At 38.4% G+C, this 57,182-nt stretch overlaps 3 protein-coding genes and 1 long non-coding RNA gene across 6 annotated transcripts; 3 read left to right on the plus strand and 1 right to left on the minus strand.

The window, feature by feature from the left end:
- The first annotated feature begins 3,483 nt into the window (after positions 1–3,483).
- LOC115431084 (multiple epidermal growth factor-like domains protein 11) lies at positions 3,484–14,116 on the plus strand. Its single transcript, XM_030151335.1, has 18 exons — positions 3,484–3,538; positions 4,165–4,281; positions 4,388–4,549; positions 4,812–5,030; positions 5,321–5,491; positions 6,679–6,894; positions 7,784–7,962; positions 8,198–8,300; positions 8,419–8,577; positions 8,731–8,893; positions 9,663–9,766; positions 11,331–11,510; positions 11,599–11,820; positions 12,078–12,257; positions 12,339–12,563; positions 13,535–13,684; positions 13,828–13,954; positions 14,008–14,116. Exons 1-18 carry the CDS (start codon positions 3,484–3,486, stop codon positions 14,114–14,116), a joined length of 2,841 nt encoding a protein of 946 aa, XP_030007195.1.
- A 508-nt stretch (positions 14,117–14,624) lies between these two features.
- On the plus strand, positions 14,625–32,425 carry LOC115431086 (uncharacterized). Its single transcript, XM_030151336.1, has 34 exons — positions 14,625–14,675; positions 14,763–14,909; positions 15,052–15,216; positions 15,389–15,540; positions 15,742–15,910; positions 16,056–16,164; positions 16,571–16,707; positions 16,894–17,019; positions 17,110–17,289; positions 17,942–18,166; positions 18,279–18,405; positions 18,573–18,772; positions 18,894–19,103; positions 19,213–19,358; positions 20,052–20,179; positions 20,352–20,496; positions 21,164–21,296; positions 21,385–21,540; positions 21,660–21,786; positions 21,875–22,086; positions 22,173–22,335; positions 22,622–22,710; positions 23,461–23,621; positions 23,763–23,877; positions 24,221–24,387; positions 25,322–25,370; positions 25,453–25,611; positions 25,696–26,019; positions 26,170–26,264; positions 26,358–26,464; positions 26,562–26,641; positions 31,066–31,094; positions 31,202–31,330; positions 31,771–32,425. The coding sequence occupies exons 1-34, from the start codon at positions 14,630–14,632 to the stop codon at positions 32,293–32,295; spliced, it is 5,232 nt and encodes a 1,743-aa protein (XP_030007196.1). The 5' UTR covers positions 14,625–14,629; the 3' UTR covers positions 32,296–32,425.
- A 5,522-nt stretch (positions 32,426–37,947) lies between these two features.
- On the plus strand, positions 37,948–51,506 carry scn3b (sodium channel, voltage-gated, type III, beta). 3 transcript variants are annotated; one of them, XM_030152055.1, is made up of 6 exons: positions 37,949–38,699; positions 40,934–41,112; positions 41,220–41,448; positions 45,613–45,751; positions 50,220–50,303; positions 50,919–51,506. In XM_030152055.1, exons 1-5 carry the CDS (start codon positions 38,645–38,647, stop codon positions 50,281–50,283), a joined length of 666 nt encoding a protein of 221 aa, XP_030007915.1. In that variant the 5' UTR covers positions 37,949–38,644; the 3' UTR covers positions 50,284–50,303; positions 50,919–51,506. The 3 variants fall into 3 exon arrangements, with proteins under 3 accessions (XP_030007917.1, XP_030007916.1, XP_030007915.1); XM_030152057.1 differs by lacking the exon at positions 50,220–50,303 and having other exon boundaries at positions 37,948–38,699; XM_030152056.1 differs by lacking the exon at positions 50,919–51,506 and having other exon boundaries at positions 37,948–38,699; positions 50,220–50,715.
- Positions 47,969–49,858, minus strand: LOC115431585 (uncharacterized). The gene is made up of 2 exons (XR_003937114.1): positions 49,824–49,858; positions 47,969–48,048 (listed from the first exon to the last, which is right to left on the minus strand). It is a non-coding gene; the product is annotated as an uncharacterized LOC115431585 (long non-coding RNA).
- Positions 51,507–57,182: the final 5,676 nt, after the last annotated feature.

Raw genomic sequence — 57,182 nt, forward strand, 5'->3', positions numbered from 1 at the left:
GTTGTATTAACGAACGCAAGTGGCTGAACAGGACAGAAAGCACAGTCAGCAACCTGGAGTGGCTGGGGCGTGAAGTGACTCATTTGCATTTAAAGGGCCAACCCTCAAAACGACCTTTCTGGTGTCATTACTCAGAAATAGGGTTGAAGATGGACCTGTGGAGTTGAATTAATGAAGAATTCAGACCCAAGCATAGCATTTACAGTTTATGTAGACCACAGGGAAATGATTTAAAATGCACAATTCCATTTAAAAAACAAAACAAAAGATCACTCCTTTAAAATGAGAGTTGAAAAGTTGAATTGTATATATTATGTTTTTGCTTTTCCAGGGGCACAGTCTATAGATGCATGCCAGCCCTGTTTGCCTGGCCATTATTGTGCCGAGGTTGGCCTTTCCTCTCCATCTGGCCTCTGTAAGCCTGGATTTTATTGTACAGAAGGATCTAGAACCTCCACACCTCAGGGTAATATCACAAGGAGCACGCTTCATCTTTCTGCCCTTTTGTTGAGTTAATACATGCAGGGAAATATGTTGTTATTTTAGAAATGGTATTTGGAAAGTGCAGACGAAAGCAAATCAGTCATGAGGGTAAAATGTTCTTTTACAATGCTTGTTTTTGGATCACACGTTATCATCGCCTTTGACTCCACGGCACAGGAAAGGAGAGCTGCTTTCTCTTTGTTTTACTTTTCTCTTTGGGGTAGCACAAATGGCTCTGGCCTTTTAGTCCACTCACTAATCTAATCAGTAATGACAACCAATAAAGGTCTGTTGTCTCAGTTACAGAGGATGCCACATCTCCATCCCCACTTCCTCATTCAACCCCGGGTCAGTTTCATGGTGATGTGTGTCCTGCGGGCCACTATTGTCCTGAAGGCAGTGCAAACCCAAGCCCCTGTCCTCCAGGTACCAAGAACACATGTTGGTCTGTCTGAAAATTCTTCATGTTTGCATGTATCATGAATGGCTGCTCAACTGTAGTATCCTGTCATGTCTGTTAAAGAACTATGACCTCTTGATTTTATTGCATAGTTTCAGAAGGAGTATACAGTGCCATAAAACCCCCAGAGGTACAGTATAGTGGTTTAATGTATCTACAACTTCAGAGGAGGTTGTAAAACCAAATGGGAGCCTAATAAAACTGCCGTAATGGCAGGCTAGCTACTTAACCAAGTGAATAAATGGAGCCATCAATTTTGTGCACAAATGACATAGTTATGCTATGGCCCTTTCTTAAGTGTGTGTGTCTGTATCATGAGGTATGTGAGACGGAGCGTGGGAGTTATTTTTACTCGCCTCATAATTTGTCTCCTCCATACAGGCACTTTCCTAGGGAGGACTGGGGCTGAATCCGAGGCAGACTGCGAAACTTGTTACCCGAGTTCCTACTGCCCCTCCTGGGCTCAGACATCTGCTGACCTCCTCTGCCCCCCAGGGTGGTTCTGCCCATCAGGTTCCGTTTCTGGTCATCAGTCAGGTACAGAGCACATCATTAGGGGTCAGTTCAGGTTTAACCAGGGTAGTCTTTGCAATTCATCATTTAGTTTCTCTCCTCAGTGGTGTTTAATCAAGCACAGAAAGTCTGGTTTCTGAATTGTAAGCCATGAAATACACCGAGCGGGTTCAGAGCATCGGGTCTGATTGAATATTTACAATGAAGGGCAAAGGGGACAAGACAAAAGAAAAAGCTATTATTTTGAAGCAAAACAACAAAGTACATGATGTATCGAATGAATATTAGTAGTGTCAATAAACGGTATGTTTCAAGTCAGAACAGGTCAGAAGAGTTAATGTTATTTATTGTTATTCATTTTGTTACCTCAAGCATGTTGTAATAACTTTCATTCAGCTTATTTTCTGTCAGATTTTCACCCTTAAAGACCTAGACCTATATTTTGGAATGTCCATAGGAATTTGCGATTTCATCACCATTTATTCTAATCCAGTTATTGTCCTGATCATGTAGATGTTCATTTAAGTTCAGAGCACCTTCAAAGGTTATTATATCAGAACAGAAAACTGAGGAAAAAGTGACTTATTCATCAAAATATAACATTAAGTGAACATAAAAACAAGCATCTATAACCCCTGTCATGTGTCAAACTACATAGGTTTTATTGGTGTATCAAAGCTGCAGAAGATGATGGTGTTTCCATGTTCACTGCACAAATGCACATAGATATGGATCATATCTGATGATGCTGAAAAGTTGTGAAAATGGATTTTACCTGAATTATTTCAATGTATTGACAGGATTAGTGGGTTAAAAATTTTGCAACATTTTATATCAGTAGATGCTTTTGGACCAACAGTGGGATTAGTAGTCAACACTAGTTCCAGTTACAAACGGTTTTTCACACCAAAATCCATTTTATGTATCCTTCGGGTCTCCCAAATAAATTGGCAGTATATTTTCAAAGTTCATGTAATATAATATTGCATTAATGTTTTCTTGCCAGCAGTCTTTATTTCTCTGCTTTTGTTGTGTTTTGGTGCATGTTCATCCTTCTGCGTCGTGATTATACAAATAAAACTGCTTTGCTTGTGGCTCAACCTGAGATTGAACGCTCCAGAGTACATTTTAATTTTGTAAGTGCTAACCCTGTTCTGTGAGGTGTTGAATTGTGAGTGATCCGCTGTTCAGCTGGTGCTATGAGCGTGAGAGTCTCATCAATTACTTTACAAGCTCGACTTCGTGTGTACAGCGAAGGTAATTTTATGCATCGTGTGAGTTTTCCACATACTCCTATATAACATGAGCACCTACAGATTCTTTGAAAGGATCCTTGTCTTCCTGTGCCTTTTCTTGAGAAGACGTTTTGCTAATTTGAGCATGAAATGGCCCAGAACCTATAAATAGTCACAAGCTCATTGCTGGTAGAGACAGGGTACCTGCTGCCGAGCTCGCTTTCTCTCCTCCCTCCTCAGGAACAAATGCTGCACTTTGTGTTATTACTTTGTTTCGGTGTTACCAGAGCTGAATAATATGTCAAGAAATCATGTCAGTCGTTTTGACAGATGTCATTCTGATGAGACGATAAGTGATTTTTGACTAAAATATGACTGCTATGATAAATGGTGATGTAAATTTTGCCCGAGTCTGTACCAAACAAGCATGTCTGCCATTTAGAGACTATGATTTGTAGGTCAGGGAATCTCTTAAACATCACAGTGCACCATTTATAATGGTAGGATTTCACACATTTTACATTTATCAAAAAATGCAGCTCCTGCAAATAGGATATATTACACTTGTTTGTATCGTAATTTCACTAGTATGTCTGTTAAGTGTTCAGCTCTATATTGCAGTACATTAATGAAATACACAGCCTGACAAAAAAAAATCATCATCTGGACTGAACTCAGCATATAACAAAGATCCCTCCACTGGGCAGAGGCAACTATGTAACTGATACAGTGAATAGGTTCTCATTTCTTAAACAAACACCATTTTGATAGAAATGATTAGACTGTGTTTCGATGAAAAAGGAGGAGAGGTGGATGAAGAGATTACCCATCATCCCTAGTGCCTACAGTATAAACCTATAGGGGCAGTGTTATGATCTGAGGTTGGTCAGGTGTAGGTTCATCTATGCTGTGTCCATAAAATGAGGTCAGCTTAATTTGAATATACTAAATGACGGGGTTTGAACACCAGTGGATTTTTTTCTTCCCTGATGGCACAGACTATTCCAAGATGACAATAGCAGGATTCATGAGGCTTATATTATGAAAGAGTGGTTCATTGAGCATGAAATATTATTTTCACACATGGACTGCCTGGCACCAAAGAGTCCAGACCTGAACCCCACTGAGAGTCTTTGGGATGTGCTGAAGACTTTATCAGTGGTCCCTCTCTCCCATTATCAATGTATGATCTTGAAGAAAAATGAATGCAACTCTGGATGGAAATAAATGCTTTGACATTTATTGCATGCATTAGAAAAGCACTGTGTGGCATAAACAATGCCATAAAGAATGCCTCCTGTAATCAGAGTTGAAGGTGGTCCAATGAAATATTGTATGCATGGTCAGACAGTGCATATTAGCCATGCTTGCTTTGGTGAAACATTACCAACTGAATAGATTAAAAACCATATTGTAAACAAGGATAGATTACAGTCTAAACTTTTCTTGACTGTTTACTCAACTGTGTCACAGGATCCCAGTGCCCACCGGGGCATGCTTGCCCATTTGGTAGTGCTGAACCGTACATCTGCAGTCCTGGCACTTATCAGTCTTCATTTGCACAGTCCACTTGTAACACCTGCCCACCAGGTAATTTCAAATGCATGTGCACACTCCAATTCTTTACAAATCTGTGTACAAAGAAACAAAGGGGAACTGATGCCTATTATAAAATAAGACGCACTGCCTTGGTCAGGTTTCTACTGTATGGAGGGGTCGTCTGTTCCATCCCCATGTCCAGTGGGCACTGTCAGTTCCTCAGCTGGAAGGACGTCCCAGACTGACTGTTCCCTCTGCCCCCCTGGCTTCTTCTGTAACAGCAGTGCTCTGACAGAGCCGTCTGGACCCTGCAGCCCAGGTCTGACAGTTGACTACAATCATCAGGATTTATGTCCAATAACAGATATAGAAATGCCTTTTTCCACTGTAACATTGTACAAGGCCACATTTTTCCTGAATAATGTGGTTCCACTGTTTTGGAACTCAAATATTATGTTGTGAGTTTGCCTTCATGTTGTGGCTTTTGCATTTTATTCAACCTGTCTCAGCCACCAAACATTCTACACTGTAGATGTTGCAATGTTCTCAGTGAATGTCTAACCACATCTACTATCAAACAGGGCATTTTTGTTCCCGGGGATCCACTGAGCCCTCCCCTGTCTCCCAGCCTTATGGAGATGTGTGTCCCATTGGACACTTTTGTCCTCAGGGAAGTGAGTCACCCACTCCATGTCCTAGTGGCGGCTTCCTTCCAGAGCCTGGGGCTTCCTCCTCCTCTCATTGCCGCCCATGCCACCCAGGGAAATATTGCCACAGTCCTGGAGCATCACAGCCCACAGGTGAGGGGTTCCACAATTAGTCAATGCTATCATTTCTTAATATATGTAGTGTACTAATTGTGTAGCTCTGATTATGTCATTTTTCACCTGTGCACCATTACTAACAACAGGTTTAGGAATTACACAGTACATCTTCTATTATTCTGATTCAGCACACAGCTTACGTTTTTATTTTAATGCAAATTAGAAATAATTAAGTTGAACTGAATGGCAGTTCAGTAATTAACTGGGTACTATATATCACATTTAATTTAGTGCTGATTCAATTCTGGTTAATCCGTTTGTTTTAGGCCTGTGTTTTGCTGGTTTCTTCTGTACTGGGGGAGCAGATAACCCCACACCCAGAGCCAACACGTCTTCATTCATTTGTCTCCGTGAAATACTGGACTTTTATACCGCAAAGACAGATGACACCATCTGGATGCACAATGCGTCCTGCTTCGATAACTCCAGTAATTCTGGTAATGTATGGCTTTCTTCAGTTTGTAATAACACAGTAAATGTTTCATTTGAAAGGGCAGTAGATCAACCTCTTTCAGACTAATTCAACTAGAATGTGAAGCCCTATGTGTGTGTTCCACAAATTGCCAGCCTTTTGGTTTGACCTTCCCCTGAAGTGTTTTACAATTAATCATTGCTTTACAATGTTACATTTTGAAACAGTACCCTACGGCCGACAGTCAAAACTGTTAAATCATATAAAGTGTGCAAAGACAGAAGAGTTGCTCCTCTGTGAAACAAAATATATTACCTTTTTCTTTACTTCTTTGCTTTGCTTATGTTTTATCTGCTCTGTTGTATTATCGGGGAAGACATCAGCTGGATCGAAGAGGTAACAGCGCCACAGGCAGATTCAGACAGTATTGTGAGTCACCCACCACCATGTCTCAAGAGTCCACATTATGCATGTACACTCTACAAAGGAGACATGTGTCCTGAGGGTAGGTAAATCCTGGCAGTGAACTTGTGCATTCAATGTGATACTTTGTTCATTCCCTCAGGCACCAACATTATCTTCTCTTGTTCATGACATGGCACTTCTAGTTACGATAATTGGTGTGACATATGACTGATTTCAACTTATCTGTCAGCTCTGTACAGCATATTCAGTCTTTACTATGACTTCGCTTGGTTTTAGGTACTGAAAAAATAATGACTAGGATGTTTCAAGCAGCGTAATGTGGTGTGAAAAATGAATGCCAGGGTTTATCATATATGGTCAGTCTCATAAATAAGTCATGAATTAGATCCAGAAAAGCTTTTAAGAAATGTATTACCCATGATAAAAATATTTTCATCAGACTCTTAGAAGTGTTCAACTGTGGAGAGGTAGTTTATTTTCACAGGTGAACCTTAGTCTTAGATTTAATACCTGAAAGCCTGGATAGTGGAATTAGAAGTCCTTTTCAAGGAGATACAGATGGCTGACTGATCATCTAGAAACAGATTAAAATCCTTGTAGGAAAGTAATAAATGCCCTTTAAAACACTCGATGAGTTAATTGCAGCTAGAGAAACTATGAGAATGAAAAGTTCAGAGTTTTAAAGCATGCATTTGAGGCTCCTTAGAATGGTAATGCACTTGATTGAATTTTTCTCCTGAAATGGATTTAATTGCTATGGATTCAATTTGTGCGGCTATTTCACAGGTTTTTACTGTCCCCTGGGCTCAGCTTATCCCCACCCCTGCGAGGCTGGATCTTACTGTAACCGCACAGGCTTAGATGCCCCAGCGGGTCCCTGTTCTCCAGGGTACCACTGCCCCAGAGGCTCCATAGACCCCCATGCTACCCCTTGTCCCAGAGGACACTACTGCCCCCTTGGTACTCCTGTCCCTCTACCTTGTCCAATTGGAAACATGAAAAGTAAGTATATACACTATTATATACTATTACACATTGTTACTTACACATCAGTAATGAGATGAGATTTATGTACATGAATCCATGGATTTTTTTCTCCCAGTTCACTCAGATAATTAAAAATAATCAATGCCCACTCGGGTTGACCTTACAGTTTACACCCAGAGCTTCCAAAGGTTTATTCAGTTAGTGCAAAAAACCATGAGCCCTTCTGTTGATATAATATGCTAGTCAGAATCACTTCCGAGCACCCAGCACCTACTGCTATACTGATATTTACGCATATTTAAGATGTTATATTTTGCAGTCTGTAATAGCTGGAGTCAGGCAGTAATATGAAAATTGTTTGATACTATAGTTCAAGACAAATCCCTTTCATTTTGTCAACCATGAATTTTAATCAGAAACAAAGATGATTACAAAACTGAGAACTGCAGCACCTTCTCCAGTTTGTTGCAGTCAGTTTTTCCTCAAAATGTCCTTACACGAACTAGTACGTCTTTGCAGTTCAGTCATGCAGAGAACTATAAAAACTTCCATTCAAGCCCCTTTCTTTCCCTTGGGCGTGTATGAATAATTTCAGTAACAAAGTGGTATAATTGTGTAATTGTATTCTTGTCTCACGGCGAACAACCCAAATCCTATTAAAGTGTGCCGTAGCTCCTTTGTATGGTTATGAATTTGAAACTGATGAGGGAATAGGTATGTATTTTGCATCAGATTAACATATTTATTTTTGTGGTTTCATTACATCAATATGCAAAGTAATTTGGAGAATGTTTTCACAGACAACACTTAAATAGCTGCATCAACAAATAAAAGAACCTTAAAAGCACATTGATTTAGTGAATTTAATTTCTTTTGATAATGAATATCTGAATCTGTTTACCAGGCTCTTATGGTGGATTTACAGAAGGGGCATGTCAGCCGTGTCCTCCAGGTCATTACTGCAGCCAGAGTGGCATGGCTGAGCCAAGTGGCCAATGTGCAGAAGGCTACTACTGTCCCGAGGGACAGAGCTTTCAGAGTCCACAACAACATGTCTGCTCAGCAGGACATTATTGTAAGAAGGTCAGCCAGTTTGAGTCCTCAAGCTATTGTCAGTCATTGTTGAATATGGAATTTGATTTCACTGCATTATCCTCTCCTTGACTTTTATTCTGCAATGACAAATGCACTGTTTTCTTTCAGGTCTCGGTCCCCTTCCTGGTTTATGTCTATGTCCACCGTTATTGTTGCAACCCTGATTGATGCATGTGATTCCCCAGATATAATGTCTAATAAAAGAAATTAATGTCTGCTTCAGGGGAGTGCCATGGAGTCAGCCTGTCTTCCAGGCAGCTACCAGCAGAGACAGGGCCAGGGCAGCTGTGAAACATGCCCTCCTGGTTTCTATTGTCAAGATCAAGGTAAAGCTGATGGGCGGACAAATTGCTGGATGGTAAAGCATTTAACAACTGAGAACACAAGTGCAATAAATACTCCCCAAATCAATATTTCCTTTTGTATTCTTTATCTCCTCTTCAGGAATGATTGTTCCACTGCCATGTGAGAGAGGTTTTTATTGTCCTGGTGGATCAGTTAATCAACACGCCTGTCCAGCAGGGACTTACGGAAACATGTCAGGGCTGATTGAGAAGAGGCAGTGCTCACTTTGTGACCCTGGGATGTACTGCAAAGGAGAAGGTACAATCAATGCACCTCCTAAAACCAGTTGGATATATGTACTTCTTACAGGTCACATGCTGCTGGTGATTTAGAGACAATCATAAATAAACTGCTGTTCTGATACTGAGGGGACTGTAATTGAAACTTTCTTCCAACCACGTTCTTTTAAAGGGAGGACTTCTCCCATCGGCCCATGTGCTGCAGGGTTTGTTTGTGTGGGTGGAGCCTCTGAACTGTCTCCATCTGACAATCTGACTGGCTACCCTTGTCCTCCTGGATTCTTCTGCCCTGTTGGGACAGCTGTACCTAAACCATGTCCAAAAGGAACATACAGGTTAATGTACTGCGACATTCTTAATAAGGCTTTTATATCACATCAAAGATTATGATAGACACAATTTAATACACAGTATATTTGAGCAATTACATTAGAGCTACATTATTTGTACTTTATAAATAGTAAACCTTGCAGACTGTGTAGATACTTGTCAGTTTTAAGATACATTTATTTGCATATATGCAAGCAAAGGTAGTTCATCTATGGATTTTGATTGTGTAACAAATAAAAAAAAATGTGTAATAAACTATATAATGTACATAAATTACTGTCCAAAGGCTACAGGCCGCCATTAGGTTTGCTGGTTTAGTAAAATTATGACTACACAGATGTATTTCTCAGTCCCTGTATTAAGATACAATCTGGATATATGGGAAGTATGTACGGTATTAAAAACAAAAGTTTCACAGATAAAAACAGCTTCTATAAACCAAAGTGATCATATTTAGTGTGATTTTCCTTTGCACTGAACGTATTTTAGCCCAATTGTTCAGACAACATGAGATTTATGGCATTAATTTTCTCATGTTTTATACCAGGTTTCATTCAATACATGTCATGGGGTCAGGGGTCACTACATAGTGACTTTAACCTTTAATGAATAAATAGAATCAAATACGCATGTTCATTTCAGCCCTGCAAAAATAGCAAAGCTAAAGGAGCCTAAGACTTTTGCACAGTACAATATGAAAGCTGAAACCATCCTAGTCATGCAAGACTGTTCCCATTTTTCTTTGAACTTTATCGTGATTTTATCATATGACAGTGAGCAGACCGGGCTTGTGGATGAGTCTCAGTGTTGTAGCTGCAGTCCTGGTTTCTACTGTTCAGAGACTGGCCTCTCTACAGTGTCTGGACCCTGTCTGCCAGGTTAGAAAATAAATCTAGCTACAGTTATCATAAGTAATCACCCCCTTGGATGTTTTACCCTTTAATTGCTTTCATAAATCAATCATTGTCTATAATGTTTGGAAATATTGGAAAAAAACCACTAATGTCAAAGTGAAAATAGATTTCTACAGAGTAATGTCAATGAAACAAAATATATTTTTAAAAAAATTGTTTGCATAATTACTCACCCGTTTTTAAATGTAATGGTCTATTCATTATAGGTCCATCCAATTGGTGCCGATCATCTCATAATTAGTGAAATGAGGATCACCTGAGTGGTGTGGGTGTGTCTCAAGTGATCGAGGTATAAAACACCTGTGTCGTATTCCTGACTACCATTACACCACGAAGACAGAAGAACACTCCAAGCAACTCAGGGAAAAGGTTATTAAAAAGTACAAGTCAGGGGATGGATACAAAAATTTCCAAGGCATTGAACATCCCCTGGAATTCAGTGAAAAAAAAAAAAAAAAATCAATTATCAACAAATGGAGGGAATATAGCACGTGTGAATCTGCCTAGCTCAGGTTGTGCTCATAAACTTTATGGGTTCTTCACCGCTCAAAGCTTTGTCTGATGGTCAAAAAGCTCAATTTTGGTCTCATCAGAACAAAGAACCTTCTTCCACTTGACCATGGAGTCTTCCACATGCTTTTTGGCAAACTATAGTCGAGATCTAATATGAATTTTCTTCTACAGTGGCTTCCTCATCTCCACTCTCCCATAAAACCTTGAGCGGTGAAGAACCTGGGCAGCAGTTACTGTATGCACAGTCTGTCCCATCTCAGCAGCTGAAGCTTGTATCTCCTTCAGACTAGTCGTAGGGGTCTTGGTGGCTTCTCTCACTTGTCTCCTATTTGCACAGTCACTCAGTTTACAAGGATGGGCTGATCCAGGCAAATTCACATGTGCCATATTTCTTCCATTTCTTGATGACTGATTTGACTGAACCCCAGAGGATGTTCAGTGCCTTGGAATTTTTTTTTTTTCTATCCATCCCCTGACTAGTACTTTATAATAACCTTTTCCCTGAGTTGCTTGGAGTGTTCTTCTGTCTTTATGGTGTAACAGAAACCAGGAATACTGACCAACCAGTCTGTGGAACCCCCAGACACAGGTGTTTTATACCTCAGTCACTTGAGACACACCCACACCACTCAGGTGATCCTCATTTCACTAATTCTAAAACTAAAGACTATTGGCACCAATTGGATGGACCTTTATTGAAATAGACCGTTACATTTAAAAGGGGGTGAATAATTATGCAAACAATTATTTTTCTTTATATATTTTTGTTTTTGACATTTGTAGAAATCTGTTTTCACTTTGACATTAAAGGGTTTTTTCTAATACATTTTTGTGTGAAAAAGGCCACATTTTATTGCCCATGATTGATTTATGAAAGGAATAAAAGGGTAAAAGATCCAAGGGGGTGAACACTTATGATAGGCACTGTAAGTACTCCAGAGTGACACATTATACCTTTAATATCTTTTAGTATGCACATGAAGTTTATGTTTCTAAGAGTGTTGTTTCTCCACAGGTTTCTACTGTTTAGAGGGATCCCAGACTGCCACTCCAGTGTCCAGTGCATCTGGAGGAGTTTGTCCAGCAGGTCACTACTGTGTAGAGGGCAGCAGTGTACCCTCACCCTGTCCGTCTGGCTCTTACCAGAATGACACCGGAGGAAAAAGCATAGAAGACTGCAAACCTTGCCCTATTGGTAAGTAAAAATTTACTGAATCAAAATAAAAAAAAAAAACAAAAAACATCATCCTCTGTTTCCTTCACTGTTTAAATGTCTTTTTCAGGCCAGTTCCAGGCAGCGTCAGGGCAGAACCAGTGTAATCTGTGTCCCCCTGGATTCCACTGTCAGGACCTAAATTCCAGTCCCAGTGAGGGGGGCTCCAGTGGACTCTCTAGTCCTGTACCCTGCCCACCTGGATACATCTGTCCCAGTGACAGCACAGACAGCCAGCCTCTTCCCTGCCCCAAAGGCACATACAGCCCTAACCCAGGTTTAACCACAACAGGTGAAAAAAAAAACAAAACAATGCAATAAAACAGAACAAATCAATATGTAATTTTTTTTTATGTATATAAGGAATGTAATTAGAAGATTGATTATAAATTTGAGTACTTTTAATCTAATTTTGGCCATGAAAAAGAAAAAAAACAAACACATTTTTAAGTGATCTCAGTTGGCCTTTATTGCATTTAATGTAATTATAAATGCATGATTTCTTAAATTTTTTTATTCTCAGACTCATGTCCCCTGTCTTGTTTACAGGTGAGTGCCTAGTGTGTCCAGCAGGTCAGTTCTGTGGCTCTGAAGGTTTGGTAGAACCATCCGGACCATGTGACTCTGGATACCTCTGTCTGATGGGCGCCATGGTACCCAACCCTACTGACAACAGAACCGGATCTCTGTGTCCACCTGGAATTTTCTGCATGGATGGGCTCCGAGCAGGTACACGGAACTAAAGTCCTCGCGTTATAAAAACAATCTGCATTTATGTTTCCATTTAAAATTAAATGTGTGTTGGTACAGATGGTAAAATGTATTTGACCATGTTTAAGGCGATTGCTGGGCAGGATATTTTTGTGACTGGGGATCTAGCAAAGCAGATGCAGCTCTTTGCCCAGCTGGATTCTTCTGCCCTGCTGGAACACCAGACCCCATACCGTGTCCTGCAGGAACATTTAGCTTTGGAAGAGGAAATACACAACAAGACAACTGCACCACCTGTACAGCTGGACACTACTGTCAAAGTGGGTAACACTGAGAAGAAGAGAAGCAAAATCTAAGATCAGGATTCAATTACTTTGTATTATGGGTTTTTTTGGATAAAGTTATTATTATGAAAATACTGAAAGGCTAAAAGAGCTAATTAGGCCGTCAACCTCTGAACAGGTGAATATTTAATTTAATGGAACAATGAATTAATGAGTCATTCTACTTCTGGTATGATTATAATCATATTCCTCCATGCTTATTAATTCCTTTTTTAAATCCTACATTTTCTTTGCTGATGTGAATTGCAAATAATGACATCAAATTCATTTGTCTATCATGCTGGAGAATAATTACCGGTCCGAAGGGTAGATTCATTTCGTGAATAAAGATGACACAATTGCAACATACATTTTTTTGTTTTTTTTTTCAGATTTAAACCCTATCCCAAACATACACACACATAAGAATCAGACCAATAGCGACTGGTATCAATGAAATTGTATCTCTTTTTTTAATTTTATTTTTTATTTTATTAATTTGCACATCATAGACAGCAAGAGAAAAAAAAATCATGCAAGTAACACCATTGCGCAGGAGAGGATAGAAGCCAAAGCAGGCTTATGTAAATATCTCCCCGGAAGTAAACAATGCACAGGAAAAAAAAAAAAGAATTAAAAATACTATATAACTGTAATAATCTAAAGTAAAAACAATAGAAATACAAATCAAATGATATACAGCCTTACATTTTTTGTAAATTAGAGTCTTTTTTCAGATGCTTTTTAAACAATGAAATGTTCTTAATGTTACTAGGGGATTATTACATTCAAATGACTAATAAAACTGAGATGGGACATGTTAGTGGGAGAATGGGTGCAGCCATCATAAGTTATATCCCCTCTTAGTTCATCTGATCATCTGACTTTTCAGTGTCACAGTATTCGGAGTTAAAGTTGTTAGTTTAATCAGTGTCATTTGATCCACTGCATTGGCCTGTATTTGTGTCCTAGGTGAAGGTACTGTTCAGCCCACACTGTGTCCTGTTGGATACTATTGTCCTGCAGGACTTAAAGTAGGTCTAGAATTCCCCTGCCCACCTGGTACTCTACAGAATCAGCTCGGTTCCTCCAGTCCTGACGCCTGTGTGCCCTGCCCCGCTGGTATGACAAGAACTAATGACGTCTACGTGTCCATAAATGTGTTTTGTTTTTTTTGTTTTTTTTAAGAATTAGCATTTCTTTAAATAATCATACATGTATGTGTCTTTCATCTGTAATGACATTTGTTTTTGCTTTTCCTATAGGAATGTTCTGCTCTTATCCTGGTCTGTCTGAGCCTACGGGGCTGTGTGAGGCAGGATATTTCTGTCCTGCTGGATCTACAAGCTCTAATGAGGTTATCCGTACCTCTGTACAGACACTGAATGATAAGTGATACCAGCTGATCAGTGTTGTCATGCTTGTATGTTTTTTCTCTTTCTCAGGGGAATTACACTGAAAGTCAACTATGCCCTTCAGGCCATTACTGCCCACCAGGGACTGGCCACCCACTCCCCTGCCCTGCGGGCTCGCTCTCCATCTCCCCAGGACTGAAGGGAGTTGAGGAATGTCCACCCTGTCCTCCTGGGCTATACTGTGACAGACCTGCAATAACAGAAGTCGTTGATGCGCTTCCATGTCATGCTGGGTAAACATTTCCCACTAGATATCTCATCAGTCTAATCGGTGAACAAACTGAACTCTCATGAACTGAAGTGCAGTGATTTCGGGTCCATTGAGATTTTAGATGTGTTTGTGTGCACTGTAATATGATCTGAAAGTTGTCCATATTTTAAAGATATATTGTTTTAACTGTCTGTGTGCTGGCTTATATGCAAATTTTTGGCAGTAATTGTGATTCAGAGATCTGTGCTCTGTGTTTATGCCTGTAGGTATGTATGTCTCGGTGGCAGTTACAGTCCCATCCCATCTGATGTCTCCCATGGTTACATCTGTCCTGCTGGACATAGCTGTCCTTCTGGCTCAGCGATTGAGGTCCCCTGTGAGCCAGGCTTTTACAGCCCAGCCCCAGGAGCAGCCCACTGTTTAATCTGTACTGAAGGGACAATGTGTTCATCCATAGCCACCCAGGAACCCTCTGTCTGCCCAGCTGGTCAGAACCAAATTCCCTTTTAACAGTCCAACATCTGATGCTGCTTTAGTAATGACAAAGCGATATTATGCTGTACTTCCGTTTCAGGGTATTTTTGCCCTGCTGGGACTGCCCTACCTCAGCCCTGTCCTTTAGGGACTCTCAGCAACCAGACAGGAGCTCATTCCCCCTCTGCCTGCAAAGCCTGTCCATCTGGAGTTTATTGCAACTCCTATGGAGCCTCAACACCACATGGTGAACAGATGTGCATTTTTCATAGCATTATTGAAGTTTTTCTTTTCTTTTTTTTTTTTCTTTTTTTAATTTCTCCAACAGTAATTACTTGTTAGCTTAACCAAAAGGATTTCAGTCTTATCTTGAGTTTGTCCTTCCGTAGGTTTATGTTTAGAGGGTTACTACTGTGAAGGAGGAGCCACTGAGCCAAACCCAGAGAGCTCAGATAATTTCCCAAGGAATGGCCCTTGCCCGGTGGGCCACTACTGTCCAGCAGGATGTCTTTCCCCAGTTCCTTGTCCTCTTGGCAGCATCCGCAACTCCACTGGTATGCATATTGTATAATTTCAATATGAAATGCTTGTCAGTATCTATTAGAACCATACAATTTTCAACATATAGAATAATTTTATGACAATATGAAGTTTCCATTGTCATTTTAGAGTGCTTGCAATAGATCACTTCTTTGTTTTTGACTTTACTTACTCCCTCTGTGACAGGCGGTGTCTCCATGGAAAGCTGTTCTGCTTGTCCTGCAGGACACTACTGTGCAACCGAGGGTCTACCAAGACCCAGTGGCCCCTGTGCTGCTGGTTTTTACTGCCCTTTCGACTTCTCTTCAACGACTCCATATGCTTTTCTATGTCCCAAAGTATGAGTTATTCATATACTGTTTTATCTTTTCCCACTGCAATGCCCCTCTTCCACTGAAGTCCCTCCATTGTCCTTCCTCTTACAGTGTTTTTATTATTTGCCTGATATCATCTGTCCTATGAAGAGCTTTCACTGCATTGTTTATTATTTATGTCTTGCTTTATGAATACCACCCCTCAGAATTACCTTTATCTCTTAGGGACATTATTGTCCAGAAGGCTCTGCTCTGGCCCTGCCGTGCCCCACAGGAGAGTACCAGCCAAACCCAGGCTCAGATAGCTGCATCCCCTGCCGCCCTGGATTCTACTGTGAGGAAGCAATCGTGGGAGATCCATGGCGCTGCCCCGCACACTCATTTTGCCCTGCGGGTACACTAAAATGACAATTTTACGGAGTCTAGCAGCTTAAGTTGTTTTACAGCAAGAAAACATTATGTGGTAGCGGTTATTCTCTTCAAAGTCATTATAATTTCATACATTTCACAGTTTTTACACAATTGCCTCCTTTTTTCAGGGACCATGGTTCCTCAGCCCTGTCCTAATGGGACTTACACTCATTCAAACCAGACAGGGCTGCTGGAAGAGAGAGAGTGTTTACCCTGTCCTCCAGGACGGTTCTGCCGGTGAGAGAGCTGGCACAAACATTTAATTCATGCACATACACCAACATTTCCACAGACCCATAATTAGGCAGATGCACCTTCTGTACTCATGCATAGTCTTACAGATGCTCGAAGGCAACTAGTCATCACTCTGCTTTGGTTATGCTCACAATTAGTAGCATGCAAAGGTAAATCATGTTCAGGAGTTCTGGTTCACTGACAGATTAACAGCATATTAACACCTTAATATGCATGAATATTTTGAACTCTGGATATGTGAGACACAAATATGATGTATGTAATTATACTGGTGTGTATCCTCTGGGGCGTGTTTTTGATATTTTTAATTTCATGCATGTTTATTTTCTGTGTATGGAAAACATTATGTTGTTTTAGGAACTACCCATTAATTGTGTATTTTTTTCAGAGCTGGGAGGATCCAGGGTGTATGCTCTGCAGGTTATCTTTGTCTTTCTGGGAGTGCAGATTTCACCCCTCTGGAATCAATATCTAACTTGACCCATTGTCAGTGGGGTGTACAGTGTGCTGGACCATGTCCACCAGGTACAACATACTAATTCTAAAAAATAAACAACTTTAAAATGAACAAATGCTACCCTTATATTCACTTTATGTACAGAACATGTCATGTATTTCTACGTAATGTTTCCATTGAAATCAGCTGTTATTATTTTGACAATCAAAAATATTATACTTTAACTTTTTAAAAAATAATTTACTTTCTGGAAGGTTTCTACTGTCCTGAGGGCACAGAGAAGGCTGAATTATGTCCTGAAAACACTGTGCGAACTTCCCCAGGAGGTGCAAGCATACAGGATTGCTTACCATGTCCACCTCGGTATTGGTGTAAAACTGGTAAAGTCTGATTTTGGTCTTTATGTTTATGTCTCAGCTGTTGTTTTAGGTAGCGTAATTAGGTTTTAAGGCTCACGGATTTGGTTTCAGGAGCTCCAGTCCTTCAACTCTGCCCTGCTGGACATTACTGTGATGGTTTGCCTGGCAGTGACTTTAATGGGGGGGCAGGACCCAGGCCATGTCCCATGTACACCTATCGAGCTTCCCCTGGAGCCGGCAGTAAGGGGGACTGTCTGCCCTGCCCTCCTGGTTCCCACTGCAACAGTACAGGTAAAAGTCTCAGAAGATTTTATAAAAAAACACCACACTTTTCTTAAATCTTCATGAAAGGTAATTTCTCTCTATTATCTTTCTACATTCTGGACATACTGTATAATTAATCGTATTAATGTATACATTATTACTGCTTTATCTTTTGGGTTTTAATTTATATTTGCAAGGTCAATTCAACCCAAGTAGCCAAGTAGGTAGCATTAATTTCAGTATGTATGCAGAGGGTAATACTGGTGTCAGGCCTGTGCTTAAGATAAGAGCAGAGGAAGTATATTGTGATAGAAAGAACTAAATTAAAAGCTTGTGCTTCCTGAGGCTATAGTGATGATTAAAAGGTGGATTTACAAAGAAAACCCTTTTCTAAGTCATTATTAGAAATCTTTCATGGTTAAAAATTGTACCACAGTGCAGTTGATCCTCATCTTTCAGGTTCTTTGTATGCATAAATCAAGGCTTCATTATGAATAGAACAGAATTTTGTCTGTCAGTCATTTGTATAACTTTTTTTAATCATGTATTTGTACTTTATCTAACATACTACTACTCCACTTAGTAACTGTTAATTGACATCACTGATGTTCATTTGGATCTTGGCTACAGTCTTTTAAATTAGAGTTTTAGATATTATCTCATAATGTTTCTTTTTCAGGACTTTCTGATTACACCAGTAATCCCTGTCCTCCTGGCTACTGGTGCAGTGGGTATGGACCACCCATCTTCTGTCCAGCAGGTACTAAGAGGTCCATTCCTGGAGCTGCTGCCCCAAGTCAATGTGAATCCTGTACAGGGGGAACCTTCTGCCCAGATCCACGGGCTACAGGGAAACCCAATGTGGAGGGTATCGCCTGCCGGGCTGGTTACCAATGCCCCACGGGTAAGTTTACCAGTCCAACATATCTCAGAGTTCGCATGAGTTTTCTATTTTAATGCAACTTCACCCAGTTACAGTTCAGATAAGCAGTAATGGATTTCTATTCATAATCTAGGTGCAGTCTCAGAGACGCTATGCAGAGCAGGCTCATACTGTGGACCTCAAACTGCAGAGCCTCAAATCTGCCCTGAAGGTTATTTCTGTCCTCAGGGATCCCATTCTTACAACACCCCCAAACAACTGTGAGTATGCCCGAGGTCCAAATATTCTCACATTTTTTATATTTCATAACATTTACACGGAAATGAGTCTTTAGGTGTTTAAATCAACTCAAGCTTACTAGCTTTGGAGTGATTCAATGGGCTATGGAATAAAGCTTTAAAAATAACCCTGTTACCACGCTCCACAGCTGTTTATTTCCCTACTACTGCCCAGCCAACAGCTCTTCCATGAAGTCCTGTGAAGGGGGTACTATGCCTGTCAGCACCAGTGGGCTCAGAGGATCCCAAAGCAGCTGCTGTAGTGTTTGTGAGGGCGGAACCTACCGTCCATACCTCTCCACCAGCCCACAGTGCCTTATGTGCCCAGCAGGATACTTTTGCCCTCCAGGTATTTTACTCCATAAGAAAGGAATCGCATATAAAAGGAAACCATTTCAAATCTCATTTCACATGCTCAATATTCTCCCCAAAAAAAAAAATTTTTTTTTTTTTTTTTTTTTTTACAAAAGGCACCGGCCACTACAAGGCCCACCCTTGCCCTTTTGGGTATGTCTGTCCCATGGGATCCACTCAGGCAATACCCTGCCCCCCTGGCTCCTTCGGGAACCTCACGCATGGTGACAAAAATGACTGTTATCCATGCCCAGCTGACACCTTCAACCACCTGCCTGGACAGAAGGCCTGCTTTCCCTGTGGCAGCTCATCCTTCTCAACACCAGGTTAAACTATCTTGCAAAACAACTCGAGTTTTTCTATTCTATTTTTATTAGGCCCATATATTTTTTTCTTTCTTCGTATTGACATGCCTTATCACTATGGTTTCCTCAGGTTCTTCTTCTTGTACCTGTATTGGTAAGAACCGAGCCTTCCAGCATTCAGACGGGTCATGTTTGTGCAGAACTGGTTTTGTGTTCTACAATGAACTGGATCATAAGAGCTCTATATCTGACAGTGAAATGGACTGTCAGCCTGAGGTTAGCAGTACACAACAAGTCAACTTTTTTTTTTCTGATTTCTATTTGGATTTAATTTATTGTTCTGAGAGATTCATTCACATCCAAACTGAGTCCTTAAAGCTTCAGTAGACAGAATATAAGAAAAATAATGACTTTGAAAAACACATACTACACAGACTCCCCTCTTGGCAAAGACTGTAAATAAAGTTTCTGATGGATTTTTGTCAACAACTAGTCATTACAGTTCCTTCTTTTTTATATCCTTGCTCAAAAAAAAAAAAATCAACATCCTTTGTCAGATTTTCTAAAACTTGAAAACAAAGCTAAAATGAAGTGTAGAACTCTGGCCTCCACACAAACCACTTGAAATACAATATTGTGAGAGGTTATTATCAACTTTTTTTTTGCTTAGTGACATCACAAAAGCGTTGCCTGCTGAAACTTTTTTTTCTTTTGGGATATTTTCATGAAACTGCAACAGAGACCCCAATAATTTCTGTGAATGGTGTGTTCATGCTGTGATCACATGCATATTTATTAAGGATTATTTTCCATAGCTTTTGATGTTTTGCCACTTTGCACATGGAGTAAATAATTTATGGCTCCTCTTTGCAAAAAATTCTCTTTGCAATCTATTTTGTATAAATCAGTATAACAGTAAGGCCTGTCTGTTTTGAAGTTTGTGTATTTGTGTGTCTGTATGTGTTTCAGGTGAACAGACGGTGTGCTGCAGGAGAGGTACGTCTGGCAGCATCCAGAGAGTGTGCGTCTCCTTCCGTCCACTCCTGTAATATCACCTGTGGACCACACGGAGGAACTCTGGATGTGGAGATGGGCATGTGAATACGTTTTCCATTTTTCTTAGTAGCACACAAAGATTCTTTCCGCTTTAAAAGTTGCACTGTAAAAACACTTGATCTAAAGATGTGATGAATTATGATCACGAAGCACAAGTCTGATATACTGCCTGTCTTTCGGTCTCGTTGAATCTGCCCCATCCTCTTCCCTCAGCTGTCAGTGTGAGCGATATGTGTCCGCCGAAGAGCTTTGCAACACTTCCTGCCTTTACAGATTGCCTCATCTCTCTGCTAAGCTCTCGCCAGATGGACACCTGCTGCTCAGCCTAAAAGAAAGAAACAGCATGGTCTGGGCTAGGGTGAGGCAAAAGCAGAACGCAGCTTAAAAAAAAAGCAACAAAACACACACAATTTTACTTCAGATTACAGTTACAGACAAATTGCGCTAAATTTGCATGGGAATGAGAGGACAGACCTGTGGAGCATGATGCCAACAGATAAAAATAAGTACTTAGACAGCAATGGTATTATTGTACTGCAGCATAGAGACTCTCAGACCGTAGGGGCGAGATCGATTAGTCGGTGGGAAGTTTGGCATTGCATTTATCAGGGTCTTGGCCAGTAGGAGTCTCAGCAGGACAACAAGAGAAAGTGTTGCAGCTGCAGATTTTGTGATATCACAGAAGGCACAATAGCAAGAGGAAAGTGAAATAATGAACTCCCCAAGTCTTTGCAGGAAAACTTATTTTATAGTTCAACAAGGTCACTAATTGGTCTCATCAGTTTCCACTTGTTTCATCATCAGTGAATGTGCATGCTTTGTGTGTTTGTTCAGCTGAACTGCACTGCTCTGGGTTTGTGTCTTACACTAGATAAATGTGTTTCCCTTTAATAGTTTTGCTATCAGTTTTATTGTAGAAATAGACTTGTAATCCAGTTATAGAAATGTGTATTTCTTGAATGCATGTTACGTGTAGTACGGAGTCACAGTAGCAGTTAATTGGACTTCTTTCCGTTTACCTCCAGAGCGTGCCAAATGTTTTAGGTCCAGATATCCACGCGAGGAACATTGGGAAGATTCATTTGGTCCAGTTTGACCCTGAAGGAGTTTTTGGTTGGATTCCTACACAGAGAGAGCTAATTCAACAGTTTTTATCAGGTTTTTACTTATAAATTGTTTGATTGATATTGATACTGGTATTATTTTTTCTCATAACTCATAGGTTTCAATGCTATTTTTTTCTCAGAACCGATAGAGGTTTTAGCCACAAGACCCAGGGAGAGGAGAAACACAGATGACGATAACAGTGGTGATTTGGCTGTCCTTCCTCGTATCCCCAACCCCATCGCCTGTCTCGCCTCTGGTGACATGCTTATTTTTCACCTCACCATCAATCACACAGGTACTTTTGCTGTTATTTACCTTTTAGTTTCATTTAACTTTCTGACATTGTAATGTCTTAATGTAATGTTTTAATCCATGCAAAAACTTGAACTGTTCTTAATTCATTTATATCACAAGATCGGCATTATAGTCACTTCCCAGTATATCAGAAAGACCACCTGTTTAACAGTAACCCCAACTGGGACTTTGGCGCCTTCAGACATCTGCAGATACTAATGAAGCAGACAAACTTCAATCGTACACGGTAGAGCCCAAATGTTGTGTAAGCGTTCCATTTCTGTCATATTAGATGTCATTCTGCAACTAAACTCTGTTGTTTCCTCTCTCCTCAGGTTTGCCCATGTGTTTTCAGATACAGGGAAATATGTGTTTGTGGACAATGCTGTCCCAGAGCGGAGTCTGGTAGTGGTAGTCAGTGAGGAAGCAACAGAATGTGATCCGAGGGCTGCAGTCTTCCAGCCCATGACTCCAGCTCAGCTGGTCAGATTTGGGGTTGTGAAGCAGCACCGGCTCAACCTTCTACCCGACTGGGGACTCATTGCTGGTGTGTCACTTTAACTTTCGCTTTGACTTTGAATTTGATTACACTTGGCCTGATGTTTATTGTGACAGGATGCTGACTGTGTGCAGGAATTCTGAGTCTGCTTCTGGTGCTGGTTGTGGTTTTGACCACCACAGTGCTAGTTCTGCGGCCCGGCAAAACAAAGCTCATCTCCCACTGGAGGAACAAACCAAAGTGGCGCAGCCTCGGGGAGCCCTTCTGTCCAGTGGAGTGTGCTTGCAGTGTAGACAGGTGCGTGGGCTTCAATTCAAAACTTGTCAGTACGGCGCACCTAGACTGTATGTCAGTATGACTTACCCAGAGCGATTGTGGGCGTCGTGTTGGCACATGTCATTTATATACCCTTTATGATAAAGTACAGAATGTGCTCGAAGCACAGCGTGTCCCACTTTCTGTTTGTGCATTTTAGACAACCTCCAAATAAAAATTGCATGAAATGATGTTAATGTGGAAAAAATTAAAAAAAAACAACTGGCATCAGTTTGTTAGGTTGATGCTGCATTTGTATGTGTTTCAGTCCTGCTGCTTCGGGTCTGGGTGTTCACTTGGGCAGTCGGGGGGTAGGAGAAGGAGCTGAGGCAGAGGAACCGGCAATTTCAAAAGGAGGTGAACTAATACTTTATGACTTTGTGCTGTAGCTTTAATCTGAAAACGGTTACCCTGTGAAGTTAACTGTGTTGCATGATAATGGCAAGATTTGTCTATGTAAATCTGCAGACTTATATATATATATAAGGGTAATATTTTATAGTTTGCTGCTGTTATATTTTGATGAAACATATGTATTTATTATTTTGTGCACCTTTTCAATAGTGTGGCCTAGTTCTGTTTATTTACATGAGAAACTGTTTCTGTAACAAAAACACATATTTTAGCCATTTTTTTCATGTGACTATATTTCAGGATATATGTTAGTCCAGTTTGTGATTATGTTATAACTGACCATAAGGTAAAATTGTGTTAATGTCTCACTCACTGCTTATTGCATTATTCATGCAGACGGATTGGGCTTTTAAATATCCATTGGTCTAGTCATTACAAAACCATCATGCATGAACAGGTATCACTTAACAGCCTATTTCCAGTTTGATTGATGATAAAGAAAATAATGGCTACTATCACACTAGAGTGACTTGTGCTGTTATCTCTAGCCTTCTAGTTAGCCTCTGCAATTTTAATCCATGTACTTATCAACCATTGCATGCTCCATCTGAGAGCTACATATGATCTAGTGAATTATTATGTGGTGGAAGATTTGGTCAGCTTTTTTGTCTGTTAATTCTTAAAAGACTATTATGACATTTGACTAATATAGAGCGACTCCTTATCTTAGTGACTTTGACTGTTTCCTGTTAGGAAGTGTTTCAGGCCGCTGTGATTTAGAGGAGTTCAATGTCAAGACTCTGTACGACAAACTAGAGGATCAGAACCTCCACATAGCTTCACAACTGGCCCGACATCGCAAAGACACACAAGAGTTCTACAGAAACATTTGCCAACAAACTGAAGCTTTAAAAGTGAGTCACAGCAGCGTCAAAATACAGCTGCACCAAAACAGTATCTCAGCCCATAACTGGAAATAACATACGGCATTTGTGATTTTATCAAATGCCACAAGAAAAACACTGAAATTGAACAAGGTCTTGTTTATCTTTCAGAATATCTTTGAGAACATGGATACTAAAAAATTGATGCTTCTTAAAGATCTGCTTGTCCATAATGCCATGAGGGATAAACCATCTAATAGCAGTGCAGAAGAGAGAGATACACAAGGTAAAAGTAAATCATTATTTTATTAGAGAATCGATTTTTATCCAAAGTATTACTCAGGAGGCAGAGAAACTAATTTCTTGTGGCAATGAAAAGTTGTGTGTTATCATCAAACCACCAGGAGAGCAGACTATTTCATGTGTTTGCAGGCACATTGTTCAAATAAAAACAGTATATGTACCTTTAACTAGGTATTCTAGTATTTTCTCTGTATACTGATCTGTAGACTGCTGACCTGACTCCTCTTTTAATGCTACTGCTGTTCCTTGTACTACATATTTTATTTGATAGATATTTTTCTTTATTTATGTGTCTTATATGGGGCTAAACATCTCCATCAATCAAGCTGAAGCCTCTGCATCATTACTGGGAGCTGTTCTTAGGTCAGCAGAAGCTCTCTTATGCAAACTGACAGGAGACACTTGGCAAAACCAGGATTTACCTGGTCCTCCTTACTGTCATACTGGTCCTCCTGATGCCAGGGATGTTGACCCCAACATGTGTTACACACAGGTACTATTGTCACTTATGGTCTGCACTGCAAAAATCTAAATTTTACAAAGTGTCATCACACTTAAAATAAGACCTAATCACCTAAAGAGTAACTTGTAAGTGAGATATAAGAACTTATTTTCAGACAATAAATCTTGAAAATTTTATTTCAAGAAATCTTACCACGATAATTTTCATCTGTTCCATTGGCAGATTTTTACCTCTGCCAAGGAACGACGGAGGTTCTGTTTTCATCGGGGTTTATTTGTCTGTTTGTCTGTTAGCAAGATAACTCAAAAAGTTATGGACAGATGTGGATGAAATTTTCAGGAAGTGTTAATGCTGGCACAAGGAACAAATTATAAAATTTTGGTGGTGATTGGGGGTGGGAGGGTGGGGTGGGGTGGGGGGACTGATCTGCCTTAGCGGAGGTCTCCAAGTGCTTTTCTAGTTTTTGCTTGAATTAAGCAAAAAAAATCTGCCAATGGAACAAGTGAAAATTATCTTGGTAAGATTTCTTGAAATAACATTTTCAAGCTGTATTGTCTGAAAATAAGTTCTTATGTCTCACTGAAAGTTACTCTTTAAGTGATTATGTCTTATTACCTCCAACAAGGAATGGCGGAGGTTATGTTTTCATCAGGGTTTGTCTGTTTGTCTGTCTGTCTGTTAGCAAGATAATTCAAAAAGTTATTGACGGATTTTGATGAAATTTTAATGAAATGTTGATACTGGCACAAGGAACAAACGATTAAATTTTGGTGGTGATTTGTGGGGGGCTGATCTGCCTTGGCGGAGGTCTGCGCTTTCCGAGTGCTTTTCTAGTTTTAAGTGTGATGAGATATTTTGACTAGAAATGAAAAAAATACACTTGGTAAGATTTAGATTTTTGCAGTGTATTTGTAGCATATTTTATAATATTACAAAGAAAAAAACTTTTTCAAATTATATCCAGTTTTCATCCATGCATATGAACAAAGGAGAGGCTCTTCCCCATGAGCAAGGTGAGAAACAAATGTTCAAGATATTCCATCCTTGCAGATACGACAGTATGTCACCTCCTTAAGTTGCTGCTGTCTTTTCTAGTTCATCTACCGAGTACAGCTCCTTGTCTAAGTGACCACGATCTGTCCAAACTGGTCAGCATAACACCTTTATTCAAGATCCTGCAGGAAATCCAGCAGTCCTTACAGAACCTCAACACGACTGAGTCATGTCTTCATAACAGTACAGAAACGCAGCAAAGTATGAAATGATTCATTCAAGAAAAACACAAACTTATTTTGTATTTTATGCAACATCGAGCTAATGAAATCTACTTTTCTGCAGCCACAGAGTGCTCTGTGCAGGAGACCCCTGAACTCATCCCGACTCCACTAGACAGCCTTTCACCCCAACACTCAGCTGTTTTCCTATTTGGTTGCCAGGTGATGCAGCTGCTTGCAAACTGTCCCTTGTTTCCCTCTGTGCTTCTGCTGTTGGCCAAATCAGTCCCTGTTTGTTCTTCACCTAATGAGACTCTGCTGACACATTGCTCGGGGGACTTTTATTTTGATGCAACCAATCAAATCCTTTATTTGTCAGAGGAAAAGCTTCAGCACGTGGGATATTTCATCTCCACCATTCTGCAGTCGATGGCACAAGTAGCAGCAGGTAATCAGACATATACCTGGAGGAAAGAATATTGAAAAATAGTTCTGCTTTGGTTTTGAAAGTGTCACGTGTATGATATTGTACAATCATCTCTAAAACTACAATGTATTCCTCGGAAACAGTATGATATCTAACATATTTTTTAATCAGGATCCAAGCCACAGAGTTTTATGAAAGCTCTCCATGAGGCCATTTCAGTTCTAAGCCTTCAGCTGTTCAAACTCTCTTTCAAAGGGATTTCAGAGGTGTGTAGCTGCTATTTAAGCTTCATAATGATGTACATGTCTTCACGATATACACGTCGCTACGGGTGAATTCTTTATTTCTGTTCTTCACAGTCAAAACTGGATGCCTCAGAGGAGCAGTACGGTGCATTAATTGAGGAATTTCTCAACATTAGAGTTCCCACTGAAGCACAGTTCACTGAACATCTATTAGCAAGCAGGTTGGGGGAAAAAACATGAGATCTACTTCTCAGTTAAGTGTCTCCTTCAAGCAAAATCATGCAATGAAATAATGATCTGCTCTGTCCTCCAATCTAGACTGCAGAAATACAAATATCTGAAGTTGGAACAACTCATTTTAAACCTCAAACAGAACTCAGCTGAAGACAAAGAGAAAGGTAAGACTGGTATGGGATTGAAGATGTATGGTATAGTAGCATATTCTAGATGTGTTATATGCTGAGGAGAGCTGACTTTTGGGAAAAGAACTTGATATTTTGTAAGTGCTGACATAAAAATTGTTTGGTAAATTATTCTTCAAAATTTAAATGACAATTAATATATTAATACCGATATCTAGGGACTGAAGTTAGTAAATGCGTCGTTCCTGTTTTTAACTTCATTTCCCATCTGCACTTCCTGTCAACTGTCATGGGCATAGCAACGTGATTGCAAGGCTATTGTAGTCCAAAATTACTAATATCTCCCAAAATATTGGTCCTATCAACTTGCCATTTTTGCTAGTCTCTTCCTTGACCAAAAAATATGTAAGTATGCCAAACTGCAGCAGTCAGCTCTTTCTGGATTTATTGTGATGCCTGAGACACACACACATAAACACTCACACTTCCCTTTTATAATACAGAATTATTGTATACTCTGTAATTTCCCAGTTTGGTATAAATAAAGTACATCTGTCTTTCTATTCTATTCTATCTCACCTAGAAGCTAATTTTTAGTGTCCATATAGTATTCCTGCAAAACTCGTTAAAATTAGTGTGACCATAAAGCCGTATGGAGTTCTGTGTATTATGTATGTGTATCTGTTATTCCAAACTCGTGTACTAAAACACACAGACAGCCAATAAAACCACCAATGAATCAGCACTATGTATTCACAGACTGTATCACTGAAGGAACTTTAAAGCCTATTGTTCCCCCACATTTATATTATGGTATCGTCAAGTTTTCTTCTTCATATACAAACTCACAGTGGGTCAAAATAACACTGTGTCTTACAATCTTCACGTGATGCTTTACATTATAGCACTGTTAGCTTAGCTCTGATTTTAGACAGAAAACAGCCACAGTAAAAGTTTGTGTTGTTAATAGCTGCACTAAAGATGTGTTTAGAATCATCTAAACAAGGTCAGAACTGTGGATCAACCAAAAGCAAACTTAGCAAATATAATAACTTTATACTTTCATAAGCCTCATAATTAAACTCACACATGTAGAAAAAAACAACAACAGCACTTCTAGTTTTTATCACTTTTTTTTCCACTTTAAAAGTTGTTTCTTAGTGGTTCTCATTCCATCTGGTCACACTCAGATGCTTTGGTCAAGGGCCCACTGGTGTTAATTTTCCTCACTATTGGACACTGGCAGAGTGACTCACTACTTCCTGTATATATTTTCAGCTCATATCTCTACAATCCAAAACATTTTCATCTTTGGTACAACTTCAGAGACTTTTCTTCTGAACACTCTAATGATCATCACGGATCACTTCTTTAGCTTTTGAAAGTGCAAATACTACATATAGCCCATTTTAAGAGATAAGATAAGACTTTACTGATCCCACCACAGGGAAATTACACAGTTGACAGCAGCAAATGCATAATTTAAAGTATAGGGAAGACATAAAACAGAAAATATAACTTGTGAAACATAAAATATAAGACAGAAAACTGCTATTTATATAAGTATGTACAATGTATTTGCACATGCACATGGTATGATATGGGGGGGGGGGGGGGGCAGTTACTGAGAACTTTTAAAAAGTCTGATAGTTGTGGGGAGGAATGACCTGTGGAATCGTTCCTTCCACTGAAGGTGGAAAAGTCTGGTGCTGATGGAGCTACTCCAGGCCTCAATAGTTTAACCCATAAAAACCTAGTGCTACTTTTGTGGTAGTTCCCAAATGAATTTTTCACTATTTCTCCCTTTCTTAACTGATTTATCACCATTTTTTAAAATTAGAATATTACCCTCTGTATTTTTTTTCAATGTTCTTTTTGTTGGAATCTAGGTTAAAAAAAAAATAAAAAAGTGACAGTCATACAAGAAAAAAACAATGCTTTTGGATTTTCTACATAACATAAATACAGTACCCATCCCATCCCTCCCCTCACCCTACAAATTCCCGGGTAATGCATCCCAGTGTGAGAATAAATAAATAAATAAATACATAAACAAATAGAAGCAGTGATTTTAGAAGGTATGGCACTCATCAGGCATAAATAATTCAACAATAAGAAAACAAGAGTGGACTTGGTCTACGGGCCAGATTTGAGAGCAAGTGAGGTTGTGTTGGGCTGTGGGGCTGTGTATTTTGCATGTTTTGGTGTAAACCATGTATTTGAAGGAGAAGTTACTTTTTCAACAAAAATATTGCTAACTGAATGTAAAAATAAGTGTCTCCATCCACTGTCATTGATCCAACTCCATGGGTTTTACTGGTGAATCAGTGTTGTAGAAGACGATGGTGTTTCCATGTTCACTACAGAGTCTCTGAACGTCTAAATGGGTCATATCTGATGACCATGAAAAGATGACAAACTGTATTTTACACCAGTTATTTACATGTACTGATAAAATTAGTGGATCAACAGGTATTAACCCTTAGGGGTCTGAGCTTATTGATTTTGGCTTTATGTACTATTTAAAGAAATGTTTATTATACCCATTTTTGGTATCTTTTTTTTCAGCACAACTTCATCTATCTCATCTGTAGGGATGGGAATCGATAAGAATTTAAATGATTCCGATTCCATTATCGATTTTGCTTATCGATCCAGTTCCTTATCGATTCTCATTGGGTGAGGGAATAAAAGAGTACAAACGGGTGTGTTTGCATCAACTGTCTTTTATATTGTCCATCTCTGCACAGAAAATTTACCATATACATTATGTACAAATAATAATAACAGATGACACCGGACCCAGTTCGGTGTGTGTGTGTGTGTGTGTGTGTGTGTGTGTGTGTGTGTGTGGGGGGGGGGGGGGACTTAACGCTTTACTTTACGCTTTACTAATTCCTCTATTGCCGCATGTCCATGACGTGGAACCAGTTCGACTCAGCTCAAATCATCTCCCGTTGTTGTGCACTTCATTTCTTTTCCCCTACCTTCAGAAACTTGTATTTGAGGGGGTACGATGTTTGTTGCCTGCACCGGAACCGGAAAAGGGCCCGGCGTTCACTCTGCTGCTACTTTCACAAGTGTTGCTAAGTAGGGTATCAAACACGTGACATTCCTGTAAATGAATCATATGCTGTGTGGACAACTGTTTGAGCATATTGGAGGGATTCCACCCTTTTGAAGACATGGAAGCTTTGACAGTGTTCCAGTGGACCTGGTGTCAAATTTTTGGAGCGTTTCTGCCTCAACGCCATGTTGGCTACGTCCTGACCAAAACAATGCAGTGTACGCGTGACGTCATCGCACATGCGCAATGAAGGCGGACTCGATAAGCAGAATCGTTAAGCAGGCAGGTAAACGATTCCAAGGAATCAAGCTACTGGGATCCGGTTCTCAAAAAGAACCGGTTCTCGATTCCCATCCCTACTCATCTGTATATTATTTTTTCATTTTAACCTACTATATCAACACAAAAGGCCAAACAACACACGAAAAATATAAAATCAAATTTGAAAACTTCATATAATTCACTGCATCAATAACACAAAGATGCTTAACAAACCTTTTCAAAATTTTAAAAGTGAATATTGGATCCAAATATTAGGTATATAAAATCAAAATTGTAATAAATTAAAACTATACTCAAATATTTGACATGAAAGCATATCTCTACATAGGCGTTTTTCGGTTTTCTCATCCCCTCCCCAACCCACCCACCGCCCCACCCCTTGGTTCAAATCTGCACTTTCGAATGCAATTGTCCCCAGTGGTCTATGTGACCGACTCCGACGTTACGGCATGTTGAAAATGTCATGTGATTCAGTCACGGGGCCATGACCGTGGACCCCTAAGGGTTAAATAGTTTAAATCTGTAGATGGTTTGTGTCACTGGAGGCTGTTTGGGTCTTTATGGGTTAATGCAGGGGGTGGTTGGGGTTGGCCATGATGGATGTTAGTTTGGTCAACCTCCTTCTCACTCTCCATGGAAAACGCATTAATCCCCAACTTTATTTATCTGGATGGTTTTAATGCTCTCAAATGGCTATTTTTAGTGATTGATGCACAGTGCACTAAATTATAAAGGCACTGGTGTGTCACCTTATGAAACCTATAAAAGGCCAATATTCCACACTACATTATGACCATAAAATCTAATAATCAAATCCATTCAAGATTTCAGATGGAAATCACATGCAATTCCATTTCCTCTCAGTCGCAACATTTAAATATCATTAAATCATTGTGGGAAGACCTGGAGAGGAAAACAGTCAATTTTCACCCCTTTCATCACCTAAAGAGCTTTTGTTCCAGGAGAATGGTCCAATACACAGTTCAGGAATTTAATGACAGCGTGCCACTGAGCACTATTCTAGGAAGCTGCTGAAAAACTTGCTTAAAACATATATTCAGAGTCTATATTTTCATTTTCTAAACATTTTTTCTTTTCACCCTGACAAAAGGACTATCTCCAAAAGGGACGCCAATACAGGTATCATCACAGTTAAAGTTAATCAATAAGTTTAATCTCTGTGGTTACAAAGCCTAGTACTAAGTTGTACTGCAAGATATATTACAACAGCATTTCTTATATTCCAGATGTCATGTATACAAGAAGAAATAGACAGTATGAATGAGTCGTTCCTGCAGCTGAGCATGCAGTTACAGAAGAGAGCTCAAATGAGTACATGGCAGAAGGAGAGAGCGAACAGTGGCACCCATTCTGTGGTAATTAGCTGGAATACTGCACATCATACATAAATATAGAATTATATAATGAGGTGAATTAAGATGCATAGTAATTTTGTTGTGCTACTTTTGTCACAATATCTTTGTATTATTCCCCCAAATTCATCATGCTTTTTATAGCTACTATGTGTGTGCTGCTCATTACTTTTATTATCCATGCATACAAATGATACATTACATTGATATATTTAAATGATTCATGCATTCATCCATTATACTGCCCTTGATTCTGATTTTCATTTTCACACGTTTGGCCCTTGACTTGAGGGAAATATCCAAATGTAATCTGTATTCATGGATTTGATGCATGTTTGTATTTGCATCTTTGCATCATTTGACGCCACCATGTTGAAACATTCATTTATATTTTTTTCCACACATCATACACAATACATGTTCTATAATCTGTTGTCTTGCAGAGGGCGACACCGACGACAATGCCAAGCCTGAGTCGTAATGGAACAATCCTGCTGGAACTGAAGAGACGCTATGTATCACAGCGCCTCAATGAGCTCCAAATCACATTAGGACAGATCAGGCAGTGCCAGCAGCATGACAGCAATTCAAAAGACAGGACAAGAGGCCATACACAAACAGACAGCAGCACCACTCAGCAGGAGCAGAGCCTGCTTTATTCTGGCATAGATGACTGCAGCCCCCCTGACGGCTTGGGGCAGGACAGTACTGTAGCGAGCCAAAGTCACAACAAACAAACGGCAGAGAGTGCAGGTCTGGATAACTATACATTTGAGAGTATTTCTGAGCAGCAAAAGAGTGACACATTACTGGATGGACAGATGCCTGAGGATCTACTGCATCTTCAAACTGCAGGAAAGCAACAAGTAAACAGTCAGATCACAATAGAAAATACAACTGGACATACAAATATTGATGACATGTGGGAGTCCACCAATCAGAAGCTGGATGTGAATGTGGATAAATGATAAGCAAATTGGCTTTATATTATTTAACATTTTCCTCTCGTTTTAGTGCTGTTTGATGTTTGGCCTAAAATAGCTCCGCTCTCCATGTAAAGTATAATACCATCTGTAGTCTTCAATAATAAAAGATCAGAGTGACCGCTACCTCAATTTGCACCAGCTTTAATACAATTCAGCTGTGTTCCTGGTAATTGTCTTTGATCTGCGACACGAATAATTTCTGGCAACAAGCTGCACTGTGGCACAATCTGTCATCTTGTCCAAACAGTTTGCCAGTCAGTAGATAATACCGGCTGCTAAGACATACTCTGTTCATTATCATTTTCTAATGAAAACTATAAACTCCAGCTCAGTGACAAGGTGAAACTCATGCATGTGTGTTGTTTTCTGCTCATAACAGCCCCTCGCTTGGCTACAGGTGATGACCTGCATGTGTTCATGAATATTTAATATCAAGCTACAATAATTATCTTCCCCTTTGTGTGACCTGCAGATAGTGTTCTGCTGTTAAAGCCTATTTAATTCTCTGACGACACACTTAGAATAACCGAGTGAAACTGAAGGAAGCTATAGAACTTGGAAGTTACTTAGACCTACTTGAGAAGAGAAGTCAGTACTGTAGGACTGTTTTCTTCTGGTGTGGTGGTTTATCTGATACACAAGGTTCTGGGGCTTATAATAGAAAGTGAGTATTCCTACAGGCGTCTGTGAGCCAAATCAGAAGGTCAGATGGAACAAGTCTTCACTTACTATCAGTGTTAGCTTAGAGCTCTGTGCCAAGTCCCCTGAGGCTGATTCTGGCTTCGCCCTGCAGCAGTGTGTGTTTATGTGAGTGTGTGTGCGCGTGTTTGTGCATATGAAGGGTGTGGTTCAGTGGCTGCCAGAGATTATAAGTCTTATCAATTAGATTAGCTGCTATTTGGCTCTGATCTGGTGTGTGTGTGTGTGTGTGTGTGTGTGTGTGTGTGTGTGTGTGTGTGTGTGTGTGTGTGTGTGTGTGTGTGTGTGTGTGTGTGTGTGTGTGTGCGTGTGCGCGCTTCACTGTGGGACACTGCTTCATACCTCCTTGCTGAGTGAGCTGCTGTGGAGTTGTGCGTGTAAATCTTTGCAGTGGCACATTATGCTTGCTCTAGTTGTTTAGGTCAACACATGGGTTATTTTTAGGAGGATGGTTTCATATTTTTGTGACTTTATGTATGTACACACTGAGTGCATAAGAGTCAATATGTGGCTTCAGATTTATTTTGTAATATTGTGGTTTTTTGCCTGTAATTTTAATGTCATCTCACTGGAACATGTAAAACTATGCTATTAATACTTTTATTATTAACATTTCTTCAAGTGTACCTACCTCTGTGACACAATGGATATGTAAAATGTAACACAAATCTATATCAAAGTGCAGTATTTATAGTTGAATGGATCAGAGAATATAGATGGTGGATGTTTAGGGAGATGAAAAAGTCCGGCTTACACTGGTCAAAGTCAGAACTAAGAGGTTTTTCCAGTGAGCTGCATGTGAGATTTGATCTCAATTTCCACTACGTTTCATCCATTGCTGTCTGCGGTAATCATGTTATAATCTTGAAATCCTTCCAAATCCTTTGAAATCTGCTCTCTACAGTACATCCTCGAGAGGCCCTCCACTCTCCCGTACACGTACTGTACGAGAGTAAACAACATACAATCCGTAACCTACTTATTCTTGTATCCATTCACCCAGTTTACTCACTCTCTAATGTAATCTGCCGGTAAACACTGTTTGTTAAATTATCATTGTTTTATTGTTTGTATGCATTTTCAAGTTATTGCTGTCTTTGTCAAGCTTTGTTTTTTCTGTGGAAAGTTATTCAAACACATTGGATGGCTGTGAAAAAACAAGGAGCTTGGTTCACAGCTTCCTGTTGTCTTCCTGAGTCTGCAGGCTGTGTCTTAGCAGGCCTCCTCTAGTCACCATGGCACTGCATTACTGTTGCTATGGTTTCCTTATCTGCAGGATGTGGTTCAACCAGGCTTGCCATATTTAGTCTGCTCTTCAAAGTGCCTACCTACTGCTGATGCTGACAGCAACACGAGAGCGCACTCAACTGCTTTTTTACTGTTCATTTTACATTAGAAGTAGTATCAACCAGGCTGAAAAACCCCCCACTATTGGTATTGTTTAAAACACACAGGGAAAGAAACATAAAATTATAATGTTGAATTTATTATGTGAAGAAAGAATAAAGTTACACCACAAAATTAAATCCCTAATCCTCACTTTGAGTAATCTGCTCATTGCTTCAGATACAATAGCTGTTAGATTAAATGACATGATGTGAGTGAGATCACAGTATCACAGTGAGATTACTGGTGCTGTATCACTACTTTAGCTCAACCTGTTCCAAGTTTTTCCTCTTATACAACTAACAGATGACTGCTTCAAGCATCACAATAATCCTATTTTCCTGGTGTCACAGAAACAAACAGAAAACAAGTGGTGCCAGACAAAACAAACCCCACCCCTTGCATGTATTGTAGCTTATGTTGGCATGGATCCAGCTGATGTCATCATGTCTATGCATGTGCTGATGCCAGCATATCTATTGCCTCTGTATATGTGCCAAGTTTGAAGTAAACTGAAACAAAATTGATGTTTTTGAAGACGTGAAATTTCACCCATTATAAGTTAATTGGGGGAAAAAAGGTTTAAAAAATCCATAAAAATTTTCAACTTTGCCCAGCTTTGCCCAAAATGTAACAACATCTATTTTGGGTCACTGGCAATCTATAAACCCAATTTGGTATGAATTCAACCAATAGTTTTGCTGGTAAAGACATTTGAATTTTTGCCCATTATAAGTAAATGAGGGGAAAAAAAATATTTTAAAAATTCATAAAAAATTTGAACTTTGACCTACTGTTCCCAAGATGTAATAAGATCTATTCTGGCTCACTGGTAATCTATAAACCCGGTTTGGTATGAATTCAACCAATAGTTTAGCTGCTAGAGTGTAAACAAACAAACAAACAAACAAACTGAACCAAAAAAACCACCCTTTCCCTCCCCTTTGGGGGTCGGGGTAATAATTCCCACAAATAACCTGTGGTTAAACATTTACACAAGTAGTTATGACAGTTCTAAGGAACTTACTCGGATCTACGCTGTTGCCCATGAAGTTGGAATAAAACATTATCTTTTCTTATGGAATGATTGTGACAATGTGATTTATTGTTGATAGATAAAGTGTAACTGTAACCTACTCAAAGGTGGTTACTGATGTAAAACATAGGAATAAAAAAAGAGAAAAAAAAAAAGACTCCAACTTTATGAGTAACAGTGTACTTTAAAAGGAAAGTCATAAAAAACTTGTTCATCTTACTATGTCGATGTGTATCTATTAATGTTCCAGTGTACTGTACTATGGGCTTATATAACAAGGAAAGACATTTAGAGAAGTAAAGAGAGGTATTCAGTTCATGGCTGATATTTACAAATGAGAAAGACCTAGAGTATGTGATATAATTAAACTGTAGTGCAAGTATTTCAAGGACAAACTGAAGCGAAGCAGGTTGATGATGCAAGTGTTCAACCACATGTGGAAAAAGACATTTTCAGAACAGTGTCAGGATATATTTACAGAATGTGGTGCACTGGATTTTTTGAGTTGGTAAATGATTTGTGCAAAACCTTTTTTGAGCACTTGAATTTGAATAATGCCAAATAAAATGTGAGTGAAGGCAGGTAATATGTTGGTGAAGAGCATTCATGCGTCACAGAAGGGTTTGTGCCCAAATACAGACAGAATATCACAGAAAAGGTCAGGCCCTTTTAAGACCAAACTCCAGAGGACGGGAGATCATTAAATTAGTGGACTGCATCCTGCTCTGCATTTTATGAGCTCCAATATGGTACTAAAACAGATATATAGATTGGACTGTGTGTGTGAATAGCATACATTTGAATTCAGAATACAGAACCTATTTCTTTTTCCAGGCTTTTATGGAGATTTGCTTTTTTCTAACTGCCAATTTTTAACTACCTTGATTGATTTAACATTACAGATCACTCATAGAAATACTCTGGAATTCAAAATTTCAACCTTTATGTGTTATTGGAGGACATAACAAAACATTATTACTTTTGTGATTTTTTTTTTTTTTATTATGTACAAAAACAAGTTCAGTGAAGTTACCATATTTGGTTCCTTACCCTTCAGTGGCATAAAAAAAATACAAGAAGTGTATATATTAAAAATAAGACAATCACATGTAAGGTGAAAGGAGCATGTATTTTAAAACATTAGAACATCACTTTCAGAACATTACAAGAACATAAGTGCTGATCCAGACACCTGTAAACATCCACATCATCACTTTGAACATCATTCCTTACATTAGTACCATTACTTCATGGTACCTAACAAAGCAGGTACAGTCACTGTTCATGCAGAGGTGGACCTTACAGACCCTGTAGACCACACTGGACCTGAGATTGTTGACTCACTGTCCTCACTGGACCTGCTGCTGTCACTGTCTTGTAATGTGTGCAGAAATTACCAAAAATAGTCACTTGCCCGATAAAGGGTTAAATTCTTAATTTTAGTCAAGACTGTTTTTAGCGTTTTGTTTTTTTTTAACTGTCTCTTATTCTTGTTTTAATTTCTTTCTTTATTTGTATCTTTTCTGCACTTTCCTTTTGTTTAATGTTTTACTCTCTATGATTTTAACCCAAAAAGACCCAAACATCCACCGCCGACCAAAACCATCTACTGATCTAAACTGTTTAATACCTGTTCATCCACTAATCCTATCAATACATATAAATAACTGGTGCAAAATACAGTTTGTCATCTTTTCATGGTCATCAGATATGACCCATTTTGATGTTCAGAGGCTCTGTAGTTACTGTGGAAACACCGTCATCTTCTACAACATTGATTCACCAGTAAAACCCAAGGAGTTTGACAAATGACAATGGATGGACACACTTGTTCTAGCATTCAGCTATTGATATATTTGTGGAAAAATCACTTTTTCTTCAGTTTTCTGTTTTGGCACAATAACTTTTGAATTTACTCTGAGTTTTTGTGAGTATCTAAATTAAATATAGGAAATTAAATGTAGGAAAATGCATAATTTACTGTGAAAAAAAGCAAAATACAGAGGATAATATTAGAATAAATGGTGATAAATCCCTTAAGAAAGGTTAAATAAAGAGACAAAATCACTTAGGAACTGCCACAAAACTAGAACTGTGGGTTAATGTAGTTTTATGCCTTTGTAAAGCATTTTGAACTGCCTTGTGTATAAATAAATTTGCCTTGCCTTGCCTTGCTTTGCCTAAGAGTGTGTGACCAAAACTCAGAAAATAAGAAGCGCTGAACTGGAGCATAATGAGAAAAGGCTATCAGCAAAACACGGTTATATAATGCATGACAGACCAGACAAGCCAGTCTTGTCTCCTAAACAGAATAAAGCCTGAATGGGATTTGCAGGAGTGGCTTCTTTCTATGTTATCTTAACATGTAATGTTTTGAATCTTCATCTTATCAGCCTGAAGTCAAATAGGGGGCAAATGCAAACAGTCACAAATAGGCTGGATGGGTTGGTTGGTTAGAGCTGCCCAAATGACAATGATATGGTCATGCACATTATAGTGTGGGAGGGAGTGACTCACGCATGCGTATCAAAGCCTCTTCTTTTGCCAGCGCTAAGTGACTGCTGAAAAACAAAGGCAGTGAACCACGGCGGGGAAATATCATCAGTCATCCCTAATGGAGGAAAGAGACGCCAAACAATCAATAATCTCATCGTTTGAGATGCGGGAGAAAACTCGTATCACTGGTTTTGCTGTTTGTGAGTGAACAACATTTCAGATCTCGCAGCTGTAAGTGACTAAATCGGGTTTTGAGAATCCACAGGTCCCTCCTCTTTGCTTCTTTATTTTTTTTTCTCCATCATCTGTATTTCTGGATGGATCTGGAATGAATGACAGCATCTGTGGGCGAGGAACTGTCACTCCACTGCTGTCTCGTCTCTTATCGCGGACTTTACAGACAGTTTGACCGATTGGAGGTAGTAATGTTCCCCGTAGTTAAGTAAAGAAAGGAGTTTGAGAAGGAAGGCTGTGACCTGGTTCCAACACCTCTTTATGGGTTTTGTAGCTGACATTTAAGACACAGTTGAGTTCTGGATTTTCTCTTGTGTTAAAGTTACCTGCCGACGAGAGGCGCTGTCCGTGGTCCTGAAGCCATCTCAACTTCTCCAGCTATCCCACTTCTGGCTCTGCTTCAAGACAACTTAAGAGTTTCTCCAAAAAGTAACAGAGAGAAGTTTGATCATCCACCAGCAGCTCCACCAAGAGCTGAATATGGTAACTCCAACCAGAGTTCATCTGCACAGTTTGATACTTTTATTTTTTGTAGGTAAGTATGATTATGCAGTGTATTACAATAATCCATTTGCCTGTTCTAGTACAATACAGAGTGTTATATACAGTGTGGTGTGATGTGTTCATGCCGTATGTTAAAGATTTTATGAACACGTGAACTCAAAGCCCACGTTGCTGTCCCACTTGACGTCAGAGCAAAGCTGTTGATTAAAAAAAAATCAATAAAACAGGACACTCCTTGGTTATGCCCTTCCTTACAGTCTTGCTTTTCCTGTCTTCCATGCTTGTTTGCTTTCCTCTTTGTTTGTCCCTCCTCCTCTTTACATGTGTTTCTGTGAGCACACAGAAGAAAAAAAAAGAAAAAGAAAAAAAAAATGAGATGAAATCAATGTTGTCACTGTCTGCCCTGGGGGTTTGGGGTTATATAAGAGCGCTGGACCAACAGTGCAGCAGTCACACAAAGACATCCCATGTGGGGAACTCACTGAGATTAATGCCTCACTTCTTTTCACAAGAAATCCTCTTTATGTTCGTAATCCTTTGAATTCTTCTCCTACATGTTGTCACCCATCTCCTGCATTTATTGTCTGCTGAATTAATGTATCCGTCAATTATGCTTCCTGTTCTTGCCCACGCTACTTTGCTGTCTTCCTCCCACACTGACACCATGAATCCTACGCTTGCCATTTACTCCCACCACTTGTGTCTAACTCTAATGGGCAGAGGATCACATTAGTAATTAGCAGTCTAGACGATGTTAAATTTTCCATCTGTAACAGAAATTGAATTTGTGTCTTTTTAATGCTTAGAGAGAGTTACATCTGGATCAACATTGGAATTAGGAGAGTCAGTGAACGTAAGAGCAGATAATGTCAGTAAGAAGGACCGAGTTCATAAAATGGCTCTACTGATCATGGTAATTTATGCTTACACAACGAAAAAGATTTAATCCTTATGTAAAACGTGTGCGTGATGAATTACAGCTGCTTCTTCAAGCACTTTTACTCTAATTATGTGCTCTATGGCCTTATTCTGTTGGCTTCAGTTTGGTGGAGCATTTTGCTGAGCAATCTCCTGTCCTTTTTGGATGAGAGGGTACATCTTTTCATGAAACAAAAGCTAGTCTGGACGCCATCTACCAGCACTTACAGACAGACCAAGAAGTTTCAAAGACTCAGTCAAAAACTCAAAAGTAAAAAGTGCCATTTTTGTTTTTACCCCATCCCCCAAAGGGGAGGCAAGGAGTATTGTTTTTGGTTCAGTTAGTTTGTTTGTTAACACCCTAGCAACAAAACTATTGGTTGAATTCATATGAAGTTTGGTTTATAGATTGCCAGTGACCCAGAATAGATGTCATTACTTTTTGGGAAAAATAGGTCAAAGTTCAAATTTTTTATGAATTTTCAAAATCTTTTTTTTTCCTATTTACTTTTAATTGGTGAAATTTCAAATGTGTGTAGCAGCAAAACTATTGGTTGAATTCATACCAAATTTGGCTTATAGATTGCCAGTGACCCAGAATAGATGTCATTACATTTTGGGAACAGTAGGTCAAAGTTCACATTTTTAATGAATTTTCAAAATCTTTTTTTTCTCACATTTACTAATAATGGGCAAAATTTCAAATATCTAAAAAAACATGAATTTTGGTTCAATTTTCTTCAAACTTGGCACATATTTAGAGGCAACTGATATGCTGACCATGTTGCCCAACACGGTGGTGCAGTGGTTAGCACTTGTGCCCCACAGCAAGAAGGTCCTGGGTTCGATTCCAGCACCAGTCGATGGGGGTGGGACCTTTCTGTGTGTGTACTCTGGCTTCCTCCCACCATCCAAAGACATGCACTGATAGGTTAATTGGTTAATCTAAATTGCCCGTAGGTGTGAATGTGAGAGTGATTGTTTCTCTCTATATGTCAGCCCTGCGATGAACTGGCGAAATGTTCAGGGTGTACCTCGCCTTCGCCCGTAAGTAGCTGGGATAGGCTCCAAGTGACCCCCGTGACCCTAGTGAGGATAATGCGGGTTCAGAAAATGAATGAATGAATGATATGCTGACTCCAGCACATGTACAGACATGATGATATCAGCTGGATCAATGCCAAAATAAGCTACAATAAGTGCGAGGGGTGGGGTTTGTTTTGCCTGGCACCACTTGTTTTTTTCTTGGTTTTTTTTTTCATTAAGAGTACATGAACGCCAACATTTTAACTCGGGTGTTTTCCTGATTTTCTACCAAACTGAATCTGTGTTTGCTTGCACTTCCAGCCCATCTGAGTCAGCAAGTATGTGTGGATGTCCCATCGGAGACAGAAGCAGTCCTGGGTAATGCCATGAAGCTGACATGCATCTTCTGTATGAGGAGGGAGGAGGTCACGGTAAAGACACGTGTGGAATGGTACTACAAACAAGATTCAGGACCAAATGACACATCTAGTGAAACCAGAGTAGGTCGCTGCCATTTCACAGCATAACACAAAAATTCCTTCTGATGTGGAGTGTATGAAATGATGCACAGCTGCTTGGCTTCTCATGCGTTTCATCTCTTTTATAGATTTACTTGTATGAGGATAACAAGCCTGTAGAGGTGGATGGACCCTTTAAGGGCCGTTTGGCTTGGAATGGGAGTCAGGACTTGCAGGATGTCTCCATTCAAATCCTAAACGTCTCCTATAATGACAGTGGTCTCTATGAATGCAAAGTGCACCGCGAATTTATGTTCGACTCTTTCAAGCCATCTGTCAACCTCATCAAGAACATCACGTTAAAGGTGAAAGAGAAAGGTGTGGTTCAGAGATTTACACTTTTTTTTCAATCTAATTCTGTCCTGTTCTGTGCTAAATTATGAGAAATGCTCGGTTGCCTACGTCTCAGAAAATAGTACAGAAGTGATTTCTGCTGAGATAAGTTTAGCATACTTCTTCCTTGGCGGTGCATGAGGTTATTCAGTGCTATGTGCCCTTAAGAGTGTACCAGAAATAGACCATATCTGTCAAAAAGTTCAACATTTGCATCATAGACCTGATTAATTCCAACTTTTCCATGTTTTTATTGATTAAAATAAGCAAGCAACATTTTGCAGTCTTGAGATAATATTTTTCCAAGCTAGTAGTGGTCCAGGAGTGTCACAGCACAAATATTTGTACTGATCAGATGAAGATATATTACATATTGTGCTATCATTAGTCTTAGTAACCTTTTCCTGTATGCTCTACAGTAACCAGACGTACTTATTCTAAAGAAGGGCTGTCAAACTCATTTGAGTTCAGGGGCCACATTCAGCCCAATACGATCTCAAGTGGGCCGGATCAGTAAAATAATAACAGTGAAAAAACTAAAATGAAATTATGAAAATGTTTATGTCTACAAAAATCTGAATAACATGAACAACTGGAAGCATCTTAAGAAAAACAAGTACAATTTTAGCCATATTATGCCTCAGATTATTAGTTTATCCGTTACACATGTGCATTACAACTTACAGTACAATTAAAAAATGCACAAAACATTTAATAACAGGCAGAATATTGGTAAAATTGCATCTACTTATCTTAAGACATTTCAGGTTATTCACATTTTTTGTTAAAGAATATTTTATTAATATAAACATTTTCATGTAATGTTACTTTTTTATGCTAAAACAAAGAGAAAATTTGCTGTTTTCATTCATATGATAACGATAGTGTTTTACTGGTCTGACCCACTTGAGATCTAATTGGTCTGTATGTGGAATCTGAATTAAAATCTTGTTGACATCCTGGATTGTTAATATCTTCAGTGCAGCATATCTTCAGGGCTGCATGTTTGACACCTGTGTTCTAAAAAAAAAAAGAAAAAAAAAAAAAGAAAAAAAAAAAAAAAGAAAAAAAAAAAAAAAAAAAAATATATATATATATATATATATATATATATATATATATATGTGTGTGTACATGAGGTGAGAATGTATCATGGATTTAAAGTGCATCATATTGTTGTAATACAGCTTGTATTTGAACATAAATGTGACAGATTGGACCAGCTGTTATGTTAAAAACAATGATGATGGTGCAGCTGCTTACAGTATAGGCTACAGAGGTTTAGCTCAGGTGTGTTAATTTACAATCCCTGCTCAGTGGGAACAGTAGCCTGTGCTGTGTCGACTTCTGTGTACTCCGTGTTCTCTTTGTGCTTCACATGCCTCTCTTTTTTCGTCGCATAGCATTTTTATGACCACTATAAATGGGTTTTGCATTTAATTATATATTTTTAAGTGGTTGATTTCAGTGAGTGATTCATCAGTGTGAAGGCGGTCTGCCACTAACAACACCACTTTCCTTCTCTCTCCTTTGTTGTGACTGTACTGAACAAGAATAATTGTGTGTTTTGTTTTGTCTGCCTTTATTGTCCATCTAAGCTTTCTTCTGTTGTCAATGAGGGGGTTAATTCAATCCAACTACTTTGCTATCTATTATAAGGGGTAATGTATTCTGCTTCCTGAATGCTTGGCTTGCTGAATGTGTCATTTTCCACCTTGATCGAATATACAGTATCATGTATATTTGGAACTACCTACAGAAATCCCCATTTTTTAAACTTTATATTATCTCTGTCTGCTTGCATGTGCTATAGTTCACTATATAAAGAGAGAGGCAGGTTTATTTTATCCCAGTGTTTGGTTTGTACTGGAGAAAAAAAGTGTGCAGACAGGATGTAATTATTCTGTATAACTGCAGCTTAATGATAAAAAAAAATAGTTTAATCTTCTATACATACATACAGCCTCTTCCTCACATCTCATACTACTGTGGAGTCAAATTTCACAAAGCCTTCAGTCGATGCACTGTACAATATAACTGAGTGTCACATTACAGCAGTGATGTCCATAGTAGGGAAATGGATTTCTTCATCATTGCGGACATATCTTTGCTTCTCTGTGTAAGGTATTACATTACCCTAATAGCCTCTATTTGCAGTTGCTGCAAAATCAGATCAGGAAAACATGTCAACAGTCTGCTCTGAAGGCTTTCTGTAATTTGGTGCACACTCAATGGGACAGTGGTTTGCAGTGGCTTGGAATGACAGATAACAAGATATTAAATGTATTCATATATTCGTGTTACCTTATAAGATTACCAATGCATTAGGGCTGCACGATATTGGAAAAAACTGACACTGCAATTTTTTTTCAACTCTGCGATATATATTGCGATATGAAAAACTACTGATTTGATTGATTTTTGATTTGATTGTTTACTTCAAGCATTCATGGAATACATGCAAATTCAAAATTCCAAAAAAAAAAAAAAAAAAATCATTAATTTATACTCAAAAAGGAGTGGGAAGAAGAAAAACTTATTTAATCCCACCCCCATTCTCATCTTCAAGGAACTTAACATAATAACTTATAAATACTCACTCCTGTCCTTTAACTTTGAGTCAGAATAATGAACAAAATAGAGCAAATAGGCCTATACCAAATTAGAATAAACTCATTTGACAGTATTTACATTGCATAACCAAAATGTGTGTAAAAAAATAGAAACAAAATACATCTCTGGTGGTGTTACCACAGGCAACAGTTAACCGTCAACTTACATGATAATAATTACATACCAACAATGGTAAGAAAAAAAACCAAAAAACTACAATAGCACTAATGGTAAAGGGCAGCACATACCAGCGATGGTAAGAACAATACCAGATGGTAATGGACAACACATACCAACTAGATGAGGAACAACAAGGACACATTAACATTTAAGACAGAGTATTAATGGAACATCAGTTTTAAGACCCTCCATCTTTATACTGGGTCCAGACCATATTTTTGTATAGCAGTTTAAAACGGTGGATATTTTGGCATTGCTTGTGTTGGATGTCCAGACTGTTCCAAAGTTTCACACTACATACTCAGGAGGATATAATAGCTGTGTGTTGCCGACGTAAATGGTCAAACAAATTAGTTGCATTTCTTGTTGATATGGCAACACAGAACATGTGTTTCAGTATCATTCTTCTTGTAGCTGAAATAATTCCAGATAACTGACGTTGCCTTTCTTTTTGGCACCAAGTCTTTGCTTTCGGTGATTTTCTCTTGTTCTTTGCTCATTTTTCAGTGTTGTTACCAGCGACTCACTCTATGTGCAGGGGGGTGTGGTCTGCTTTGGCAAACTGATTAAGAACGATTGTGATTGGTGGATCGTTGTGCGCAGTGTTTGTCAGGTAGCCAGGTTGAAATTAGATGAGAAGACTATACTTTTCTTTTTTCTTTTGTTCAGACAAGGTATAGTTTTTAGATGTTACTTGCTTGACAGTTTCGACTATACTGAACAAAAGAAAAAAGAAAAGTATGATTACAATAACTGAAGACAAAATGAACATCATTAGCCTTAGATGAGAACACGTTGGGTTCATTTACCTCTTACATTGCAGTACCTCCGACATGACTATTGCGCACATGTGTATTGCGATGATGATGCTCTAACGATATATCGTGCAGCTCTACAATGCATTACAGTGAATCATAATAATCAGATAATCTAAATTGTACTATCAAAGCCCTGAGAACCACTGTGACTATGCATATCCATTTTATATCAAATTAAATTCCGTAGGTTTTGTATCATTGTACCATGGGTATGGTCATAATGTACTGTTTGATCCACTGTTATGTATTTTTAGTATGACTTGCAAACTGGGTTAACACATGAAAACATGACTTTGCTTGCCTGAAAAATAACATCTGCCACACATTTTCATTTGTTATTCAGTGAAAACATAATACACTGTTAAAAGCACACTGAGAAAAATTGCATTTATTATGACAGAGCATTGTTGGACATATAAGTTTAAACTTCTCATACTTTCTTTAACTTGTGAACAAATTCTTCTCTGGAAAAAAAAACAAAAAACAAGCATGTACAGGGAATAATATGTTTTTTCTTCCTGTTGTTTGTGCTTTCCAGCCAGTGAAGACACCACAGCGCTGTACTCTGAGATCATGATGTATGTGCTGCTGGTGTTTTTGACCTTCTGGCTGTTAGTAGAGATGGTTTACTGCTACAGGAAGATCTCCAAGTCTGATGAGCAGGTGCAGGATACAGCGTGAGTCTAACACAGAGATATCCAGATGCACAAACTGACAAACACAGTGAAAACTAACCAGCTCCCATCAGGTCCAGATATTTTTTGTGACATTTCCGTCTCTATGAATCATGAGCACAACAAGGCTGTGAGTTCATTAGACAAGTTAGTAGAACGGTATGAGGCAAATAGGGAGGAGGTGTTGGAGAGAGAGAGAGATTTAGGAAGCAATCAAGTGACAGAGTAGAAGTGACAGAGAAAAGGAAGGAATCAGACAAGGAACAGATAGACCGACAGGGAGGTAATTGAGTCTATACTGTGACGGTTTGGTAACACTTCTGCAACAGTAATCTATCTTTTCACTTAGACTGTTTGACAGGTCTGAATAATTTTTGTCACTGCTGACTACTCTTATTTTTTAACAACCTTTTTACATCCGTGGTGGATTTGCAGCTCCATTTTTGCATCACTGTGTCAGCAGTAACAAAGAGCTGAATGCACCTGTATAGTCAGCCCCCATCGGATTATCTGGCGGTTTACTAGGTCAGTCAATCCAGGTTGTCAACTTTTTCCACAGCCAATTTATATCCTGAGCAGAACAATTACTGATAACATGGAGCACATGTGCTGATTTAGTCATTGTGGTTTTGTACAACGACTGCATGCCTTAAACCTGCTGTGAAGCATAAAAGGCTCATACTGCACAGTGTATTTATTGTAGTAGACCGTGCAGTTTCATCATGTAAATATACAGTGTGAGGATAAAAAAATCACTGTTGACAAGGAAGGGATTAACAGAGTATAAGGAGAGCAAACAAACCAGTATTCCTTAGCTATTTATGGGCTTTTAACCCATGAAGACCAAAAATGTTAAATACCTCTGATCCACTGATTCATTAATCCTATCAGTACATGTAAATAACTGGTGTAAAGAGCAGTTTGTCCTCTTTTCATGGTCATCAGATAGGACCCATTTGGACGTTCAGAGGGGTCAGCAGGGGTTCCCAAAGTAGGGTACACATACCCCCAGGGATACTTGGAAGAAGCCCAGGGGGTACTTGAAATTATTTTGGAAAAATACATTAAATAAGTCATCATGTACCGAATACAAAATAAATAATCAGAATTAATGCTGGAATATAAAACACAGTAAATACATTTATATAATAGTTTTATTGTCAATCATCTTTTTCAAGCTTTGGTGACATTTTAAGAACATTTCTATTTTATATTATTCAAAATGAGTTTATTTGAGTAGCTAAGTAATTATTTTTTGTTGATGAAAGGTTCATTTATTAATTAATGAAAAATTTGTGTATTTTTCTTATTAATGAAAGAGGGCACTTTTTTATTTATATTTTGCACACAACATTTACTTTAACAAATGTGTTATTTTTTTTTACATGTTACAGTTAAATTAAAGTTACGTTAAAGTTAAAGTTTCACTGTACCTGCCATGTGTACTTAGACTTGCATGGCTTAATCTTTGAGATATATGTGTTTTGTTTTGTTTTGTTTTTTTAACAAAGTTTTGAAAATATAAACAGACACCTTTGGCACAGAAACAAATTTTGCGTAATTTTTTCAATCAAAAATGCTGAAGCAAGAGTTGGGGGTACTTGGCTAAAAAAGTATATTTCAGCAGGTACTCCACTGTAAAAAGTTTGAGAACCACTGTTCTACAACATTGATTCACCATTAAAACCTATGATGTTTGATCAATGACAGTGGATGGACACACTTGGTTTATGTTTAGTTAATGATAGATTGAAATGATATGAAATTATTGAAATGTTAATGACAGAATGAAAGTCACTTTTTCTTCATTTTTCACTGTTTGTAATGTAATAACCCTTCACTTTAATCTGAACTTTTATGAGCATCTACATGTCCAGAAAATTGAATATATGAAAATACATGATATACAGTGACAAATACAAAATGTAGAGGATACTATAATAATAAATTGTGATAAATTGCTTAACCCATAAAGACTCAATCACTCACTGGCGACCAAAAGTATATACTCATCTATAATGTTTAATATCTGATGATCCACTAATCCTATTAAAACATGTAAATAATTGGTGTAAAAGGTAGTTATGATCAGATATGATCCATTTGGACATTCAGAGGCTCCATAGTTACCATGGAAACACTGTCATCTTCTATAACATCAATTCACCAGCAAAACTCATGGAGTTGGATCAATGACAGTGGATGGAAACAATTGTTTTCACGTTCAGTTGTTGATACCTTTGCTTAGAAAGTCACTTTTTCTTCAGTTTTCTCTGTTTCTGATATAATAATCCTCTGAGCTTTAATGAACATCTACATGATCAGTGAATTAAATACAGGAAAACACATGATGTTCACAGAAAAAAACACAAAATACAGCTGATAATATTATAATAAATGGTGATAAATCACTTATGAAAGGCCAAATATAGAGAAAAGTAGCACTGGGTCTTTATGAGTTAAGGTAGATTTCTTTGTTTTGCATTTATTTGTTGTATTTTAGAAGTAACATTGTCATAACAAAAAAGAAATATGTTATTTAATATGGAAGTGAATTCAATAAATTAAGTATATGTATTGGCAATTCAACATTTAGAACTGTAAATCAAGCAATAAGAGAACTATTAATTAAGAGTATTTCAATGGAAATTACATTATGCTCTGCTCACAGTAATGCATCAAAGTTCACTGATCCATGCATAGATCAGGGTGGTATTTAAATCAAATTAGTATAAATGTGTAGAATTTAATCAATGCATGCAGATGAAAGAGTTGATTATTTTATTCATATGATGGCCATTACTGACCCGTATCTGAACACATCTCACAGTGAGAAGCGACACCCACTCAAAGAGGCAGGTTTATGGTCAAATTCTTCGCTACCCAGACTTAATGGATATGTGCTACAGTCAGAACATTTTGAGGTTACATTTTGTGATGCATTAGTGGCTCAGATCATATTAGTCATGTTGATGTTGCTGAGGGAAAAGATAGAAAGCAGCAAAAGTGATAATCTGTCAAAAGAGATACAAAATGAACTTATGTTAGAAATGTGCTGACAGATTCACAAAAGTTTTTGCTATTATACATTTTGCTTTGTATACAGATATTTTTTGCAGTGGTATAGGATTGAGTGCATGTTATTGAGAGTATTGAAGCATTTAATAATACAACATTTCCCAATAAATAGTGTATAATGCTGGCAATCTGATGTGTCGGTCCCCTCTGGCTGCATCATAGACTTGGATATTTATGTTCTCCAATTAACCCGTAAAGACCCAAACATCCACCACCAACATAAACCATCTACTGGTGTAGGATGTCTAATGTCTGTTGATCCACTGGTCCTATCAATACACGCAAATAATTGGTGTGAAATGCAGTTTGTCGTCTTTTCATGGTCATCAGATATGACCCATTTGGACATTCAGAGGCTCTGTAGTGAACATAGAAACACCATCATCTTCTACAACATTGATTTACTAGTAAAAGCCATAGAGTTTTTTGTTTGTTTGTTTTTAATTAAAATAAACAAACAAACAAACAATTAATAAATTAATTACTTAATTAATTAATTAATTAAAAAATAGATATTTTTTTAAATTAAAAAATTGTGTATTCTTATAGATTATGTATGCATTTTTATGTTTTTTGTGTGCGTAATTTACCCTACTTTTCCTTTCTTATCTTAATACTATCACGGTGTTCTTTGGTATCCCATGACACGTTCTTATGTCTTGGGCTCACTGTTGGTATTCTTGCTCTGAGAATCTATTCCAGTAATGTTGTATAACCTGAAATACCTCTATTTGATTTAATTTGTTAAATGAAAATAAAAATAAAAATATGATTGCAAAAAAAAAACAAAAAAACAAATAAAAAACAAAATGAAAATAAATACATAAATAAATAAATATAAAAACAATAAAAAATAAAAAACAAATTAAAAAAGCCATTGAGTTTGATAAATAACAGTGGATGGAAGTGCTTGGTTTATGTTCAGTTAATGATAGATTTGACTAAAAAAGTCACTTTTTCTTCACTTTTTTCTATTTTTGATAGAATAACCCTCAACTTTAATCTGAGCTGTCATGAACATCTACATGAACAGTAAATTAAATACAAAAAAAATACCTGATTTATGCTGATAAAATGCAAAATACAGAGGATAATATTATAATAAATGGTGATAAATCATTTAATAAAGGTTAGATACAGAGAAAATTTCATTTGGGTCGTGCTGGGTCTTTACGGGTTAATTTTATCTGGGGCTCTACATAACCGTGACTCTTCCTGTCATGTGCTTATTCATAAAAAAAACTCCCTTTCTCCAGATTTGGGAAGCCTGGTTAGTTTAAATAGAGTAAATGTTGTTGAAACTGGTTCTGAACCATGGTGTTTGGTGGTAGAGCGCAGCCTCCCACTGGGTCTTTATAGACACTCCTCTGTTTTTCTACCAATCTGCCTGCAGGACAAACTACCTAGCCATTCCTTCTGAGCAGAAAGACAATCCAGCCGCTCCTGTTACCGAATAAAAGTGGTTGTCAGTGACACGGTATTTTACATGTGACTCTCAACATGACCCCATGTGTCAAATCATCCCTCTCTTTCAACTCATTGTTTGTACCTCCGTATATAAGTGTGCAGTTCTGTAGTGTTGTCCTGTTGCTTCGGCAGCCACTGTCTCTCGTTGTTGGCTTCAAAGGGCTTTCATTCCTCTTATTGTTGTAACCCTCAGCTCTTCCCACATACGCTAATTCCAATTCAGTGTAGAAGCTTTCTCACTATCAGTGATTCTGATTTGCCGCCAGCCATGCTAGAATACAGTATACACCATGTGCTGCAGGGGAATTCACATAAAATAAGCTCATCTTATGCATTTTAAAGTGTCTCCCCTGTTAATTTATGTATTTTTTTTAAGTACATCATTCATTACAACCACTAGTAGTGAATTAATAATCCTGAAAGAAATAGATTATTGCTGTTACATGTTTTGCATTTGCATATATATGAAATCTATAATCCCAATGGCACAGCTACAGTAATTGAATAAATTACACAATGTGAAATTTTTATATTATTATATAATATTGCAGTAATTCTAATTCCAGATTTGAGCTTTTACTGTTTATTTCATGAACAGCATCAATGTGTGTTCTACTCTCTTTAGGTACTGACCAATCAGGATGGGGCGTCAGAGTCATGTGACAGAAACCGGCAAAGGTTACACAACGTCATCTTTGCCCTTATGAAGGTATCATTACTCCCAGACAGTCATGATTCCTGTCAGCCGACCTCCCCTGTATATCGACGGCGTCTTGCGAAGAGCCAGTCAAAAAAATGTTAAAGTGCACTGTTTCTCTCCCTCTTTTCCTCTTTTTTTTTTTTACCTTTGTGCCAGGCATCAGAAATCAAGTACTTTCAATACAACAGGGTACAGAACAACAGTTGATGTAATGCTTTTATCATCAGCTTCTTTCGGACCTGCCAGTGCTTAGGATTACTGAACATTTGATTAGTAGTGACTTGTGCCTCTGTGATTTTCAACCTATATAAATGATAATATCTAAGGAAAGAAACTCTCCTTAAGCCTTTTCAACTCATACTGATTCTAGTGTTTGGTTCATTTTAGTTTCATTCATTCTTACAATTTTATAGACAATACATACATTGTTGGTTTTATTTGTATTGGTCTGTACAATTTTTATGTATTTCTAAGGAAAAATGGATTGCATCGCTTTTATACTGTATGGATGTGCATTCCCAGCCAGCATGTCCATGTGGGCCCCAGTAGGGTTACAGTTGGGCTGCATATAAGGGTCTCATGTGGGTTTGTCTGCAGTTTCCATGGTGGCCCCACATGTGTTTGCCCATCTCAGAATCAGAATCTCTTTATTGTCATTGTACCAAGTACAATGAAATAGAAGTAGAGCTCTCAGGTTCAGTGCAAGAATTTACAGACAGACAACAAATATCAGTAAAAGGCACAGTTATTTACATTAAAAAAATAAGTTTTGCAAACTAAGATATTTGTAAAACATAGAATTTAAGTTGTGCAAATACCATGAGAAGTAGTGCAAATGACATGAAAGATAAATATCGTGGGATAAATAGTGTGAAGAATAAATAATATGAGATATTCAGATCTCTGATTCGGATTCTGATATGGGCAATCACATGTGGGGCCACCATGGAAACTGCAGACAAACCCAAATGGGACCCTTATATGCAGCCCAAATGTAACCCTTCTGGGGCCCACATGGACATACTGGTTGGGTGTTTCTCTCTGTTTTTGCTATTTTCATCAGTGCAAGTTCCAGTGTACTCTAACCTAAATATATAGAACAATTACACCCGACACTGTTTTCAATCACCTAGACCTACTTTTTATTATTTTCTGTTCATACATTTTTAATCTTCAACAGTTACACTGTCATACCCTTACTTTAAAGCTTTGACTGTTGCTGGTGTTCTACAGTAGCACTGCTATTGACACTAAATGTGTGCCTATCTCTATAGTTCAATACTGTAGAAATGTATAAAATTGTGATTCACTGTTTGTTGCTGATACATTATCTCCTGTGTGAGTGAGCTGCTTTTGAAGTATTAAATACAATGCATTCCATGTCCTGTCGTTTCTATTCACTGAAAACACGTTCATTTCCCAGTGGCTATTGAACCCCCACATTAAGAGGAATTCACATTCTTTCACCATGAAATTGACAGAAAAATGTAATATTGATCAAGAGCCTCCCTCTTCCTATTATCTGCTTTGTGGCAGAACCGAAAGGAAACTGCAAGCTTTAAGAAATCACAATTAACCACTCTGGTGTTTCCAGCACTCATTAACACCGCAGAATGGCAGCCAGTAAAAAGAATGAAAAAAGATGTTGTTTTTTTTTTTATCTTTTGCACTTCAACTCTTCTACTGTAATTGCCAGTCTTCATAGAGCAGGAAGACATTGTGAAGTACAGCAGGAGTTTTATTGAAGTGGAATTCAGCTGGTTAAGGTAAGTATGGCCAGGGAGGTTCAAGAAGACAAAGAACGACAGCAAAAGGTTGGGGTAGAGGCTACAGAGAAAGGACGAGACTGGCAGTTAGAGGGATGTGATGTATGTTGCTCTTTTAACTAGCCATGACCCACAGCGGTGACAGATATAGCAGCAGCTGTTGTTATAGCAACCCAGGCATGCCTCTAGCAAGGCAGATTGCCTGGTGAAGATATTACTGTGGGATACTGTGTGAGACACATTCATTTATGCACAACCATAAAATCCTACAGGTTGATTATTTGCTAAAGACACAATTAAAGGCCACTGATTACCCAGCATGCTTTGCTGTAAGAAGTGGGGATAAGGTCTGATAGACTTACCTTGACCGGGAAAAAATAATAAGAAGGCCTTTACGAATCTATCAGGGGCAGGTGGATAGTCAGAAGGGCAAAAAGGTTATGTAACAAGAGGAGCTTTTATCCATCCATCAAGTTCACATAAATTGGTTATTGATTGTGAGACACATCCTGTAAACTCTGTAACAATATGGCATTATGGCTTTGAGATACATTGTGAAAGTGCCACCCTCCCCCATCTCCTGCCTTTGCCTCGCTGCCTCTCTCCTGGTTCACTCTCTGCACTGTAACAACGCACTTCCCTGAGGATACAACCCAGTAATATGGCCCACATTCTACTAAAATACATTTTAATAAAACCACCGGGCCAAATGCGTTGGCACGTTGATGTACATTTCTAGCCACGTCACTCCAGGAGTACAGAGTATATGAATATGGGCATCTTATAACTGTGGAAATAGGGTCAGTTCTGTCAGAAAGAAGAATCATATGGACACTGTTGGAACACTCTGAAGTTCATCTATAGGTGAATCTGTTTGCTGAGTGTAGTCACCACGTTCCCTGCTACAGTAGATAATGTTCAGAGTTGAAGCTATTTTTCATTCTGACATTTTTCATCTGATCTTAAATCATTAATCATGTCATTTCTGCATAAAATCCCTGTCCATCTATGGAGGGTCTTGTCTCCCTCTAGTGTAAAGCAGATTATGTCATCAAATATTGACAAGCAATCAAAAGCAAATTATCAATATCAAAATTGGTTCCTCTCTCTGTGAAACATCTTCCACATGTCAACACTGAAAAAAAAAAATTGAAATAGAAATGTTTTTCCACCACACGGTTTTTAGATTCATCTGGAGTAAATTGAGATGTTCATTTGGTGCTGATCATAAACTCTTAGCATGCTGTCTGGTACTGCAGTCACCCAGAAATACAGGTTATTGATTGGAAATCAATACTCACTTTTCCCGAGCTGTGTTTCATCTGTGTTAGCGTTGGAGACTTATGATGGACAGGAGCATATTGATGAAACACCGAGGGAATCATTAGGACTTTTTTGTAAATGTTTAGTTTATAAGAGATTTTCCATTTTTCATTTCTCCTCTCCGCATTACTGTTCACTTCCCCTTTTATCAACTCTCCTCTCCTCCCCCTCTCCTCCCCTCCTCTCCTCCCCCTCTCCTCCCCTCCTCTCCTCTCCTCCTCTCCTCTCTTCTCCTCTCCTCTCCTCCCCTCTCCTCCTCCCCTCCCCCTCTCCTCCCCTCCTCTCCTCCCCCCTCCCCTCCTCTCCTCCTCTCCTCTCCCCTCCCCTCTCCTCCTCTCCTCTCCTCTCCTCTACTCCTCTCCTCCCCCCTCCTCTCCTCCTCTCCTCTCCTCTCCCCTCCCCTCTCCTCCTCCCCCCTCCCCTCCCTCCTCTCCTCTCCTCTCCTCTCCTCTGTGTGGTCTTTAAAGGGCTTTCAAAACCTTCTATTAGACCATGATGAGGCTTAGAAGATGTTTCTACCCTGAGTCTCCTTCCTTCTGATTTACATTTCTTTCAGGCGCTGAGTATGAATGCCCACATTTCAGTTTAAGGCGCATAAATTGAATCATTGGACAGCCCACTCATAATTAGAAATCTTCACACATTTCATGGCTTATGCTTCAAGACTGTTTGCGACTGTTGACTGCCATGCAGAAAGGCTGGTTTATTAATTCATTTTCTGGAATGTGAACTTTTCAGCTTGATTACTTGACTTGTAGCCAGGGAGAAATGAAAAGAATTTTTGGAGTGTAAACACTTCTTTTTTCTTGTAGTAGAGGTAAATTACATTGGGATTCAAAGCCTCAAATCTCATCAATAAATCAGTTATAATTAGATTCACCCTTGAGTTTTTCAGTTTTGTCTACTTTCCAAATACTGTGCTTTTTACAGTTTTTCTCAGTTTTTCTCACTAAACCCCATTCTCTGGAGCTAATTCTCAGTGGCCTAAATGCAGTTTTCAAATCAAACACTATTTTGGCCAAACCTTAAACACTGTCCAGGTACTTGGACACAATTTGTCAAACTCATCTGCTCTTTTTTTGATAAACCTTAAATACATTCTCAGTCACTAAATACATTTCACACTGTGATTCACTTGTGTTGCAAAACTGTAAACACTGGCAGCAAAATGTGAACACAACTCAAACACAGATGTCACCTTTTACACACAACTACTCAAAACTGAACACACTTTTTTCAAACCAACTGCACATGATATAAGGCAGTTTACCAGACACCAGCAATGGATGGAAACAACCTGAGAGGAAGAGGGTTCTGTCTATGTTCTGGTTTGGAACAATGTTGCAATACGGGAGTGGTTCAATCCAATCCAATCCAGTCCAATCCAATTCAGTTCAGTTCAATTCAATTCAATTCAATTCAATTCAATTCAATTCAATTTTATTTGTAAAGCACTGTAAAACAACCGCAGTGGACCAAAGTGCTGTACAGAAGAATAAATAAAAACTAAAATGAAACAATAAAATACAAGAATACATTAATAGACAAACAACTGTACATAAAACATAACAAAATAAAAACAGTGCTGTAGAGAAGAATAAATAAAACCCAAATAAAAGAATCAAATACAAGAACAGATTAAAACACATAAAAAGCTGTACAATTAAAAATAATATATATAAAAAAATAAGAACAATAAACCAATACCAAATACAGTTTTTCTCATTTGTTTACACATAAATTCTGGTACTTGACACACAATGACCACAACATGTAACTCATGCACCAATCCCCCGAAACCAATTCTGTTAAACTACAAGCACATTTCCTGCTTTACACTCAAATTGCAGTTCTAAAACACACTTTTTTCAAAACACTACACAAAGTTCTCTGCATTTGGCACAATTTTCATGGAGAAAATCTCTCATTTTCACAAACAACACACTGTTATTCAAAATTCTAAAGTTAATTGCCCTACTATGCACACTGACAAATCACATGGGCAAACACCTGTCACAGCTCTACAATTAGCAATCAGAGCTTTAGCATAAAAGGACAACAGGTGAGCTCTTCTGTTGATGTAGACTAATGTATGTGCAACTGTGTTTTGGCTGGGATGTACACTGTGCACATTGTTTTATTTAGAATATTACAGAAATTGCTACCATGTATCTGTGTGTTCTGAGTATAAAACAATATTCTAAATATTTTACACACACTTATGTATGTACTGTCTGTAGTAAGTGTAACACTGAACGAAAAAAGGCCTACGTCATTACGATGAATGGAGAAGAAGTGTTTTCCATTCACAGTGTTTTACATTGAGCACATCAGTGTCCAATTGGTTCTTATAAATGTCTATTCGTACGATGTTTGTGTGGGTCATTTGAAAACAAAATACCATTTTGAGAAGAAATAAACATTTTTTGAAAGTAAAGTTTCATTTTGCAGGATGATTGAGGGGTTTTTGAGGGGTTTTGAGTGTGTTTTATTTGTGTTTAAAGTTCTGCGAGTATGAGGAAGGCTTTCCGAAAATGTGTGTAAACAATCGAGAAAAACTGTAATAGACATAGAACAACAGTACAAAAAACAAAACAAAACAAAAAACAGTGCTATACAGAAGGATAAATAAAACCTAAATGAAAAAATAAAATACAAGAATAGATTAAAAAACATAAAAGGCTGTACAATTAACAACAATTTAAAAAATCAATCAATCAATCAATCAATCAATCAATCAATCAAAGCTTATTTATCAAATTGTATGGTATGACCCTTTTAAATGATGTATATTTTAGATATATATTATATTTTATGCATTGTATGATCATTTTAAATGATGTATATTTTATATTGTACTGCAATGTTGTGGAAGAGCCCAACTGGGGACTGGAGTTGAGAATTAGCACTAGCTACAAACGCTCTAGGCATCACATCATCTGCAAACTTGTAACTATATTTGACTGCATTGTCTCTGTCAAATAAATAAATAAATAAATAAATAAATAAATAAATAAATAAATAGCACTTTACAACAACATGAAGAAGACCAAAGTGCTTTGCATCTAAAAGCATGATTAAATTATAAGATAGAAACAGT

Source organism: Sphaeramia orbicularis, chromosome 13, assembly GCF_902148855.1.
Source record: "Sphaeramia orbicularis chromosome 13, fSphaOr1.1, whole genome shotgun sequence".
In the NCBI taxonomy this organism is placed as follows: Eukaryota; Metazoa; Chordata; class Actinopteri; order Kurtiformes; family Apogonidae; genus Sphaeramia; species Sphaeramia orbicularis.

What these genes read in the sequence shown, in the direction of transcription:
- LOC115431084 (XM_030151335.1), top strand. Translation starts at nt 3,484, where the DNA reads ATGAAAAAGGAGGAGAGGTGGATGAAGAGATTACCCATCATCCCTAGT. An exon ending in CAGGACATTATTGTAAGAAG is followed by an intron (nt 7,963 to 8,197) that starts GTCAGCCAGTTT and finishes TGTCTGCTTCAG; the next exon opens with GGGAGTGCCATGGAGTCAGC. An exon ending in CTGTGTGCCCTGCCCCGCTG is followed by an intron (nt 13,685 to 13,827) that starts GTATGACAAGAA and finishes CTTTTCCTATAG; the next exon opens with GAATGTTCTGCTCTTATCCT.
- LOC115431086 (XM_030151336.1), top strand. Translation starts at nt 14,630, where the DNA reads ATGTGTTCATCCATAGCCACCCAGGAACCCTCTGTCTGCCCAGCTG. An exon ending in TGGTTACCAATGCCCCACGG is followed by an intron (nt 18,167 to 18,278) that starts GTAAGTTTACCA and finishes TTCATAATCTAG; the next exon opens with GTGCAGTCTCAGAGACGCTA. An exon ending in CTCATCCTTCTCAACACCAG is followed by an intron (nt 19,104 to 19,212) that starts GTTAAACTATCT and finishes TGGTTTCCTCAG; the next exon opens with GTTCTTCTTCTTGTACCTGT.
- scn3b (XM_030152056.1), top strand. Translation starts at nt 38,645, where the DNA reads ATGGTAACTCCAACCAGAGTTCATCTGCACAGTTTGATACTTTTATTT. An exon ending in GATACTTTTATTTTTTGTAG is followed by an intron (nt 38,700 to 40,933) that starts GTAAGTATGATT and finishes TTGCACTTCCAG; the next exon opens with CCCATCTGAGTCAGCAAGTA. An exon ending in GAGCAGGTGCAGGATACAGC is followed by an intron (nt 45,752 to 50,219) that starts GTGAGTCTAACA and finishes ATCTGCCTGCAG; the next exon opens with GACAAACTACCTAGCCATTC.